Raw genomic sequence first — 71,200 nt, 5'->3', positions numbered from 1 at the left:
AATGTTTGAACCCTTTCAACATATGTATATATGTTCACATTGCTATCAACATAGCAAATACTCTGTTGAAAATTATTTGTATCAAATAGCAAATCTCTGTTGAGAATTGTTTATTCAACTTTTTTAAAGTTTAAAAAAATATTATTTTCAGTAATCTACTTTTAGTTTATTTAACTACTCACTGTATTTGTTCTCGTAAACTTAACTCAATTGACAAAAATAATGCATAATACATGCAAAGTTCATGTTTGAATACCGAACACCACCAAAAAACATTACTTACCGACTTTAGGTATTTATTAACATGATCCATTTATTTATTCTTTCAAAAGGTAAATGACATTAGGTCTCTACTTCCCTGCGAGATGTGATATTTTTGTACCCCTTTGATTTAATCCTTTTGTCAACCTTTGACAATGATCTCCTTGGTCAAAATTAGTGAAAGTCAATTAATGACAAGAATGGAAAACTAGCCTTCATATGGACACCCACAAAGGGCAGAACTGCCTCGACTCCATCCAATATTTTTTCTTCACTCGCCTATCTGTTTTCGTTAATTACAATAAAAATAAATAAACAAATGAGTAAAAAAGAATTAACGAGTGCATAAACTTTAGTTGATTCATTTATCTATTATAAAAAGGCCTGGAGTGAGTTTTTTTTCTTTTCAAACCCGTCAATTTTAATATCATTGATATTCTCTCTCTCTCACGCACCTTTACAAAAAAAAGTGTCATTTTAATTTACAATATAGTTTTTCAATTACATAATACAATTTGAATCGCTTTTAAGTTATTATTTTCCGCTTAGTGAAAGGTTGCAAAAATATTGTATATGCCTAAGCACAAGTTCGACGGCACAATATCTCATTTCTTTGCATTTAATGTGACTTTTGCCGCTAATCTCTTTATTAAAAAAGAAAATAGAATTGTTTCTTCATGATAAAAGACAAATTCTTATACCTTATTTAAATATTCTTCATATATAAAATATATCTTCATTATTTTTTACTCAATAAAATATTTCTTCATAAAACATTTTTATTTTGATAATTTTAATCAAAATAATTTCTCATATTCGTTAAACTTGAATAAGTAAGCAAATAATACCACTTCATTTAATCTAACAATTACTTTAATGGAAATGCTCACAAGCATGACCCTTACTTTAATCGTTATAAGTATATCTCCAAAAAAAAAAATATCATTATAAGTATATCTACTCAATCAAACCCATTAATAAAAATAATTTTTAATTAGTACTATATTTAATATTTTAAATTGTCTCTTGAACAAAAGGTAGGAATACCACAAATTGTTGCCACATTAGAAAAAAAAAGATGTGTGAATAAAAAACTACGTAGAAGCAGTGTGGTGTTTGAAAGAACCTAGTCAAAGTTTATTAGATTAATAATCTAAATTGACAGAAATACCCCCGACAAACTTCTAGGAAACAAGGAAGCAATTGCGGTTTGTTTTTGTTCTTCACAATCAAAAAGCTAATAATTATCTGTTCCCTTGCTGTCATCTTATAAGGGTTCATCAAATTTCTTCACCACTTTCCTTGAACCCCCTCATCTTATATATCTATATAAACAGTTCAATATTCATTCATCACCTTCATCAAAGAAAAAACTCACATTACATACATTCATATTTCTTCAACAAATTTTTGTATTGATATTAAAGGATGGCTGAAATTGGCAAAGGAATTGACTTTGAGGATTTGTTACCGGTGATCGCGAATAAGCTAGGTGGTGAAGGTTTAATGAAGGAACTATGTAATGGTTTCAAGTTACTTATGGATAAAGAAAAAGGTGTGATCACTTTGGAGAGTCTAAGAAAAAACTCAGCATTGATGGGTTTGCAAGATTTGAAGGAAGATGAGCTTGTGAGCATGATGAGAGAAGGTGATCTTGATGGTGATGGTGCACTCACTGAGATGGAGTTTTGTGTTTTGATGTTTAGATTAAGTCCTCAATTGATGGAAGAGTCATGGTTTTTGCTTGAAGAAGCATTGGATCATGAACTTAAGTAGCAACCATTCATTTTAAAGAGTCATTGTTCTTTTGACTATTTTGATTCTTTTTTACATTTGATATTGGTTAGAGGAGAAATACAACTTATACATGTATCACAATTTACAACTATTCATCCTAATGAAAATTTAATTGGATCAATGTTCTGCATTTATGAATTTTGACAATTGATTTATTTTTTAAATTGAGTTGAATGGAATTTGATTTATATTTAGATGTATTTACGTAAAAGTAAAATTAATCATAAACTTGAGAGTTAAAATCACATTTGTTGATAAAGCTATAAATCTTGGTGGCGTTAAGTTAGAATTCATTCTAAAAACAAAATCAATTTCACTTGAAAAATGTTAATATTTGACTCTCTTTTAATTTCAATTGTTTTTGCCCGCACGTTTTGATTTCAATTGTTTTTGCCCCCACGTTTTAATTTCAATAACCCAATAGTCAATGATTCATTAAAAGTCAAATGTTCTAAATAGGCCATAGTTCACTTTGAAACTTTAGCTCATATGGTAATAAGCTCTAGAAATATTTGATATGTTATATGGTGTATAATCAAACTGTGATTTTTCAATTTTTAACATTGTATGTGTGAATTTTGTCGTTAAACCCTTTAAAGGATCAAAGAAGTTGTTGTTTCATCACGAAATGTTTTTTTTTTTTGAGATGACGAATTAAAGAAAGATGAATGTTAGAAATACTCATTTTTCAACACTCTCTCTATCAACTCACTCATTTATGTCTCACCATTTTATAGGTCACAATTTTCACAACATAATTAATGATACCATAGTTTGTCTTGAGTGAAATCTACTACCTCCGGTCCTATTTATAAGAGAAATTTAGGTCAACAAAAGTGAATGTATTTGAACTGAATTTTTAACTAGATACATCAACTTTAGTTGACCCAAAATTCTCTTATAAATAGGACCGGAGGGAGTATTAAACTGTAATCATGGCGGTGGTTCAAAATATATGTCAAATAAGGATTTAAGTTTGAACTTCATGAATGATGGATATGTCTTATTTTCTATTTGAGTTCTTTGACTTGACTATTATATTTTATTCTTTTCGGAATTTTTTTACGTTTTCGATAGTGTTATGTTGAAGTTTTGGCCTTGGTTGGGTTCATTTTTTGTTTTTGTATTTTTATCCTTGACAAACCTTTTTATTTTGAGCAGTTTTTGATTAATAGAATATTGGATTATATTAACAAGTATTTTAAAGACATTATAATTTTCATATTTTTAAAAAACTGAATTCATCGTTTTTTATATTTTAACTTAATATTTCTAATTTTGTTCCTTTAATCATGTCTTAAAAGTATTTTGTAGAATTTTCCTACAATATGTTGATCTTTTCGAAAGATGCTCGAATACTGGTTGTGAGAGGTGTATGACTATGTCTCAAATATCATTAAAAATGATTAGCAATCACACTTCAAAAAAGGAACCATCATAGCTTACGTTTAAATTGAATCCTTTTTTATGTGCCTTTTTAGACTTTTCCCTACAAAATTATTTATACTTGTTTAGCTCAATAAAAGGAATTCAATGATTATTAAGATATATTTGAAAATTATAAGTGGCACTCCATTCATTGGCTCCGAGTGGGTCAGTTCGTGAACCTTTCTTACAAGAATTTTTAGGATTTATTGTAGCAAGACAAGATCAATTCAGTCGTGGGTGGAACTTTCCTAGATTTTAATTTTTCTCATACAGGTTATACCAGATTATATAAATCTCTTTAGTGTAAAACTTGTTTTGGAGTTTGGAAAGAGGGTTTTGGGTCGAGAATATGAAAAAATGGAGAAATCTTTTTATATATTTTAAAAAAAAAATTAAGAGTGATAAATGAATGTTAATGACAAGATAAAAATTCATTTAAATTTCAAAAATATTATAATAACATGAATTGAATTTTGAAAAATTCATGTAAATTCTCTAAAATTCGTAGCATTACCATTGTTCATGACATTAAGGATAAACTCATTTGGAGTACTTCTTCAAATGATTAATACTCAACTAGTTAAGGATATAGCTAGGTGGTTAGATCGAATCTAACGACTCAACAAATAGAGCCAGTTATTTGTTGGAGGTAGACTTGGAGGCTACCGATTTCTGAAAATCTAAGAAATTTTTGTTTGTCGGCGATGCATGCTAGCCTCCCTACCAATGTCTTTCGCGGTTCAGGACATCTTACCTCTTATACTTGTCATAGATGTTGTGGATCTACATAAAGTGATATGCATGCTCCTCGTGATTGTCCTATGGCAAATAATATCCTATCATTTCTTCCATGGTCCATTCTCTTGGCCCGTTAAATAAACATCATGTGACCATCAAGTTCGTTGGAATCCTCCACCGGAAGGCTTTATTAAAATCAACGTGGACAAATCTTCTTTTGGTCATCCAGGTAATGCAGGTTTTGAAGGTCTTCTAAGAAATAATAGGGGAATTGGATTCATGGTTTTTCTGGATCTTGTGGCAGAGCTACTAATTTGTTTGCTGAACTTTCAACTAGTTGGAAGGGTATTCAATTGGCGTGGAATCTTGGTTATAGTTATATTATCATCGAATCTGACTCTTAGACAGCTTTGGATCTTATTGTTGATACTAAACAAAATGTTTTTCATCCTCATGCAGCTTTGCTTTCTCTCATTAAGAAGCTTTCTTCTCTTCCATGGTTAGTCTCATTTAGTCATACTTTGAGAGAAAGTAACGAATGTGCTTTCAGGATGGCTAAATTTGATGCAACTAATATCAACTCCTTGAAGATGTGGACTTCTCCTCCTCCTCAAATGGATATCATCTTACTTACGGATACCTCTGGGGTATTTAGGCAGCAGATTGACTAGTTTGTTTTTCTTTCTTTTAATTTCCTCTTGATCCATAACTATATATATATAAACCCTCAAAATCCCTCAAACCCGCCCTCCAATACAATTTTTAAGTTCCTCCAAATAAGGGAGATTTTATATTATGAAGAAAAATAAACCACCAAAGCCTTTCCACTCTATTCTTCCACTTGCTCCTTTCTTTTTTTCCCAAGCCCTCCTCTCTCTTCCCTTCAAACTTGCAAGCAAAACCTTAGTAAAATATATTTAATTTACTAAATCATACTATTTTATAGTATACTAGGTTTATAAAAGGATCAATTTAGTCGTGGGTGGAGTTAAGTCTCTTTTATATTTTTCACACAACCATGAACTTATATATGTTGGCAGAGACATTGCATTATATATACCGAGATAGAGATTAGAATATTAGATTCTTCACTTATTTATTTTAAAATGATGAATTTTTAATAATTAGACAACTTAATAAAAAAATGTGTACATAATATAGCCACTGACATTGTTATATGTCAATTTGCGCATGTATATCAATCAAGGAGGTGGGTTTCACTCAATTGAAAAATAACCAAATTATTATTATTTTCACTCAATTGATAGTTAAATTTAACCATAAAACAAGTAACTAGTTGGTTTTTGCATAGAGGTTAGATTCTCATAACGTACTTAATCAATGTTTGCATTTCAACGAAGAGAAATAACTATATTTAATGTATAAGACGTCTCTAATCGTATTATCTTCGCTAGAGAAAATCTATGAAAAAATAAAAAAGTTATCTATGAAACAAATAAAAGATTAAGACATTCCCCTTACAAAAATTAAGGGATTATTGTCGGTCTAGTGATAACAATAAAAATCACATATAAAAGAGATTTATAATCATATATCGTCTCAACCCCGCATACACCCAAACATGTAACATGAAATGATATTCGCACATGACATAAAATGTAAGAGTATTGAATATATAATGGTTGCAAATTTCTAAGGATTTAGCTTGGAAAGTGATACTGAGTTTTAGCAATTTGATTTGTCCCAAAGGTATTCATTACAAATTATGATGATATACTACTAATTTATTGTCAAGATATTCATCTGTTCCTCTTTAAAAGGATGGGGCGGGTTAGTGAAACATTTCATTTCTTGTAAAATATTGACATATTTGGATTAATGGATAGTGGTCAAACATTTGAACACAACCAATAATGATCTATAATTATTTGAGAAAAATGCATTTTTATTTCTTTGCAATAAAAACAAATATTTTTCTTCACAACTAGTGTTCTTCACCCAGTTTATTTGATTTCATGAAATTCCCCAAAGATATAGTAAATAAATCCCCTATCAGGTCCCAAACTCTCATACTGCACATAACACAAGGTCACAGGGACATAATTGTTGGAAGGAAAAAAAATAAATTTGAAGCAAGCATAAGAAAGAACACACTTCTCAAAAGTAGCAACTATAGAGCATATATTTTTTAGATCAAATAACACCAAATAAAATTCATAAACTATCAAAGTGAAAAACTAGGCGTACATATTAAATTGGTTTTACTTGTTCTAGGATTGCATCTATAAGAATGCAAGTAAAAATGATACAAATTTAAAAGTAAGTAAAAGTGATGCAAATTTACATGATTGCATCAAAATGTAAAACCTATACACATATTGTGACAAATTGACCCTTAACTAATTTCAACATCTTCAAGCAGTAATCTCAAGCAGTAATCTCAGCCATCTTAAAAGCTCTTGAAATTCCATGAACAACAAATTTCTCTGAAACAAACATATCAGGCTTCACAATCTGAATCCCATTAATAAGAACACCCTCCATAAAACCAAGAACTCCATCAATTTCAAGATGATCATGAGGCGTCAAAGTCTTCAAAAGAGTCCTAACAGGAAGAGAACTGAGTTCTTTATAAGTGAATTTCTGAGGCAGAATATGAATCCTCACAGCTCTATCAAGCAAAGTAGAAGGGTAATGAAGTAAATTTACATCAGGAGGAGCAAAGATTGTAGCAGAACCATAACCAAAACTTGATGAATCTTTCAGAATCCCTTCGAGAACAGAATGCAATGCAGTTGAAAATGAAGAATACCCTTTTGAACCAAGTAACTGAACAACCTTGTTCCATTCAACAAAGTTCTTGAAATCACCAACTTCATATGTTGAATTGGTTTTGAATGAAGGACAAGTTGGTGAACGAATGAAATCAGAACCACCTTGTAAAACTTCACGTTGCAAAGAAGAAAAAGGTCCAAGAACACCATGAATGTTGAATTCTTCACCAAGAAACATATCAGGGTTTGATATCAAAACATGGTTGATCTCAACTGTTTTTTGCAAAGTATCAACCTTAGTGAGTGATGCATTCTTTTGGCGAAAAAGGGTTGTTTCGCAAGTTCCTTGTGACTTGTTTAAGAGTTGTTGCATGGTGAGTTTGGTAGTGAAAGTGTGATACATTAGAAGACTTTTGAGGAACCAAAGAGGGAGTGAGGTGTTTTTGATAGCAGAATCTTTGATGGCAAAGAAAGTTGAGTTTTTAGGTGGAAGAAAGAATGGTGGTGAACGATGAAGAAGATCAGCCATAAGAACAAAACCTTGTTTTTTGAGTGCTTCTGTTGCGTTTGTTGAGAGTGTGTGAGTTTGTGATGGGATTACTTCAGGCGAGGATTTGGAATTTGAGTGTATTGCTGAGGTGATAGCTATGACACCAAGTGCTACAGATGCTATGAAGTAGATTGGAAACCAACACCAACATGAATATGATGAAGCCATGTTTGAGTTTTGATGAATGTAGAGATTGATTGTGTCTTGCAGAACAAGAAAAAGATGATGAAAGAATGGTTCTTTTTGGAAGGAAAAGGAGAAAGCAGTGGAAAGAATAGTTTTATTTCTTTTTTTGTTGTGGGTGCTTTGTTTGGTGGAAGCTGTTTTGGGCTAGATAAAATTTTGGCCTTTTAAGAATGGGGAAATTTAAGATAATTGAACCCCGAGATTAGTTCAAATTATAGATGAATTAATCATGTGAAGTTTCCCAGGATATTCTGTTTATATAGAGGTTTGACCAAGTTGTAATGGAATGAATTATGACTCCACTAAGTTATAAGTTAAAAACAAGTAACTTGACTGATAAGGAGAGGTTTGAAGATGCTCGACCGAAAGGGAGAGGGAAGAGGTACCTCTTTTTCCAGGCCTGTTCGGACATACGGTTCCCGCGGAAGATCAAGTTGGTGAGCCGTGTGATGGGAAACCTTCCCGCACGGTTCGGAGAGCACTGAATTAGAATGAGAGGTTCACCACCACATCATTGCATGCAAGGGGAGCTCGCTCGATTCGCAAATAGGTCCGACTCGTAATTCACTTCTGACTCCGTGTTCGATAGCCCGACCGTAGTGATGTTAATTGTGGTTACATCATAACTATAGTAGTTGATTGTAGCAAGTACAATCTTGAATGAAAAATGAATATATGGTGTTATTTTTTACATAATCAGATAAGAACACATCAATTAAAATAAAATTTTAAAAAATTAATATAAATTTATTTAGGGATGATTTTTGGCTACTTGTGAAGTGTGTCAAATCCGATCACAAATAATATAACGCCCTTCCAAAGACATTTAATCCATCATGTTTTAGGAGTATATGCACCCTAGAGATTTCGCGTTAAGGATATTGGTGGTCATCAGATAAACGATACTCCCTCCATTCCTTTTTAATTTTTATTTTTAAGTTTTTTACACAAACCAAGACAACAAATGCATTTTACTACTTTTAATACAACAATTTTTCTTTTTCCTATAATAACCTTCCTCATTTAATATCTCATTTCATATGTTTCTCTCTCTGCATTAAGACTTTGTTTGGATGAGAGAAGAAAGTGAAAGAAAAGATATTGAAAGGAAAGATTGTTGATGGATAGAAAGTGAGTAGAAAGTGAATGGAAAGTGAGATGATTGTTTGTTTAGTTGTTTGTTATAAATGAAAGTGAAAAGAAAGTGAAAGGAAAGAAAGATATATATTTTTGAAAAGACATAAGTAACCTTTGTATTTGGTGATGTCACTTGATGCTATTTTATACTTTAAAATCTGACGGTAATTTTTTTTTAAAAAAGTTATAAAAAAAAAAAAAACATGTGTAAAGCCTTGATGTCAAAAGCATGTTAATCGAAGAAAAGAAAGAGTAAAAAAGAACATGCACAATTTGTAAAAAAAAAATGCACAACCAAAAATAATTTTGCTCCACAAATGAGGGCGTTTTGGTCAATTTATTTTATTGGAGGTTGAGATCATGGGAGGGAAAGTTTTCAGCCGCGGGCCCCACCAATCTGAAGCTTTCCATCCTCTCTATCATGCATACCAAACTATGGAAGCACGTTTTCCCACAAACTTTCAATCCTCTCAGCTATCCATCCCTTCTCTTTCTGCAGAAACAAACGATGCCTAAATAATCAAGGGTAGTAATGCCAAAACAACATTTAATGTTGTATTGAACTTTGAAAGTGACAGTTAATTAGAAACAAAAAATTTCTGCAAAAGTGACAATTAAAAATGAACGGAGGTAATATTTGATAGGACGGTCCAAAAAACTGCATATTTTAATTTTGATTGTATATTAAAAATACGGATCTTAAATTTGAACAATTCGATCTAGATTAATCGAATGCTAATATCTTAAATATGTGAGTGTAGGGAATATTGAGTGCAAGGGTGCCTCTTCATTTTAGGAAGGACCGGTAACTCAAAAACTCATCCTAGAATTTGTAAAGGTCACTCATCACGCAGTTTCACGTTGTTAGTGACTTCAAGCATTAATTAGAAAATTGAACTATTCAAATTACACAGTCAATTACATACGATTAATCAATCTCAATCATCGATTAAGAACGGAGGACCAAAATGTAATACTTTATTACACAAGTATTGAATCTATTTTAAATTTCAATGTCACAAGTAGTTGGTGGGAGGGATTCTCTTCGGTTTCACCTAGCAAATTAAGGGTAAAAAATGAAGTCGACTCTTATGTGACATGAGAGAATCCTTTTCTGTAACTTGCAGTTGGTAACTCTTTTTACCTAGCAAATTAAGGGTCAAAAATGAAGTCGACTCTTATGTGACATAAGACAATTCGGTTTCATTTAATGTCATTTTTTTTGGGTACAGAAATAATGTCATTTTTAATAACAATGTTCCTACTATAGTGGTCAACTTCCTAATTTTCAAAATCAATCTCAATTAGTGAGCCACACCTAATGAGATGCTGGCATTACCTTTGCTGCTAATAACTAAACTATTGCAAACCACACTGACTAGGGGCTAGTATATTTTTTCCTTAGTCCACCAAACGAAATCAAAATAAAAAAAAGATAGATTTTTTTTTTTTAGTTTGTCATGCAGATTTGTTAGATAATTGGTGGCTCCCTCTACAAGGCGATAGAGGCACCGACCTTTACTTTATAGCTTTTACTAACTACTGGTAGTAACTAGAACCTTTAATATTGGTCCTATTTAACCCCCACCCTCTTGGACAACTAAAATAATTATATAAAATTGTTAAATTACAAATAAAGTGATTTAGAATTGAATAATTTAATAATGATCACTTTAAGGGACTCTTCTTGGGTAGTACCTTTTCTTATAGGACCAAACCTCTTACATTTACATTTGCCTTTTTTTGTTTAAAAGTTAAAGGAGTGCAGATACTATTATATATTGACTTGTATCTTCTTGCTTTATAAAATATTAGGATCCCCCGTTCTTTATCATATTTTAATCATACATTTCTTTTTAGAGAAAAAATATATATTTTAGTCATGCATATCAATACACAATCTAAAGCTCATTGTATACACCATGTTAGTAAAAACATTTTTAGTGCTTGATGAATTAACCATTAAGGAAACCAAAAGGAATCATGAACAGAAATTTGGTCAAAAGGGGATATGAATTTCTTAAGACACTTTTTATGGGATCTTTTTATGCTTTCATGTGGAAGAAAGTACTATACTTTTACTCTTAACAAAAACGTAATCTCCATGCACCTTCCTTTCTCTCTAAAAATGAGAATTCAGACAAACAGAGTAGTAGCAAAAGAAAACAATTATCTAACAAAAACAATTAAATTGAATCTCATATAATCCCTACTCATTACTCTAGTATAATGTAAACAATACCAAATTATATGCGTGGATACATTATATTATAATCATATTACAATAAAAAAAAAAAATACTAGAAATAAAAAAAAGAATTGTCTACAACTGAATTTGTAGTGCAGCCGATTGTTTGCTAATAGATTAAGAAATTACATATTCTCTTAATCTAAGAGTACGGAATCGACTGCAACATAAAAACGGTTTCATAAGTACCGAATCTTCCTACCATAGGTCCATAGCTTTTTTTCCAAATCACCATTTTCTTTCTTTCTTTTTTTTTTTAACTTTTTTTCTTGTGAATTACACCATTTTCTTCCTAGTTCCTAGACTAAAATGTATACATAAAGAAACAAAATAGTTGAAACAGAGCATATCAATGAGCAACACCACCACCACCATCACTATCCTTTTTCCTTGTAACACGAATGTAGCAAAAAACAACAGCAAAAGTTGCACTAACTAACCCACCAATGATCACACCTCCACCAGCCATTTCTGATGATGAAGAATGATGTTTTCCCATCCTTCTATAATCTGGAGCCATAGCGTTTTCTTCTTTTGATTCTCTTTCACCTTCTTCCTTTGATGTGGTAGAAATTTTGTCACTCTTGTGATAACTTAGCTGAACTTCTCTATGATTTTTAAGCTCCATTGGCGCAGGAGCCTCAGAGTAATGAACATCTTCCATGGCTTGAAGTGCTACCAAGAAGATATGAGTTATCAAGAGAAAAACCAAGCCAACTTTGCTCATTGTGAACATTAATGTGTGAAGTTGTAAGAGATAAGATATTGGCCAAGTAAAGATTTTGGTTTCTTGTTTCTTGAAAAGAGTAAGTGTTAAGTATAGGTGTGTGTGAGTGAGAGAATGAACAATGGTGGAGGGGGTTTTATAGAGTGAATAAAAGGTAAAATATATTTTGTGGGAAAACTTTTTTTTATAGGAGGAGGTTCATAGTTACAATTATGGGCCCCACTTATAATAAATTATAAGGAAGTAGGAGTTTGGTTTTGGGATTATAAATAATAGAAGCAAAAATGTTAAATGCACACTTAATTTTCAGTACATATGCGAGAGAGTGACACCTGGTTAATCACGAGCTAATCACATATAAAAATAAGGTTAATTCATCTAAGCTATGGTTAATGATTAATTTAGACCACGTTAAAGTTAATTAAATTTTTAACATGATTAATGTCTAAATATTATTAGTCTAGTAAAAGAGCTAGTACCTTTTATTCAAAATTGAACTTAGACTTGGTGGTTGATAGGCCAGCTATCAACTTAATTTTTGCATTTAGTAAAAAACTAACGCGGAATACCCTCTCAACCGAACCTTCATTCATAGTGTGATTTTCACTTCAACTCATTCATTTATATTTCATTTAATGTTCATTCAAAATTCTAAGGTGGAAGTTGACATCCTAGTGTGTAGTAAATTAAGTTTGGGTTCGAAATGTCTGTAGATTTCATTTGTAAATTTCAATTTTCTTGAATGTCAAAGGCTAGATATATGTAGCTGCTTACAAATAGCGATTGCCAGTTAGGATTGCAATGGCGTATTGGTTAATTCTTCCAAAACGTCATCATCACATTTATGTCAAATTCCATATGAGGAATAGAAATGCATAGAATCCCTTTTCCTAACTTTCCAAACAGAGTTTCAAATGCTTGGAAGAAAACAGTTGCATCATTTTGTAGCTGGAAATTAGAAGATGGCAGGATAATGCATTAATTTCCGATTAAATCACTTTCATCATAAATATCATCGATCCATTGTAACATTTGGGCATAACTAACACTATATAGCTGCGGATCTGTAATCATCATAGCATGGAATATAACAAATCTTAGGCATTTGGCTGTTTCACACCTCATACTACGTAATTTTGCGTACGTGGCAAAGCAAAATATATGAGTCTTACATAACTTTTAGTTTGGTCTAATTTTATAAAGCATACTATAACAATTATTAAAGGTATAAATCTACCGTTTGCAAGATGCCAAGGTGACATGATTTCTAACCAAACCAAAATACATAATCCCTTATTTGTCAAAAGCTAATTATGAATTTATTGTTTGCTACAAGCCAAAAATGATACTAGTATGGTTCATGTGTTATCAATGACAAATTGGATCATAAAATATAATAATTCTTCTCCAATAATACCTGTCACATTTTCAACCTAAAAAATGTCTAAAAAGAGTACCCCATTTATTTTTATAAATTATACGCACTAATTAATATTATGCATTTCCTCGGGAGAAAATATAATGTTATGTGGATTACTTTCTTTGAATAGTTTAAACAAAATCAGTTTTTTTCTTTCATTTATCATATTTCGGGTGAAATAGTAAAACGTTGTTACTCATAGAGAAACGATTAACATGTGTAGTTATTTTCTTTGCTAAGTCAAGAGTATATACATACATCTATTTTAATTATTAGACGTCTCAACTAGGTTGACACCTCTAACAAACAATTATCATCTACAAACATATTCATAATATCAAACACACACATATAAGTAGAAAATACAATAGAAGATCAGGTGAAACCTAACCTATTTCATTAGCAAAAAAACAAAAACAAAAACAAAACAAGAAAGTTAACGGACACGATAAGCTGATAAATCAAACTGAACCCTTAAAAGTCCTCTTTAATAATCTACTAAAAAGAGAAAGTTCATCTAATTAAATAGATCAATAACAAAATCATCGTCATTTGCTAATTTATCAGCACATCCATTATCTTCCTAGAAAATAAGAATGATTGTGGGTGCATTGTACCTTCTAAATTGAAAGTGTTTTGATAGAATCCAAATTTTAGAAAAGTATGATCCATATAAGATATGAACCAGCCATTTGTTTGTATAATAATAATTGAGGCGGCAGGTGATATTGATATATTTCGTTTTTCAACAAAGGTAAATAAATTTATATTTCTTTTTATTGAGGTTTAGGTGATCGAGTTGATACTTGATATTATTTGGTATGATTCCAAGAATATCTTGACTTGTGATACCAAGAGAAGAGATTCAATCCCCACGACACATCTTTTTGACTCGTAACATGGGCGCGGGTAACATGTGAGACTCAAAGCCGGTGTACTACTTCCAAGCATTTTCATTTTAAAAAAAGTCGGCACAAAAATACATTTCAGTATTTATCAGGAATATATGTTCTTATACATCTGAAGACACTCGGTGTTTCATAAATAAATCAAGTGTTAATTTGTAAATTCAAACGAATTATATATTTAGGTGTTAAAATCGTGTTAACTCGAAGTTAAAATCATTTTTGTTGAAATTATAATGTTTGATGAGTTTGAATGAGTTAAAACGTAGTAAATTCGGTTAAAATCGTTCGAGTTTACAAGTTAGCATTTAAAAAACATTTTTTTTTAGGTTTGTGCTTTTTCTTTGGGACGATTTTTTTGTTAGAATCTAATTCCTTTTTTCAAGTCTAGTAGTCCAAAGTACTTGTCTTGTCTTTACGGTTAACACTTTCTTGTCTTGCTTTTCTTTCTTCTGAAACCTTCTTAAACAAACAACACAACACGCAATATATGTGATTCTGGGAGTTAATTTTGTATTTTGATGTTAAGTTGAGCATAATATTTTATAATGGTGGTTTGGTATACTTTGCATTTATAATTAAGTCATATTTTGTACTATTGAACTATTTACAATATTAGCTTACGATTTAAGTTTTTTTAAGTAAAATGAGTTGAAGTAAACTCTCGAGCCGTAAAACCTTGCATTCATGTGTATGTACTATGACAAAGATAGAGATAGAGATAAGAGAGAATGAAGTGATAAGTAAGATATTTTTATAACATTATAAGAAAAAGATATAGAAAAAAAATAAAGTGTTAAATAGGTGTAAAAAAATTCGAGGTGTTAAAGAACTATTGTTGTATTTATTAACCATCTCAATCAACTCAATAAAAACATTCATTAACCATTATCTCAATTTTTTATTTTTGTTTCATTTTATTAGCTACTTCAAAAACTAAAATCTATTAATATTGTTTTTTCATTCTACATTTCTTTATATTAACTAATTAACTAAGGGTTGTATTGTTCTTTAAAAGCATCAAGTTTTCTTAGGACGGTTCTTAGCATTTTCCATTAACAAAATAAAATAGTTTTTTATATGTGTGGTAGGGCTAATAAGGTCTCCATAACCTCAATAGTTTTTTTATAGGTCAAATGCATCTAAAGGTCCTTTAAGTTTTTTCGTTTTTTCCAAAGTGGTCCTTTAAGTTTCAAAAGTCTCAAACAAGTCCTTTTAGTTTAGTTTCGCATTATAGATAACATAGTTGGTAATTGCTTCCTTGAACTCATCTTTGGTACCAAATCTGGCTCCTAACATCCACTTAAAATCAGTCATCTTTTTAGGCATGACAAATGATGAATAATGTTCTTTGTTGCTATCATCTAAATCATCACTATCATCCTCTAAAAGTACTTGTTTGAAACGATTCAAAAACTAAAAGGACTTGTTTGAGACTTTTGAAACTTAAATGACCACTTTAAAAAAAACAAAAAACTTAAAGGACATTTAAATACAGTTGACCTTTTTTATATCATTATATGTGTGGTTAGGGTTTTTGGGAGGCAGTGAATGTGAGTGGCTATGAGGTTTCGTCATGGAACATTTGGATGTGCTCGAGGATTTATGCATTGCCAATGAGTGTGACTTCGAGGTAGTAGAGTTGCATGTTGATTCAAAAATGGTTGTGCAAAATTAACATATCCAAGCTCTTAGAAGACTTCATCAAATTGATTGTGAGGCTAAGGTTTGTAATGCTTATTGTGAAATAAAATAGTGTGAAGATGTTTTTTTTAACACGTCAAAGACCTTCCAATATCTTAATGTCTCTACTTAGATCACAAGCTTGTGTTACCAAGTTCGACAAATAGTATGCAGATGTTGTTGCCAACATGTAGCGAGACAGAGATTTAGATTCGATGTATTATGAGAAAAATCTGGTTTAAGTTAGTTTAGTTCCTCAGTTTCTCCTAGAATGATTTCGTTAAATTATTGGTAATTGATACAACCTATTTATTCTCGCTAAGTTGGTAATTTATTTAAAGCTAATCTAGTTTGTTTGGAAAAGGAGAGTTTCATAGTGACGATATGCATCTACTTACCAATCCAATTCATAGCTTTGGAAAATCACAGTGAATGCAGTGAAACGCGAGATTGAATAGATTAATGTCTAACCAAGTACAATCTTAAATTTATGCATGTTTAGATTTGCTTGTATTTATATTTAAATCTTCTAAATAGATCATTTCTTCACTTTTGATATACAAATAAGTCAGAAACCTAGGCAGGGTCAATACTTCGATAAGATTTCAACAGTGCTAGTACTTAAACACATGAAAAACATATAACTCCAAATACTAGTCAATCAAATAGAAGAATGTTGTACCACTCCACATTAAGAACTTATATTTATTTAATATGGACTTTTTAACATTGTCACACCTTTTAAGAGTTGTGTCCCGGCAACTTTACTCTATGAAACTGATTTGATTGTAACCTTTCTTTTTTAGAGGCTTTAGTATTTGCCTGTTAGCATATGCGGGCACCTTAACCAACTTATAAGTAGCATTTTCTATGGCCAAACTCGCAATTAAAGCACCAATGGTCAATGAGAAATAATTCTTAAGAGTATATTTGAATTGCAGGCTTACAAGGGAAAGTAAGGGGACAAACTTACTTTTTTATAAAATTACGGATAATATAAAATGTTTTCATTAAAATAAATTAAGTGTAATTGAATTTGAAGTATTATCTGATTGTATATCATGTTATTATTTCAATTTTAAAAAAAAATATTTTATAGTCCATGAAAAAAATTATAGTGATATATGTAATTTTAAAGAGAAAATTAAGTCATTTCCCTTCATCACTCTCTATCCAAACACACTCTAGAGTTTCAGACTAAAAACCCTCCTAAAACAGTTAAAGAAGAGTGATAATGCAAAAATTTCATTGATGACTCATAGGAAAAGTATAGTACTTTGCAAAGATGAAATGCCGAGTTAAATAACAAACTCAGCTCAATATAAGAGAGTGTTGTTTATGTCAAATAAACTCGACTAGCAACACTCACATTTCAACACTTTTTTTAGCACTTACTTTTTTATTAGATGAAATCAATGTATGTTCCACCCCTTTGTGTATGTTCAATTTCCAACGTGTAGATTCACAATGATTTAAACCAATAAAAAAGTGAATATAAGAGAGAATGTTCAAATGAGATGGTTGGTAGTATTACTCAAGAGACTGACTATTCCTTGCTGAGCAAACTGTATTAAAAAACTTGATTCTCTGCTCAATGATTCTAGATTCTGAAACTCATTTGTGGAGCATAGAATCTTGGAGCTAGATGGGATTCTGAATGTTCCTTTTGGTGCTTATTCATAGTTGGTCCACTGTGAGGTCATGGAGTAGGAGTGACTTTGCAATTGGGTCTACACAGAGAGAATTGACTCTTTCTATGTTCATTTTCACGTTCTCAATATATATAAAAAAATAAAAATAAATAAAAAAATTAATATAGCATATCCACATCAAAGTCAACATTTTTTTTGGTTCTTAATTTTTCATTAAATATAAAATATATCAATTAAAAGATATAAGACATGTAATGTAACAATCTCATAGATTCATCATGAAAAACATTTCTAGTGAAATTTAGTAGAATCTAAATTTTTCGACACACAAAAGTATGAAATTCTCATTATCCTACTCTCAATCCTGTTTGAGTGTTATAGAAATTGACATTTACAGCAAAAATGGAACTATTCAAATTCAATAATCCACAAATCAGAGTGCTCAAGTATAAGTGGATAACTTTACCAGGGCAGATCACAAGTTATTATGCAGTGTAAAGTGTATACCTAGAGGCAAAAACAAAATGGAGAAGAAATGTAGAATACATTTCACATCTTATAAGTTAAAACTTGACTGAATATTAAGAGTGCATAAGGCTACTTTCCAACCAAGTTCATTTTAGTTTTACAAATTATTGCAACAGCTAATCAAAAGGACGAAACATCGAGATTCATTACTCCTAAGTTGATCATTAGCAAGTACAAGAGCTAAATATTCATGCCATTTCAAAATCCCTGTAAGCAAAATGTACATCATCAACAAGGAACCGATTAATTTATCTCCGACTCACCTTCCTCATTCTCCTGCTTTATACTTAAGCATAAGGAAGTTGGTTCCATATCATTACTGTCTTCTACTCCTATCCCTGAGTTATCTGGTATTATCATGGACTCGGTATTTGTTGATACTGCCAAGTGATTTGCATCTGGAGAATCGTTTGGAGATTCATCAGAGAATCTAGTAACCGAAACATTAGGAAAGTTGAGACGCGCACGAGAACCATACATTGCCCTGGCTGCCTCGTCATAAGCAAGAGCAGCACCAATGGCGGTGGTAAAAGTACCTAGCCATAGCCTACTCCCTCGATTCGGCTCACGGATTTCAGAAACCCATTTCCCCCAAGTCCTTTGTCTCACACCTCTATAATTACACCGGGAGTTTTCCGGCCCTCCTTTACCTTTCATACACCCTTTCTTCGATCCTTTGGCTGCAACTTTGCGAACAGGCTTATTCGCATCATTGCCGGCATCAAGTTGGGCATTATATTCCCTCCATCTTGCCAGTATCTTACCCAGGGACTTAGATCCATCCCCCTTTTCACAAGCTTTCGCCAACATATGCAATTCAATCCAAGTAGCACTTCAACACATAATAATGAACAAGAAAAATCTGAAAATGTTAATATCAAAATTGAGGCAAACATGTCTAATCAATTCAATAAATCACTCAATTCATACTGGAATGAACATGTCTTCTGCTACAATTCATATTGGAATTGCATTTTAGCAATTGTACTTGTGTGAACCATAATTTCCTATCCCACTGAAATTGGTGTAGTGACTGTGTCAAGCAATTTTCAATTTCAACAATCAGATCTCAAAGTAATGACCGAGATAGTTTAAAACTGATCTTGTTATCGTGTAATCTAAATTGTCTGATCTCTGATTAACAGCCGAGACCGTTTACTGCGTGAAAACGTGTGCTTTACCCACGGCAGGAAATCCATATCCCATTCTAGCCTACAAACCAGACACCACTCTTTTTCGATGCAGAGAGAAATGATAATTCTGTCATAGAGTGGAATTCAAAAGTATGCAGCAAGGAACATACACATTTATTCCATTGTGAAGATCAAAGTAGTCAAAACCATAAGAAAAATTTTCAGTGCAGAAGTTATTCGATGTAGAGCATTGTTCTAATGCTTCTAGCAACTTGTCAGATTATACAAAGGAAAGATTTTTTCTACAAGCATGAATGCCATAGACTACGATATGCCTGAAATGGTTGTTCTTATTCACGAGGATCAGCAGCAATATGTCAAGGAAATTTGCATCACCAAAAATAAATTGTGACATGAATAGCAAAAGTAATAAAATCTGAAATGTTATTGTAAAATTTAGATAAACATGAAAAATCGGAATAATAATGAATAAAAGAAAATCTCAGCACTACATTACATAATAATGAGCAAGAAAAATCTGAAATGTCAATGGAAAATTTAGATAAACATGTGTAATCAATTCAAATTCAATAGATCGCTCAATGTAACCCAATTTGCTAACCAGTATATCATGGCAATGACAACATAACCTTCATTAATGTGTTAGTTATTCCATAACTACCTTCATCATACATTAATGATCACTCCCCTCCTTCTAAACATGTTTCTATTGACCCGGTTTGGTATCACAGTGAGCCACCGTGCTTTTGCACTTTTGCCAAAGCTCAATGTATGTTTGGTAATTGGTTCCACTTTTGGAGGAGTCAAAATTGATTCTTGAGGTATGGAATTGATTTTGACATGTTTGATTACTGACTTTGCCTCCGGAATTGATTCTAACTTAAAGCAAGAAATTGAAGCTTTTGATTTTAGACTCAATTTAATAGAATCAATTCTGCAAAATCAATTTTAGTCACCGCACAGTCAAACACATTTTTGCAAAATCACCATGGCCCACCATGATTTCGGCATGATATCAAACATGCACCAATTCAAAGTATAAACAACAGCATGTAAACTTCTAAAACAAAATGAAAAATTCAATCAAAAGGGTGAAAATTAATTCAATCAAAATAAAACAAACACAAAAACCCATAATTTGAAAACAAGTAAACAATAGAAGAATGAAAAGAAAATGAAGGAAAAGATAGATTACCTGAGTAAAGAGGTGTGAGAAATTGGAAGCGCTCCTGAGAGAGCTTCAAAGAAAGAAGAATCAATGCGAAAAAGAAGGGTGCATATTGGGATGAGAAAAATGACGAAGAAAACAGAGATGTGTGTTTTTCAAAGACAAGATGACACCGACAAGAAACTAGGGTTTTGTTCGGGGCCGCTAAATCATCGTTTTCGAGACTAGACGTGTATGTGTTTGTTTGGTTGTGGAAAGAAAATGGGGAAAAGAAAGAAAGTGGAAGGAAAGAGTGAGAGTAGAAAGTAGATAAGTGAAGTGTCCGAGACACTTTCTTTCCCACACTATTCTATCTTTTGTTGGCTAATATTGACGTATATCTCAAACATATGTGTCTCAAAAAATAGAATAGAGAGATTCGTGTGAATTTCATCCGATAAGAGAGTGAATATTTGAGTAAAATCATTCTTAATGGAAGTTTAAGACTTGGTACCTATTAGATACCCCATTTGAGAAGAAAAGTTTTTGGCGTCTTAGACCATCTCCAATGAGAGAGTCGTAAACATTTAAGACTCGGTATCTATTAAGTACCCCCATTAGTAAGAAACTTTTTTGCGGTCTTGTAAGACTCGAGGTCTCACTTAAGACCTCCAATCCTAAGTAGGCCCCACACTTTTATAATATAAAAAATTGAAATGTGATGATATAAAGTTATTGATAGTTAAAAAATTATAAATGTGTGATGTATATAGGTGTTACCCATTTAAGTACCCAAATATGAGTGTCTCCGTTGAGATACTTTATAAGACCAAAAATCTCACTTAATACCCCAAATCATATGTGGGACCTACACATTTTTAATATTAAAAAAATTAAAATATTATGATATAAAATTATTGATGGTTGATTAAAAGATCCATTTAAAAAAAATTGTGTGAAATGTTGGATTGGAGGGATTGAGTGCTTATTAGGTACTATTACTAAAAAATTACAAATAATTTGTATATGTAAAACTCATTATAAAAAAATGGATGTCTATGCCATTGTCGTGAATGATCTAAGTGTTAAAAAAATGTTTCAGGTACTTCTTTGAGAGATAATGACCGAATAAACTTTTATTATTCGACCAACAAATTATTATTATTATTATTTCGACCAACAAATAAACTTTTATTTCACTCAATATGCTGGATTATATATTTTTTTTTAAGAAATTAAAATGGATTAAAATACTGAAAGTTTGGAGATTTCAGCACAAGGAGTGCCAAAACCTCAGCTAAAAGAGTCAATTACAAGAGTGTCAAAAGGCCAAAACATGAACAAAAAAGAAGGCTACCATGTTACATAAATATTCCTAAGCAAGGTAAAGGGTCCAACCACCATGAATGGTAGGAGAAAACAAAACTAGGTCGGTTCGCTTTCAGCCACCAGTATGATTGGAGCTTAACTTTATCTAACAATTGATTAAAAGAAGCTTCTTTTTGGTGAAATATACGAGCATTTCTTTCAAGCCAGATCACCCACACACAGGATAGCCAAATAAGATTAAGAGTTGAGCGTTTGCTGTTAGAGAAGCCGCTAAAGGTGCCAAATTGATATAAATGGTCTAACACATTTTCCGGAAGCACTAATTGGTAACCAAGCTAGTGAGAAATGTCATACCAAAGTTTGCCAAAAAAATCACAAGAGATGAATAAGTGTTTTGCATCTTCGATCATGCCGCATCGCCCCACGCAGAAATGAACATTCGAATGTAAAATGTGTCTTTTGATTAAATTGTCCGTTGTAGGTAATCTATCATGTAACAAGCGCTAAGCGAAGAGACTGATTTTCAGAGGCACTTCCTTTTTCCAAATTTCATTCATGTGAGTAGCCGACAAGTTGTTACTGGTGAATGTCAACAAATGATTATAAGCACTTGTAACTTTATAACTGTTGGAGGCATGCAAGTGCCAAATCCACCTGTCAAGATGATTAGGCTGCAAAACAATACTAGATAAAATATCGCAACATTCCTGCACTTTCTCTTCCTCCCAAGCCAACAAACGTCGCCGCCACTGCCAAGCTTCACCCTCAACCCCCCACCCAGAAGAATACATTTCAGCCACAGTTGCCAATTTATTAGTAGCAAGATCAAAAAGACAACTGAAACTATTCTTCAAAATTAACCCATCAATCATTGTATTTTTTTCAACTGATGCTGCACCAAGCGTTCTATTTGTGTTTTTGTTGTTATTTTGGCTGAAAAATCTTATAATATTTATCTATTCATGGTGACGAATTCAGAAATTTTGATTTGAGGGGGCAACATTTTCACTTTTTTTAAGTGTAATTAAAATATAGGAAAATGATTTTCGGAAATTTAGGACTGGTGTCTCTTAAATTATGTGATATTTGAGATTTAGATTTCTATCTCATGTTTTTTTTTTTTGTCATTGATCAAGAGACTTATTTATGTTAAAAGTTTTATTTATTTGTTTACTCAAACCAAGTTTTTTTTGGCGTTGATTAAGTATCATATAATACGCAAGCAAATTCATAATACACTCTAAGAAAATATGGAAGTCACTGCTAATTGCTAAAGCATGAACACCACCGGTGTTTGTAAGTTCTTCACAAATAAAAATATTCAATGATTTTTTATGGAGGCAATACTTAATTTTTAAAGAAGATAAACCTAAAACTATGCAATAACATACCGTGAAAGAGTAATACCCCAACTTCGTTCTTGAACTTTCAAAAATCAGTCAAATTCGTCCTCAAATTCTGCGAAATATCTATTTAGTCCCTGAATTTTCAAAATGCCAATCAAATCAGTCCCTCTGTTAAGTTGGCCTGTTAACGGACGTGACATGTACTGTTAACCGCTTACAAGGCTTACCACGTCAGATGTCACGCAAGCAGGGACTAATTTGACCGAAAATGATAAAATTATCAAGGACAAAATTGATTGATTTACAGAAAATTGCAAAATTCCCAACATATCTTAATGTGATCTTTGGTGCATATATTTGCTGAACAAAGTAAAAAGTAAAAAGACATGCACTTTGATGGTTGAAAATACCATCATAATTCATATTGATGTTCATAAGTCATTACATAGCCAAAAAAGAACATTACATAAACATCAATTCATAAGTCTTACATTTGATGTTCATAAGTCATTACATAGCCAAAAAGCATAATTTAAACAAGCAACACTGCTTTGGAAATCCTGGAGTTGGGATAAATTTCATGTATTGGGGTTAAGTAGAAGCGGATGACCAGTAACTTGGATATGAAACTCTAATAACTCCAGGAACAATTGGATTTTGTAGAACATGACCACTCACTAGTGTTTGTTTATGCATGTCATTTGAAATCATTGGTCCTGTCAAGCCATATCTCCTTGTACTCATTCCCTGGAATAAAATCAATCAAAGGAAACCTTAAATTACAACATTATCTATCAAATCAGTCCTTAAATTATCACAATAAGTATCAAATTGATCCTTATTTTGAGGGGTATAGTTGAAAACACGGAAAAAATGACAACTAAAAAGTTACAACTGCAATTTTTACCATTTCCATTAAATTGGTCCTTGTACACGTGGTTGTCTTGTTGACACGTGTACAGGACAACACAGCATACAAGATGACACATCATCATCAATAACAGAGCTTATGGACGGAGGGACAATTTTGATAAACATCTGCAAAATTCAAGGACTAAATAGATATTTCCTAAAATTTAAGGACGAATTCGACTGATTTTTAAAAATTCAAGGACGAAGTTGGGGTATTACTCTACCATAAAAATAACAAGCTAGTGGGGGCAGTTGCCCACACACCACCAATTACACAAACATGCATGGATCCGTGATAATTTATAGTACATAAATCTAAGTATGAGAGGAAATTTGTCACAAAAGTAACCAAAAAAAAACATTAATACCTCAACCTGCAATTTTTACGATGACAATTGCAAATTTTCTCATACTCTCACACAATTGCAATTATCACGATAACAAAATTGCAATCCTTTCTATTAAAATCATTGCAGAGAAAAATGAGGATTGCTTTTTAGGCCCCCCCAATATCTCTTTAGGCCCCCTAAAAATACAAAAATAACCTTTAGAATATATCCGGTAGTTACATACCGGTAGTGCATTTTAAATTTTCACATTTTAAACCTTCGGTATGTACATACCGGAGGCACATTTTCAACTACATGTATGAAATTATCAGATGGTTTACCGGGGTCCAAATCTTCTATAAGTTTCCATATAGTGGAAAACGTGACAAGATCCTTAACTCCGTTCAATATGGATGGTCATTGGTCAATCTTTTATTGATACTAGGAATGAGAGCCATGAAACTGATGCTTCAGTAGTTGCAGATTCTTTCACTTCCGAGTCTCTTATCTTGACAGAAACCATCGACGTATATCCGACAAACGCACCTTATAAGAGGAAAGTAAGCCCTGCAAATGCTGAGGAATTCAACCATTCTAGCACCTCTAGGAAAAATTTAGTTATCATGATCTTTCTCATAGGTCATAATTTTTATTCTTTACATGTTTGCTAGTTTTACCAAATATTGCATTGCTCTATATAGGAAGAAAACAAGTACTGATGATGCCAATGGACCTAAGACACAAAAGAGGTTGCAATTGCAAAAGGTCTAAGTGTACAAAAAATACTGTGAATGTTTTCAATTTGGTAATTCCAACAGTTTGAAAATGTGCCTTCGGTATGTACATACCGGAGGTGCAAAATGAGAAAAGTTAAAATGAACTACCGGTATTTATCTACCGGAAGTCTTATAAAGGTTATTTTTGTATTTTTAGGGGGCCTAAAGAGATATTGAGGGGGCCTAAAAAGCAATCCTCGAGAAAAATTGTATATCCTCTAAAGACACACAATTACCTAAGTCTCAATACATCCAGAAGATAATAAAATGTCGAAATTGTTAGGCCGGATGCCATGATCGGGGTTCGAACCCCGATACCTCCACTTGTGTGTGTAAGTTTATAATAGCTTTGCCATTTCGTCTATCTATAAAAATAAAAAAAAAGAAGAAGAAGACTGGTGTTGTTGTAGTGAAGAAAATTAAAAACAACTTTTTTTTTTGACAAAAAAATTAAAAACAACTTATCATCTCTTCATTTAAAGTCTCGTATTTCTTCATTTTATATCAATTTCAACTTCACAAAGTACAATATAATTTTTACACATTTATAAAAGGAGTACACTTCAACTTTTTTGTCATCTCATTTATCCTTATTAAATCCTTCATGGATTTTATTTATTTAACTTGTTAGTGGCCAAACTCTTCACAGTAATGACACTTGACAATACTCATGTTTGTTTATTGAAATTTTCTACCATGTTAATCCCCACAATACTTCTTTTTCTTTTTATTTTACCACCTTCATATGAAGATTCATCTACATGACTACATCCATTATTTGTTTACTCTCCTTCAATGCTCTCTCATACATCATTTAGCGGCAGTATACTATTTTCTGCTAACACTGAGTGAAGTGTAGGGCGTTACTATTTGATATCTCTTTGGTTCCTAATGTTTTCAGATATTTGGGAGTGACTTCCGAATACTGCAGAGAGGTACTCTGTGAGAGGTGCCTATGATTTGTTGACGATTGGGGATGATTCTCAGATGGGATTACCTTTTGAGTTGGTGTGGCATCCTCAGGTTCCTTTGAAGGTTTCAGTTTTTGCGCGGCGGCTTATTCGAGATCGATTACCAACGAAAGCTAACCTGGCGACTCGTGGTGTTATTTCCGCGGATGATATCTTTTGTGTTTCTGGTTGCGATCACGTGGAGACAGCTGATCATTTATTTTTATCTTGTACTACGTTTGCATCTTTATGGCAGCAGATGCGTGATTGGATTGGTATTTTAGGAGTGGACCCTAATATCATTACAGATCATCTGGTGCAGTTTACTCATTTGGCAGGTGTTGGTAAAGCAAAAAGATCGTTATTGCAGCTTATTTGGCTTTTGTGTTCTTGAGTATTGTTAAGTGAACGTAACAACCGTCTATTCAATAATTCTGTTAATCCAGTCCCTCAATTGTTAGATAAGGTTAAATTGTTATCTTTGGGGTGGCTGAAAGCTAAAAAGGTTGTGTTTGTTTATGGTACGCAGAGTTGGTGGTCAGACCCTTTTGCTTGTTTGGGCTTTGGCTAACTAGTGTAACCTCAGTTTATTGTATACTTAAAATTTTGTAACTTTTAGTGGTATCCTAGACACACCTTGTGTTTGGAAACCGCTGTTTGGTGTGTTATATAATTTCATTTTGATTTCTTAAAAAAAAAAAAAAAAAGTCATTTAAAAGTTTTGGGCAGTGAAGCCAATAAAAGTAACACTTGCTCTTCATCTTTAGTATTATCCCCTGTATTTTTTGTCAAGTTTCTTTCAACACTGTCACTTAATTTATGAAGCAAGCGTCATTCGAATTGTGCTTGCTGCTTTTTTTTTTTTTTTTTTTTTTGTATTTCTCATTTTGAATCTTTCATCTCACTTGATTTTTCTTTTTCTAAAGCACAATCAAGATCTTGTTTCATCGAATAGTCTTGCATTGTGGCATAAGGAGAAATTCATCCTCCCTTCAAACAAAGGAACATTCAACTTCAAAGTAGTCATAACACTTCTTACGAAAAACACAAATAAGATGATAACCGATTTCTTTTCAAGTAAATGGTGTGGTGCATTAGTTTGCTTCTCTTCCTTCCTTGATCGAATCATTTGCTCTGATCTCCTTACCCGAAGAAGAAGAAAAAAAATAACATTTTATTACTCAACCAATAAGCTCTCACTCAATTACAATGTTTGCATGGAAAAATTACAAACTTTCAAAACACACAACTACTCGAACCCTAATTCACCTAAAAGACTAGTGTTGTGATGAAGAAAACTCAATACAAGTCTCTTGTGAAGGGATATCCATGGAATGGTTTGTAAACCCATTAAAATGTATGGGTAGGTTGCTTGCATAAGTATATTTTAGTGGATAGAATACTAGTTGTGCTTCATCTCTAACGAAGGATCTAGTACCACTTATATTAATACTTTATCCAATTAAATACATACATACATTTGTTTGCCGTTACAAAATAATGCAAGTCTCCATATTTATTAGTCTCTACCTCTTTTTTCTTTCAACTACTTGGTGTGTAAATTGGATGAATTCATAATTTGCCACAACAAATTCCACATAAATATATTGAATCCAACATTAGAGTACAACGTTTGTTTTTTCTGAATGACAAGTACAACGTTTGTTAAGATCAACATCTAGCTCATTTCAACAACAAAAAAATATGAATTGATTTAATATTATTAAAATATTAAATTCAAATGAAAATAGAATAAACTTATCATTTTTATGTTTATCTATAAATTTATAAGCTAATTTAATAGCTCAATTTATACTCCAAGGAGTGTATATAAGCCATGCAGATCAAAGTCGCACATGTTGATCATATGAAATAATTGAATGCTATTAAATCTGAGTTATGTTACGCTCCTCTAAATGTTGTTTAATTTTTGCACAGCTCATCAAATCATTTATATAGGCCCCTCAATTAAATCATTTGACCTAAAAAAAGGGACTTGTGTCAACCTTTTTTATGTCAGCACTGAATTAAGAGGACCCATAACCATCCAACTAAAAGAGTATTACTAGGACCACACTTGGGGACCCTTACATGGGATCGATATTATTGTGTGTAATTATTGGTGACATTATACATAATGACATATATAAGCATAAGTTTCACGGATCTGCATGCTTGTTGTCATGTTATATTAAGTGACTCAAGTTGGACAACCTTGTGATATTTTTGAAGGTAGCCATTAGCCACGACAACGATGACCATCATAAATATTTGTCCTTATTGAAACACGAAAGTGTAAATGAAAAACGAGCTCTAAAGTTCACATCATCATATTAATGTCTATTTTTAACATATTTGGAAGAGTATTAAACACATTATTTTAGTTTGAAGATTTGACTATGGTATGCAATTCATATTAACATATTTACTTTATTTTTAAAGAACATATTAACATATATATATATATATATATATATATATATATATATATATATATATATATATATATATATATATATTAATACTATAAGCAAACAATTTATTGAGTTAAAAAAATAAGTAAACACTAAAGTCTAAAACAACAAGCAAACAATTTATCTATTAACCCTCAAAAGTGATTCTACAACCCTCAAAAGTGAAAAAGTGATTTTACATTTTATCTATTAACCCTCAAAAGTGATTCTACAACCCTCAAAAGTGAGCCTGTTTGTTTTGGCTTTTCAGCACCAAGAAGTGATTCTACAACCCTCAAAAATGAAAAATTGAGTTTTCAATGGTGTTTGGTTTGGCTTTCAAGAATTGCTTCTATCCTCCAAAAGCAATTATCCTTGAAGCTACAAATCTTAGCTTTTGGCTTTCCTAGAATCAATTCTACATTAAATTTTATATTTTGATTATCACAACATATTATTTTCCTTTATTGCCCTTTATAAATTCTCCTTCTTTTTGCTTTGTAATTAATTTGATGAACAAAATTTAATCAGAAAACTTAACGAACCAAATTAACCCCTGAAAAATGTTTATGGTCATGAGTTAACAAATTTTGAATTTTCCTTTACGGTGTTGTCCCCATTCAGATTTACTGTATTTTTTCTTTTACCTTTTTTTTACGATATATTTTATCGTTCTTGGCAACTAACTCTAATATTATTTAACTTAAATATTATCAAAAAATATAAAATATATGAACAAATATTTTGAAAAAAAAATTAGTTTAATGATCGTATTTATTATTTTTAAATTAATATATAGAAAATTTATTTATTTAAATTTAATAATATATCTACATTTAGTATTGATCTACATATACATTCAACTACACACATTTACCTTAATTTAGCTATGTCCATTTTAGTAATTATACATTCAAAATCAATTTTGATAAAAACTATCCAAACAACGTTCATTTTGTTTAATCAATTATGCATTATTGTATCCAAACATAAATCAATTCTATTACAATCAATTCTATCAGAATCAATACTGTCAGAATCAATTATATCCAAAGCTGAATCAAACACACACTAAGTGAAGGATATTGAATTGTGCATTTAATAAATAAGTCAAACTAATATTGGAACCTATACAAAGTTTGATTTTTTAAAAACCTTTTTATTTTAATTACTTTATTTATTTCTTAATTTTAATCAAAAGAATATTTCAATTATTTATGTAAACAAATATTTATATATTTTTTTAAATTATACCTCTTGTAATTTTAAATACTTTATCTTTTATCCCCTTTTCTTTTTAATTTATTATATGTTAAAAATTTAGAATAGAGTGCAAGCACGTGATAGCTGATAGTGGAATATCATTGGTTATTGCTGTTCTTTCTTCTTTTTGTTTTTGGTAGAGATTGATCCTTCTTTCTTTTCTGCATTTTGTTCCTTTTAAACAATATGCAAGTATATGATAAATTCATTGTATTAATCTCGATTCCTATTAATAAAAAAATATGCATTAGACTTGCATCTTGGATAAAAACATCGTGATCTAATCAAAGAATTATTCTCACAAAACACGGGTAAAAACCATACCCCATAGACTAGGGTCCTCGAAATTTAAATATTAGGGACCACACTGTTAGCTTCACCTTCTCAATTATTTTGTAACTTTATCCAAATTCTTCATACCAAGACAACCCGTGACCTTGCCGTACCCCCAACGAATCTCACTGGATTTTTACACTATGTATATTGTATGATCCACGATCCATCCAATTAAAATAAAGGGAACCACAAGAATAAAATTGGATTTTGCACAACAAACAATGGAATAAAAATAATTTCACATTAAATTAAATATATTACAATGTGACACATGAAGGACATGTTCACAATATAGAGAATTCTAATTATAATTTTGAATGCATAAAAATATAACAATGCAATCAATTTCAAAATTTCTTTATGCACCAAAGTTATAGTAATAGAATTCTTCATTTCTTTCGCATCACTAGTGGTGGTGACGAACACATTCAAGTGGTATGGCCGGGAACCTAGCGGTATCGGCGCAATAGTCATAAACCATATGATTAGCCCTAACCCAAATAAGTTGATGACTCTGATGAATAGTGAGTTCATTCAACATTGGTTCATCCCACCAGTATTTTTTATCTTCACTACTAGCACATTTCTTAGCATTTTCAGTTGATGTCACTGGCACAGCAACCTCACAAGCATTGATCTCAAAATCTTTGTAGGTAGCAATGAAAGGTGCATGAGTCCAATCTGTTTTCACACGACCACCTTGTGTTGCCCAATCATCTGCATTCCATATAGAACTGTATACACCCATTGCTTGGTCTTTTGGGAAAGGAATTCCTTTGTGTTCCAAATTTGTGTGTACTCTTATTGGTGTCTCATCCACTAGAAACCTACACATGTATAAAATATGTTAGAATAATAATTAATTAAAGTTAATTAGTATATTAACATATGGATAATGTAGGTGCTTACACAACTTGACGTTGGTTCCAAAAGATTGAGTAGGTGTGAAAATCCTTAGATGGATCAAACCATAGGTTAAGTCTTTGCTCCCTGTTACCAACACCATTCACATACACATTGGTTTGAACTGAGTAAGGTTCACCAGTAGTGTTGCCCAAAAACTCAAAATCAAATTCATTATGATTTGGGCCTTCAGATGACATCTGCAACACAAAAATTAAGAATCAAATTTCAAAGTTAGATACCATCAATTATTGGTACGGGTGGAGTCACAATCACTCATAAAATGTGGAATAAATTCCATATGGTTATTAGAGGTACCCCATATTTGCAATCAAGAAAATTAGTTGCTAGATTGATATAGCGACAAAGATAATGAATGCAAGAGTCAATTGAGATGTGGATGCAAATTCAATGGTTAAAAACAAGTAGGTAGAAGCACTCAATAGCTCTGTTAGCAGTCTTAGTCTATTCATTCATGGATGATGCTAGTTGTCACATTTAACAAATGTTCAATGCATTGAGTAGTATTTATGCACACATTGTTAATATCTAAATATATGTTGATATATACGATTGTACGTATTAAACACATTCTGATTAATGATATACTGTAATAATTGTTTCTTAACAAAATGTAATTTCATAGAGAACTAAGAGCAAATTGAAGTAAAAGCTGATTTATAATATTTTTGCTTACATAGAAAGCAGTTACAGTTCCAGCAGAATCACCCTCCACAAGTTTGAGATGCACAGTCACTTTCCCAAACATATACTTGCTCTTAGATTGAAATCCAGCACCTGCAATATTTCCATATTTTTTTACTATAAGTAACACAAATAATTAATCAAGATTGTACACCATAATAAAAACATTTATTAAACAATCTATTAACAATCAGATCTAAGCTTTAAATAATCCACAATTAAACTTAAAAAGGACATTCAGTTTAAGGAAACAATACTTAATACAAAAATGTTTTCTTTTAATAATGTCTCATTCTTGCAACCTTAAAAAAAACATAAATGGTTAGTTAATTAATTACCATACCAGAATAATTGTCAAGTTTGAGTTTAAGCAAATCTCCTTCATGGACAAAATGGTCCATAGCCCAACCAGGTTGGAAGAGTTCCTCAAATTTAGAAGAAGCAACTAACCCAACAAACAAAAAACACAAAGAAAGTCCCAAGAGACAAGACATCCTAGTCATTGTGAAAAAACAAACACACAAAAAGTTTAAGGAGATACTAACAAAAAATAAACAAGAATTTTATGCTTCACAAGAAGAGAGTGAAGTGAAGTGAAGCTTCTACTCTGAAATTGTGTGAGTGTGAGGGGTCACAAGAACAGAACAATGATATTTATAGCACAAATTTAGGAGTATAATGTTATTTGATTTCCACGTAATGAATATGTGCCATATCACGTGCCACGTAACGTTTTGAAATTCCCAAGGAATGTGACAAAAAAATAATGTGAGTGAGTAATAAAAAATGTAGCCGTTGGGTGTGACCAGTGATAGCTGGCTAAAGCTGTTCAAAGGAAAAAGGAGTGGGTTCTGAAAAGAATGATGCCAGATTTTGTCCAATGGATTTGTGACACGTGGAGGAATCCAGCTGGTGGTGTTAATTGTACAGTTGTCATAAGCTGTAAGCTGTATGCACATTTAAAAATGTACTGCTTTTCAGAGCAAGTGTTGGATTTTAAATTATGAAATAAGAGCTTTTCTAAAACAAAATTGAATAAACTTCACTGTCCTAAATTTTTTATATAAAGATTCTCATTCCCAAGTACAATTTTTATTCATTTATAAATTGGTTTCAATCCCTCAATTATATCACTGGGTTAAAAATAAAACAATGCTGAATTAAAAAGAAGTATTTCTCTCACATTATCTTTTTCTTCACACAATAGTTTTTAATTTTTGTTTCCTATATTCCTTTATATATTTTGTTACATTATTCTTACATGCCATAAAACTTGATGTTTTGTTTTTAGAGGAGTTTAATATGTGGGATCCAAATAACACTTAGCAATATTATGAGTACACTATATTGTTTCTTTACCCAAATTCACGAGTGTTTTATGATTTCAAGTGAGGTTCTGTTAATCCGCTTTGTGTCCAGCTTTTACCTTTGCCGACCTCTTTTTCAGCTGGACAGTACATATCAGTGTCACACTTATATAAGGGTAGTTAATCATCTTCAATAAAAAGATGTACGTGAAAACAAAATTCAAAATTGTTTCTATAAAAAAACTATAAAATTTTAACATCTGAGAGAACTCATCTGTACAAAACCAACACGTGAAAGACATCTCTCATTCAATACGTGACGTAGACTCTTTACTATACGAACTTTTTCTCAACCATACGACTTTCTCATGTGTCTTTAAGTTTGATCATCTTGCCCCGGTTGAGTTTTATAATACAAAGCGGATTACTAACAATGCAATTGTCCAAGTGATAAGAGACTTGGGCCACTTAAGCACGTTGTCAATAGTTCGATTTCTAGCTCAATATATGCAAAAAAAATATGGTTTGGAGAGGAGAACCCACTTTATGTGTCCAAAGGCTCCCCGACAAAATTAATCACTCCTAAACGACGGAGGAAACTTCGTATCAATATCATGTTAACCTAAAAAAAGTTGTTTGAATTATAAAATTCAAAATATATATGGTATATCGTCGAACTAGGATGTGTGTGTGTGATGTGTGCGGGTGGGGTATGTTATCCAACCGGGTATATGCTTTATTTGTATATGACGTTCAAAATATTTTGTATACTTTGGATATCGGTTTTTATGCATAGTTAATCTTATAATTACAACATATTATACTTTCATTATATGTTGTATGATGTGTGTTGCAATTTGACGTATGTTTGCAAAAAAAATAAAAAATATTGTTCTCTGTCACAAATACACCCCCTCACGCCTATAACTATCAAGTTTACTTTAGAATAATACCTACCCGATTTGTTATCTTGATAGGGAAAATTGGGAAAAGATATGGAGGTTTGGTTGAAGGTTTGTCCACTTTCTTCGATCCCTCCTCACGATGGTTTGAATTTAACATATTGATCGAGTAATGTTATTGATAGTCATAGTGTGATCATTGTCATTATTCTTTGGAAAATTTGGGATTTTAGGAACAAGGTTATTTTTTTTATAACATCAAGCATCCAATTCAAGATATTATTTCTCAAATCTCAACGTTGATGAAATATGTTCATGTAGTCTTTTGATTCAGATGGTTATGCTCCTACTACTAGTGTGAAGAGATTATTGGTTTGGCCCCATCCTCCATTTTATTCGGTTGTGTTAAACTCCAATGAGAGTGTGTGACTAATTTGGACCTTATTAGTATTGGCGTTCTCATTAGGTTATGGACCATAATGAAGCTTTTTTTTGCTAAGATTATATTGTTGTGGTTGCATTACCTTTATGGATTTTTTTTTTCTCTTTACCAAGGGTTGTTTATGTGTTGGTCCCTTAGGTTAATGGACATTGTGTGCTATTCTAACTCGCTTTATACTCTTCAGTTGTTCATAGAGCATTTAAATGTTCACTATGTCAATAAGATATATACGTGATATCAAGAATTCGATACTTAGATATTGAAGAATGAACTTGGGTTACATTCTTCAGGAGGACAACTCTTTTGCTGATTGTTTAGCTAAGTCGAGACCATAAGTAGCATGGAATTTCCTTCATGCTTGATGCCCCTAGAAAGATGTCGTCTATCTTGTTAACCGATAGCACAAATGTGGCATTCCTTAGTTGTTTTGCTTGTCTTCTTTATTCATTTTGTTCCAGTTTGTAACAAAAAAAATATTGATTTCAAAATTGAAAGTAAAATTTGTAACGTGGTATTAATTGGAATTGGAAGTATCATCTAGCTATGTCTTGGTTTACACAATAATTGTACGGTTCATTCATAGATTGGTCCCTCTTCACAAGTAGATAAAGACGGGGTCGCATAAATCCAGAAAGTATAATACTCACTTTATACATAATAGTAATTATTAAATCTTGAAAAGTTTTTTTTTTTTTAAAAAGGAAAATCTTGAAAACCTAACGTGAGTGGATATACAACTGTATATTATTCCAAAAACTATAGTTTCCCACAGTACAATTTTAAAAAATCTACAAACGGGAATATTTTTTAGTTTCTAATTTTGTCTCAAATTTTTCCATTTACTAATATTATTTTATGGTTTCCCTTTATTTTTCATTTTGATGAGTTTGATCTGAGTTGGATTGACAGCTCAAAATTTCAAGTGAAGTACCAAACTCCATTGAATTGCATTGATGATTTCTTGCAGTAGTATACTACATAATATTGATCAGAAATGTGTAAGAGATTCTTAAATTATCACTGTTATGTGATGTAATGCTACGATGGGCCGGAGTGACTTATGAAATGGAGGGCCTCTGCAAAAAATGCAATGAAATTTATGGGAATTAAGGCATAAGTGCCAGAACTGAGCATGGTAGTTTTTTACTCGTAAAAGAAGTAAGCCTCCTTCTTTTGGTTTAATCTTTAATGTGCAACATGAGATTATCCACTTCCAGCTCGGTTTTATCTTTTCCTTTGCCTTTTGAATAGATTAAATTAAATATAGTTGTTATCTATCCTATGTTTCAATACAATTTAGGTTTTTAGGCTGTCATCGTGAGCATAACTTAATTAGTATAGATAAATGCATAAAATACATAAGGTTGGAGGTTCAGACCACAACCAAAAAAAAAAATTACAATTCTGGCTACCGTTCTTTTTCTTCTAATTATTATAATGGTTAGACTCGTGCACTTTAAGTACAAAGAAATAAAAAATTTGAAGGTCAAACTCTCATCTTGCAAATAATATCTATTAATGAACTAGAGTTACTCATACCACCATTTTTTATCTCTAGTTTTTACAGTATTTTCCAACTAAACACCTCAAATTTTTCCCTAAATCGGTTTCACTTTCACATCAATAATACACACTCAATTGAAATTGAGCCAACTGCAACACAGAGATATCCATATATAAGATACAGAAACAATTGAAATTGAATTGAAAATGATAAAATTAACATGTGCTATGATCGGGTGACGTCTCCATGCCATAGCCTCAAAATCTAAGAAACTCTGTCTCAGGCTGTGGTTGAAAACGTCATAGCTAGCTAGCCAAAGAAATGTTCACTGACTAGTGAGCCAAGATTACTACTAGTGGCACTATACCATGCTGAATATGTTGCAGAAAGGGCACGTGAAATGTGTCATTTGACAACAACATAGAAGAAGCCTACTTCATGTATAGGAAATCATAAAACATAGTAACAAACTAACTATAATAATGCATGAAATAAAATACAACAAATTATCACGTTATTAACCTATAATATTTTCTTTTATCTATTTTTCTTTAAAGTGTATACACATATGAATGTATATCAAACATTTACCAATAAAATAATGTTAAAAGGTAGCGTAATATAACTTCATGCACGTGATTCTTACGTCTTCTTGGATCCTTCTTCAATCACGTTGTGTGATGTGGTGCTCTGATTTCTTTACCTTCTCCCACCCAATCTTGTCCCTTGTTCGTATGTAATTGGCAAATCTAGCTATGTTCTTTAATAATTAAGTTGCATATACGTGATAGCCCAAATGTCACCAATGTCACCGCTGTATGGGTGACATAGAGTTGGATGACATTGGTGACATTGACCAATCACAATGCCACAATGCTTGTGAAAGAGAGAGAAACACAAGCATTGTGGCATTGTGATTGGCCAATGTCACCAATGTCACCAAACTCTATGTCACCCAAGTATTTTCCATGATATGTGTGGTCCACGAGCCACCTTTTTCTGATTACATCCATTAGAAATTATTCAAAATGTTAACAATTGGCTAATATAAATTTTTACAAGTAGAATCAGAAGTTCTTGATTTTCGTTGTTGCAACATCTAAGACAATAGACAGATCGCTGTCAATTTGAAAGAAAAAAAAAAATTATCTAACTAATTTTTGTATTAATTTATTGTTAAAACAACTGTTGTGTGCAAGTGTGAGTTATATGTCCTACATCGGATAAAATAGTAAAGGTTTGACATTTTATAAGTAAGAGGACCCATAAACCCATAACTTTAAGGTTTTGGGTAAGAGTGTGGTGTATCTCTTACAAGTGTGATTGTTCTAGCCTCGATGTGGACGGCCCCTGGCTCCCCTCAGTGTCCCAACAAAAACAACACTAATAAAGTCATCGTGTTAATTGTGAGGAAGAAAGTGACTATATGCATTTTGAATAACAAAGTTACTCATTCTTAATGCTTTATGCATTTGACAAGTATTGATCTATGGTTGATGTTGTGATAACAAATGTCTATTAAGGTTGATTAACATATAAACGAAACGATCAATAAAACCAATGTGTGAAAGTTTTAAGTAAAGATGTGGTATCCAATCTCATTTATGTGATTGTTCTTAGCTTAATGCGATGATTTAACCAAATGTGTGTATTCATTTCATGGTCCAACAGCAGTATCAAAGTCCCGATTCGACTTGATGGGAGAGCATAAGAAAGTCATGGTGTTGGTTCAAGATAAATGCAAAAAGTCTCACAATTAAGAGAGATGTTGTGATAAAAGTGAGAGAATCCATAAACTCAATACATTAAAATTTTAGATAAAAATATGATATTCAATCTCACTTATATGATTTCAATTACTACAGTGTGACAATCTAATCCATCGAGACTCCTCCTCAAAACTTAGTCATGAGTCTTTTTTCTTCTCTTCATTGTACACCTCTCATCCTTCTTTTTTAAGGACCGTATTTGGGCTATCCAAGTATTGGTTTGTTCACCTCTTGGCATTAATCAAAATAAGTAAAATTATTGATGCTATCCCTCAATCTTTTTGGTTACAACCATCCCTTAATTATTTTTATAAAAAAACTATCCCTTAATTTAATTTTGTGTAATGTAATGAATGAATCCTTTAATCTTTTTTTTATCAAATACGTTTCACCTCCATTAGAGTAAAATCTGAGTGGTATATTGCCTACATGGATGTGTTTGCTTGCATGGCCTCTAAATCACTTATAATCGATTAATTTAATTATTAAATTTTTTGGTTAACACAAAAATACTTTTGGAATTGCAGTAAACTTAGGTAAACTCGTAAATAGTTTTTAGCAGAGTTTTTGATATATAATTTTATCTTAGTTTTCACACAGTTTCTTTTCTTCTTTGTTGATTTTGTTAATGTCAGTTTTTTGCTTTAAAATCAAGTTGAGATTTCAAGTTGTTGTTGTATTATACAAGTATAAATGTTAAGTATATATTATTTTTAATACGAGGTATGCTCGTAAAAATTTAAGAGAGATGATATTTGTACAACTTTTTTTACAACTCTTAGACAACTTTCTCTCTTATACTCACATTATATTCTTACTCTCTCTCTTTCTTTTTCTCTCTCCATTGTTTTTGACCAATGAGAAGAGAGAAAAAAGAGGTTGTCATAAAAGTTGTTAGCAAATGGTTGTTCAAATATCATTGCTCAAAATTTAATTAAGTTTATGATGAGACGAATTTACATAGGCAAAATGGGTTTGCTTACACTTTGTTTGGTTTGAGATAAATGGTGAAGAGAGAGTTAGCAAAGAGAGAAGTTGAAGAGATACGTCCCATTTCTCTTGTTTGGTGTGCATAGAAATAGGAGAGAGAGATCCAAATTTAATGGGTCCCATAATTTTTTGCAATCTTCTCTCTTGTGGTGAGAAATGGAATGGATGCCTAGGGGTGTAACGGTTCGGTTTGGATTGGTTTTTGTTTAAAAAAAATTTGAACCTATGAAATCTTCATCAGTTCAGTTTGGTTCGGTTTTTACTGTTTTTAAAAAAAGAAATCAAACCAAACTAGTCGGTTTGGTTGATCAGTTTGTTTGAAAATACAATTAAAAAATTAATTTCACAAATTTGTATTTCATGCATACAAAATACTCAAATATTTCATAGAACTTTGTTTTCAATGTTCTCTGTTTTTCAAACTACTTTGTATAACTAACATGAAAAAACTAACAAGAGATGAACGATCCCAACAGCGATGAGGAACGATGATGGGTTATGTGTGACTGGTGGCTAGTGTTCTTTTTTAGTAGAAACAAAATAGACTTTGAGTGATGAGACGATGATGAGAGAAAGTGAATGAATTAAGAAGTATTTGATGTTGGACTTTAATTTTGAGCTTAATCATAAGTGTGTGAGGAGGGATAATATTACTAAAGTGGGGAGTGATGTTAGCATCCATTCGGTTCACCGGTTCATTGGATCTCAAAATTAAAAACCGAGAACTGAACCAAACTAGATCAGTTTAGGTTGGTTTGGATCGATTTTGAACCAAACCAAGCAAGGTTCGATACTTTTTCGGTTTGGTTCGGTTTCATCGGTTTTGTCCGAATCACTTACACCCCTATGGATGCCTGTTATTTTGCTGTATTTTCATATATATCCTTTGTTCACTTTTTTAACTCAACAACTTTTTTTTAGATGGTGGCTGGGTTTTGAATTCCAGACTTACATATATTATGTATTGTTCCTACCAACTGAGTTAAGAATATTATGTTTGCCTTTGATTTTGAAGAGATTGAAGTACATTAAAACTTCTTCAAGAACAATCCTTGGGTCACTCGTGCGACTATCATCAAGATAGAAGAAAGAAAGATTAAAGAAGTCAGGATTCAAAGGTTGGTGAAGTTTCTTATAAGTCTCATGCTTGTATAATTGGCGTGCCTAAGTTAAATTATCAATGCTTCATTTGTTGAGAACAAATTGCACTTCATTTGGTTCTAAAATCTCTATATGAACTAATTTCACTTCATCTTATTGACATCGTTAAAGTTCGGATTGTAGAGAGAAAAGAGAAAGGAAAAGTGAATTGTGAAAAGAGAGAAAAAAGTGTTAACTTTTTAGTGTATGCAACAACTCTAGCCACACTTGTTTATTTTATTTCTTGACTTCAATAGTGTGTGCGCGTGTATATATATATATATATATATATATATATATATATATATATATATATATATATATATATATATATATATATAAGATAATTGCTTTTTTCACATTTATTGCTTCTTAAAAACACATGGAAATGACCAAAAACATTCATCGATAGTTAACTACCGCTGACTTATAACTAGAAAACCGACGGTACTGCTAAATTTTTTAATCATTTGCATATGTTTTTAGGAAACAATGGATATGAAAGCAGCAAGTGTATACAACATAGTGATGGGCTTTCTATATCATACATAGGCCGAATACTATCTAATCTATCACATACGATTAGTTACTTACATATCAAGTAACTTTTTCGATACTAACCAACAGCCTTGTGTTAATCTTCAGGACATACACTATATCATCTATGTACTATATTTATGGTCCATCACATCCTCTAAACCTCCAAAACCACTGAACCTCTAGAACGTCTGTATTTAAATTACAGTTCAATAGTTACGAGAAATCAACATTTAGAAAACAGGCATAACAGAGTACATAAATCCTCTTGAGAAAAAGGATTCTAATCCAAATACATAGTAAATTATATGGTTTATGACAATTTTTTTTTATAGCTTTTAATTTTTAATACTCTTTTTTTAAGTATCCTAATTATACTCTTTTTAATACGACATTAATTACATTTTTTGGTTTAAATTAAATTGTTCAATTGACATATAGTTTGGTACGAGGGAGTACATAAACTTGTATCTTAATGACACAAGTTTTTTCTTTATGTTACGAAAAAATGATATTCATTCAAATTGATAAAGTGCATAAAATACAACCACATACTCAACATGTCTGACAACGTGATACTTGAATATGCAAACAAACTCACCACACTCAAGTTAATGACATACAGCGACAAAATATTGATAAATAATATGATAAAACCAAAGTGACTGAAATACCGATGTATCAAGATCTGCAACGTTACGTCCAAATCATTTGTCGAGTCTATAATTGACTGAAATTGATATTTCAACAAGAACCAAACAAACACCACAACAAGAAAGAGAATCAAACAACGCCCACGAGACGACGAATAACACAACTTCGTAATCTGATGACGAAATCATGAAGAAAAAAAAAATTAGATCTATGTGAAAATAATTTATTTAGATTAAAAAAATAAAAAAAAAAGATGAAGAAGAGTGATTTCAAGTAAAATAAATTGACACAAAACCATCTCTCAATGAATAAATTAAAGGAGAGAGCCTATAAAAAAAAATTAGATCGGTTCGACGGAGAGGGAAAACCTTGAAAGAAAATGACCAAGAATAGGGCACAAATCAACATTCCCTTTTTCAATAAAACAATTTGTTGACATATTTTCACGTCCAAAGTAAGGGAATAGTGATGAATTTCTAAAATGCACATATTTTCACGTCCAAACACATTCTTGATTTTTTTTAAAAGAATTTTGATAGTTTTTAGAAGTGAACTTTTAAACTACAATTCAATCCCACTTCTTTTTACAACTTTTTAAAAATGCACTTCTTGTTATAGTTGAGTTCGTATCTCTTCAATTCAATGGCTAGGAATTAGGAAACGATGTGAAGATCAATGTTTGCACATAGTCATCAACAGTAAATGTGCTTTGATCATCTCCATGTTGATAAATAACTTGAGCAGTTCTAGCCATATTCAGAGAAGCTTTGACAACAGACAAAGGTATAGTTTTTGACATGGCAAGACCATTGAGCTCTCTCCACAAATTTCCTATTAGCAACCTTAGGTGTTTCCTTGCTTCATTTTCATCTGAAATATTATTTTCTTTCATCAAGCATTGTATGCTGCAAGCATTATCCCCTCTTTCTTGTTCCTCCTAGACATAAAAATTAGTAATATATTTATTGATCTAACATGATTACTAGTAAAAAGATATAAGTGAGGTCTATTTAACTATTTTTTAGTAGCGGTTAGAGAGATACCGTTGAAGTTCCCAAGTCATCCCATAGTCGAAGAATTTCTCCTGAACAAGAGAATAGTCTAGGATATTGCTTCATCATGGAAATAGTTTCCTTTGAGAGACCATCACCAATGAGGAAAGTAGAATGCACCAATGCCATGCATGATCCAACCGAAATCACCCCATTATCCAAATACGTCTTAAAACTTGGCACATATCCGCTATTGAACCATTTCGCTTCTTCCAGATATGCGTCAAACATGTCCATCCACTGCACCAATTAACCACCACTATACAATTATATTAACATGTTATTAAAAATAATTTGTTATAAATAGATATTGGATATTCATATTCTTACTGTTTTTTTCAAGCAAGAAACAACAGTTAGTCCATGTTCTTTTTGAATTCTATATGCAATTTCATTTGTGGTGTTATATAATGCCATATAGCATATCTTCATGTATTCTGGAAGTTGCTCCATTCCATCAAGGTCCCATCTGCAAAACATAAAGTTTAGTTTAGCATGGTTAATTTATAATAATGTACCTAGTTAATCAAGATTAAATACATACAAATTCTACTGAAGCAAACCTTTTAATTGCCTTTGTGAAAAGAACAAGATCCTCTAATGTACCATAATTGTCAAAGATGTCATCAATAACATCCAAAATGCAAATGGTTTTTGTAAGTTCAATACGACAATTTGAATAACATGGTTCTGGAAATATCCCCACTGTCCATAAGAAACACTCTGTTGGTCTATCTCTTGCAAAACTTAGTCTTTCAATAAGTCCCAACTCTTTCGACCACCTAAACAAAATCCAATAAATTAGTTACAAAATGTAGCATTTCTAAGGGAAATTGTTGCATTCTTGGCATACATCATTTGAATTTGAAAAAACAAGGTAGAACTACTAGGAAAAAGCAAAATTAAAAATCAATTGTTTCTTATTTAAGAATCTTTTTCTAATTCAACTTTTTGGTAGTGTGATATAGTATTCAATACGGATTCAAATTTGGTGCAGTCACAAATTTCTTGCATTTCTACATTCAGCACATTGGTGACCATTGGATAAAGGTCGGACGGTGTAGAAATCAAGCAAATTTTAATTTTTAAATCTCAAATACTGTCAGATGACCTTGATCAAACAATCACTGGTCACTGATACGAGGATGCAATGCAACCAATCCATTCAATACACACTTAATTCAATTTTTTATTATAGTGTAATCTTGAGCATAAAGTCACCTGCAGATTTCTGTTAATTCTCTTTGGTGTAATGACTGAACCATATCAGAGTCTAACTTTGCCAATTCCAGAAGAGCAGGTATTTGGTTACTTCCTTTGCTATATTCTTCCATATAGTTCCTTGCTTCTAACCTTGCCATTCTTAGGTGCTTTGGAAGTGTTAAGGATTTGGCAATGTTCCTACCTATTTCAGGACTAAGGTGTGGGATTAACTCATTTAGATGAGCACTTGAAAACTTCATGGCTCTCTTTAATATTTCTTCATCTTCAGTTCCTAAATGTGATGCTTCATATAGGCTTAACATACCCCAAATATCTTTGGTGAGTGACTCCTTGAAATTGCCACTCTTGTCCAAATATTTCTTGAAAACGTCTACAACCAAAAAACAACACAAACCTTTTTATTTTATTTTAGCAATACTTATAAATCTGATTATAGTATTAAATTAGATAGTACTAATACATTAATTATTGAGGGAAATGCATGCAAAGAATATAATGTACCAGAACATGTAGGCCAGCCATTATGCCTCAGTAAACGAAATTGGAGGGATGTGCCAAAGAGGTCCAGAGAAAGGTCCCAATCACATATCCTCCCAAGTTGTATATTGATCTCATCTTCCAAATGGTGACCAATTCCCAGCCCTTGGATTGAGTCAATCATCTTCAATGCTACCATAGGATCACTTGAGTTTAACAATGCTTCTTGACTTTTTCTTTTGACTTGCTCCAAACTTTTGGTGCTATCATCCGTTTGTAAAGGTGCCACCTAACACAGAAAGCATGAAACACCATTTTTTTTTCTCTTACTAAAACACCGACATTCATTTCTTCTTTCATTTGAATTGGTAGAATACATTGATTGAGAGCAAATTAAAATTTGTTAAAAAAAAATTATAAATTTGCAATCAAATTCACAGCATCTAAGTTAACAGCTACAACGATAAAATGACTACAAATGTGACAAAGCATACATATATAACCAAATTAAAGTGTATGAAGAATCAAAGCCTCAATATTTGTAACGTTAAGAAGCCAATGTCATTGTTCAATTTGTAATGGATCAAAGTTAATCTATCATCCAACCGAATGAACATCACAACAGCACAAAAAATCATAATAATGCATACCAAAACAACGTGTCGCACTAAGATGACAAAATCACAAAAGAAAAACCAAATATATAGAAAAAATACTTATTTGCATAAAATTATTGCGAAAAATAAATTAGAGTGGTGATATTAACCTAAATAATCCATTATTTATAAATACATGTAAATTTATAAGTAAGTTTCCACACAATTTATAATTAATATCTTAAAAAAGTAAATTATTTTAGGACCCTTGGTAAAAAGTCAAAAGAATGACTTTATCTTAAAAGTGGTGTAAATTATTTTCTTTTTTAAATCATTAGCAACTGTTTTTAGGATATTTGTTCACATGACCCATATTTTAAATCCTATTTAAATAAGGGTCATGTTAACTTGTGTCCTAAGGGTACAAAATAAGGAGCTTAAAATGGAAATTAAAAATAAATTTTATATTGAAAATATAACTTTTAAAACTTTTAAGATATTGAATGCACAATTTTCAATAATTCTTTTTTACATTTGGCTTCTTAACTTATGCCTAAGGACACAAGTTACCATTTCCTTTTAAATAAACAACTAAGATTCAAAAAAGAAGAAATTATAAATTTGACTTCAAACATAAAAACTGGATTGTATGACACTTGATCGTCAATAAACATCACAGTCCTCGGAATCCACTCCTTTTGGACGAGATTACAATGTACTTCCTCTATTTTTAAATACATGTCACAATCAACTACTATAGACATGTCAATGCACAACTTTAATCATTAACATATTTAATTATCGATAATAAAGTTTTTTTTTAATAAAATTTAATTTTTATTATTTTACTAATAAAGTTTAATTAATAAGAAATTTATTTTTGTTTAAATTTTTTCTTTAATATAAGTTCTCTCTTTTCAAATAAATTCACAAAGTTTTAAAAACATATATCGAAGAGATCTCCAAATTATGATTCAACTTTTTAATCATTTAAATGATTCGAGATTTGTTATATATATTAAGAGAGATAAAGGGTCATGCTAACTTTGTTTCTAAGAGCACATATTAGAGAATTTAAAAGTAACAACATTTTCTTTTGTTGATAAAAAGTAGAAACATCTTCTTAGATTTTGTGTATTCAATTAATCAAAAATAAAAAATTAAATTCAAATACATTGATTATAATAAAATATTTATACTTTTAACATTAATGTGTGCTTTAAGGACACAAATTAACATTTCTCATATAAATCCTAGCTTGTCATTTAGATGTTGCAATTGCATTTAATGGTTGACTTAAGAGGTGTAGCGCTAGTACTAGTAGTGTACATGAGAGAGAGAGGGAGAGAGATATTACTAAAACATATATACCTTGTCATTGAGAGCAGTGGAATTGATCGATAGTTTACGATGCATGAACCCTGGTTTTGATTTTTGTAGCAATAAGATCCGTGAATGATAAGTTGAAGACCGGGAATTGCAACATGAAAGTGCACTTGTGAGACATGAAACTCTAAGTTCAGTAACAACCATTGTATTGTACGAGTACTCTTATTTCTGTTCCTTCCTTAGGTAAGATCCCTGCTTTTTTTCTTTTTTTTTTTCGTATAAATCAACTGGTACTAAATTTGGTCCCTAGAACAAACGACCCAAATACTATTGAAATAATGTTGCTCTCTGCAAATATCATGTGGCCACCAGTACGTCGGTTGTAGGTAATAAATAAAGCTGGCTATGTGGCCCTAATTTTTCCTTACCTATTCTTGTCAAGTTTTCACTTTTCATCCACGTTCTTTTTACTAAATTTTTCAGTAACTATCAGGAGCGGATCCAGACATTGTATTTTGGTGTGGCAAAAATACGAAGAATCTATGAATTAAATTATACTAAAAATAATAAATAACATTGTTTGATTCAATACATTTAAAATAAAAATCGTCTATAGACGAAACTGCAACTACAATACAATATTATTAGAGAAAAATTTCTTCCATTGTAATTAGTGAAACCCAAACATCTGAACATGTAAGTGTTATTAGTGTCTTGACATAAAACGGTAACGGAGTCATGAAAAAAAAATTAGATGGTACACTAGAATAAACTAAAACTGTAAGATAAAAACACAAAATTTAAGTTGTAATAAGCATTAAGTTAATGATTAAAAAAAAAAAATTGAACTAAATGCCTTAAATTAATTCTCTATGCACTCCAAATAACTTAAAATCAACAATAATAAAAAAGAATATTTTATAAATAATTCATCACATAAAAAATTGTTTTCCTAAAAAAGAAAATCACATAAAAAAGTATATATTTATTATCAAGTATATTAAAAAGAATAAAATATATTTAGCTTGATAAAAGATATAATATTAGGACATATGAAGAGCAAGCTAAGGATGTTTTTCTAAAACTCCCAATGAGCGCAAAGTTCACTACTGACAATTAAAAAAAAATCAAGAGAAATGCAAAAATTCTTATGGAGGGAATCAAACTAAAAACATTGAAGCAAAGAGCCTCTGATAGTTACCACTGAAACACACTTTACAAGCTATCATAATTTGCACGAAATAATATTTATCATATACCTTTAAACTATTATAGGAGTATATACCTATTAAAAAATGGGTAATAATCTGGTGTGGCAAGTGTCACACCATGTTTCAATGTGGATCCGCCCTTGGTACCTATGATTGCAATGTAACAGTATCTTCTCAAGTGATTGTTAAAGTGAAGGTTGGAAAACAAAGGTTTCCGGTGCTTCTCTAAACATATATAGGTATCGGGCCGGACCTTGGAACGTGCAAAGAGCTCTATGGAACTGGACCTCCTCAAAGTATGAATCTAAAACAAAAATTTGTAGTTTCGTAGTACTACTAAGTACTACCCCACTAAAAAAAACAAATTTTCTTATTATCTTTCTCTCTCATACCACGCGTTCCATCATCATCACTCCATCAGACTTTCCTTTTCTTCTTCCTCGGTTTGACTTCAATCATAGGCATATTAGAATTGGGTCCTCTTACTTTTGGTGTTAAGTGGGTGTTTTTTATGAGAGGGTGGTTTGAGGTTCCTCGTGTATACGGTAGTGATCGGTGTATCGCATATATATATATATATATATATATATATATATATATATATATATATATATATACACACACACATTTTTATTTTATTACATACCTTTTTTCACTTACAATGTCGAGCCTCCAAATTTGTTGGAACGACCCTATAGATACATGGTAAAAATATTTCTACATAACGATCATAATTTAACATCATAGGCATCCATCTTATAAACAAATTGAAACATGTGGGGACTTCTTTTCATAGATGATTTGTCCTTGACTCCATTGGGGATTTTTGAGAATCGAGCCTACCATATTTAAGTTTGAAATTATTCGTATATTTCAATATTTAAATCACCCTTTCATTTTTATTTGTCTCTATTATTTATGTTAGAGTTAATTGTTTAAATTGACCCTGTAAAATACCTGATGCATGAAAAATGATCTTATAAAATAAAAAATAGATATTTTAACCATGTAATTTGAGATTCTTCTTACTTTTGACCCTATAATATACGTGTGGTCCAAAAAAGTGATCTAGTTATTGAATTTTTTCATGATTTTTTTCAGGAATCTTTAGGATGTTAAAACATAGTTTTACACAAAAAATCAGATTTTTCCGACTAGGGACGGATTAATTATGAATTTTTATTCCCCATAATTATGAATTTCTTAAATAATTCATAATTAATTCGTATCTCGTTTAAAAACTTCAAAATTTCATTGTGAAGGTTCTTATGATGTTCTAACCATGCCTACAAAATTAGAGAACAGACTTTGATTCGTGAGTATATGCTTACTCGGAACAAAATTGCAATTTCACACATTTTGATTGAAAAATAAAAAAATCTTTGAAATGGTACGAACTTTTGCAGATCCTTTTTTATATATTTCAATAGATGTCTATGCAAACAATCAGTTCAAAATTCAATTTTTAGGTTGGAGTTTTCATTATTTATTTATTTTTTGAGTTTTTTGCGCCTTAAAAATTCATAATTAATTCATCCTTAGTTGAAAAATTAAATTTTTTTGTGTATTGTCATATTTTAATGTCCCAAACATGCCTGAAAAATTATTAAAAAAATCAATCTCTAAGTAGCTTTTTTGGACTTCAGTTATATTATTGGTCAAAAAAAATAAGAATATCAAATTATAAGATTATATATAATATGTGTTTTTATTTTACAATTCATTTTTTAAACTTTGCATATATTGCATAATCAATTTAAATAATTAATGTTATTGTTATTATTGTAAACTAGCATGTAAAAGGACACGGGTGTCCGTTAGTATGACACTTACACGTTGTCTTTAGTCGTGTATTATTGTCAAGTAAGTATACGGACTTCAAATCTCATGTCCCTGTGCAACATACAATCATCGAGGTTTTTTTTAGATTACCTTTGAAGAATGGTGGGTAATTTACCCACCAACCAATGAAAATGAGCAATTTGTTGGTGGGGTACTCAAGATAGTTCATGGATACCACTTAAAAATGTGCTTATGTGGCTTATGTGTATTGGTTTGGATAAATTATCCACCATTCTTCCATGAGTACCCTAGTTGTCACCAATCATCATCACTCACGTAACCCACGTCTTTCTTAGGAAAAATATAACACATTTTCAAATAGGACAATCACCTGAGAAACTATACGGTATGAATTAGACCCCAAATCTACCTAATTATTGGAGGTTTGTTTGATGTGGTATGTGCTTTGGAAGAGATTTCGTTAAAAGTTTGAGAGATTTTAATTTTGTGTGGGAGGACATAGTCTGCATTGGAGGCTAAGAATTTGATACCATCCATGATTAAGAGATTTTGTTCCTTAATCTCTTTAAATTGTTTTCTAATCTCTTGATATGACACCTCGATTGAATTGTCATGAAGTTTTCTAAAAGGCTCTTTTGAAAACTATGATGCCTACCAATTTGTTGGAGAGTTTGAATAGTGGGAGATTTTGGATTGTGTTAAATTCGCTAGGCTTCCAGTTCCAACCATGGTTGGGGAAGTTGTTTCCCCTTGGAGAATTATTCGAATTATCATGATTATAAATTAACCCTCTGACTATTGTTTAGATCACATCCTTTATCGTTCCCGTGAACGTAATTCAGTTGGTATAGACAATGCATAATATATGCAAGCCACGAGGCTCAAACCATGGCCACCATCAAAAAAGATCGCATCCCTTATCAATTTCATAGAGGTATACCAATTTTGCTCTTGTTAACACTGTTATAGCTTTAACCATTTTTCCTCCATGAAAATATTCCTCAGGTAAATATGGTGGTTACTGGTTAATTCCTCCCAAGCTAAACAAAATAGTTCATAATTCTTGTAGCATTATTTCTACTTAGCCATAAGACTGCAGTCTTTTATATAATAAACAATAAGGTCCATGACAAAAATATGTCATTTATAATTTTATTTTTTTCAATCTACAAGTTATTTTTTATAAGCATTACATGTTTCCCTATTTTTCAAATAAAATACTATAGGCATAGAATTTGTATCTCTTCCATTCAATGGCTAGTAGGTAATGATGTGAAGATCAATGTTTGCACATAGTCATCAACAGTAAATGTGCTTTGATCATCTCCATGTTGATAAATAACTTGAGCAGTTCTTGCCATATTAAGAGAAGCTTTGACAACAGACAAAGGTATGGTTTTGGTCGTGGCAAGACCATTCAGCTCTCTCCACAAATTCCCTAGTAGCATCCTTATGTGTATTCTTCCTTCATTTTCATCTGAAATATTATTCTCTCTCATCATGCATTGTATACTACTAGCATTATCTCCTCTTTCTTGTTCCTCCTGAACATCAAAATTAGTAAGATATCAGTAATCTTAATTGAATTTTTTACTTATTCTGTAGATATTTGTAATGAGACAGCCCTAAGGGCACATTAAAGTTGCTCTTTTTGGGTTGTTTAAGAGGTGCCCTTAGGGCACAAGTTAGCATGACCTTTTATTTATTGATTGATTTTCAGTATTCACGATTTTTTTAGTAGGGATCAAAGTGATACCGTTGAAGTTCCTAAGTCATCCCATAGTCGAAGAATTTCGCCGGAGCAAGTGAAGAGTCTGGGATATGACTTCATCATTATGGACATAGTTTCCTTTGAGAGACCATCACCAATGAGGAAAGTAGCATGCACCAAGGCCATGCATGATCCAGCAGAAATTACTCCATTATCCAAATATGTCTTAAAATTTGGCACACATCCATTATTGAACCATTTGGCTTCTTCAAGAAATGCTTCAAATATGTCAATCCACTGCACAAATTAATCACCAAGTCTACAATTATTAACCTATTAATCTTAGCTATACTTTGGTTTAAATTTAGAAATATGATATTTAGATTCTTACTGTTCTTTTCAAGTAAGAAACAACAGTTAGTCCATGTTCTTTTTGGATTTTGTATGCAATTTCATTTGTGGTGTTATATAATGCCATATAGCATATCTTCATGTATTCTGGAAGTTGATCCATTGCATCAAGGTCCCACCTGCAAAACATAAAGTTCAGTTTAGCATGGTTAATTTATAATTAGTTTCTATCGTTAATTAAGTTTAAATACATACAAAATCTATAGAAGCGTACCTTTTAATTGCCTTTGTAAAAAGAACAAGTTCATCTAATGTTCCATAAGTGTCAAAGATATCATCCATTACTAGCAAAATACATATGGTTTTTGTAAGTTCTATGCGGCAATTTGAATGACATGGTTCTGGAAATATCCCTACTGTCCATAAGAAGCACTCTGTTGGTCTATCTCTTGCAAAACCAAGTTTTTCAACAAGTCCCAACTCTTTCCACCACCTAAACAAATCAAATAAACTAGTTATGAAATGTAGCATTTCTTATAACATAGTAATAGACAGAAAGAAGTATGAAATTTGTAATGTTATTGGCAGAAATTAATTTTGAAATACATTATTTGAATTTGAAAAATGAAGTAAACACTAGTAAATTGACAATCAAAATATTTATGAAGAAAAAATAATTTTGTCTCTAATTCCTTGTCGCTAAATTTAGTGGCAGAACTAGAGACAAATTTCAAAATTTTCATCTTTAAATATCCGTTGCTAATTTAATTTTTTGGTAGTGTGACATGATATTCAATATTGATTTACATCTGGTGTTATTATAGTGTAATGCAACCAATCCATCCAATACACACTTAATTCAATTTTTTATTATAGTGTAATCTTGAGCATAAAGTCACCTGCATATTTCTGCTAATTCTCTTTGGTGTAATGACTGAACCATATCAGAGTCTAACTTTGCCAATTCCAGAAGAGCAGGTATTTGGTTACTTCCTTTGCTATATTCTTCCATATAGTTCCTTGCTTCTAACCTTGCCATTCTTAGGTGCTTTGGAAGTGTTAAGGATTTGGCAATGTTCCTACCCACTTCAGGACTAAGGTGTGGGATTAACTCACTTAGACGAGCCCTTGAAAATTCCATGGCTTTTTTTAATATTTCTTCATCTTCTGTCCCTAAATATGATGCCTCATATAAACTCAACATACCCCAAACATCTTTGGTAAGTGATTCATTGAAATTGCCACTCTTGTCCAAAAACTTCCTGAAAACATCTACAACCACACTAATCAAATCATTAAGTTTATTTCTTTTAGCAGCACCTAAGTAAGCTACTTTATGTACAATAATTATTATAAATGTGATTTTTTTTTTTGTGGTGGCCTAGGTTCAAACCCCAATCTTATATATATAAATGTGAATATAGTAGTAATACATTCATTATCAAGTGAAATCCAATAATACATCCAATAATACATAGGTAGACTATCAATAGTTTTAACTGAAAGAGAGTACAAAGACTTAAAAAATCATATAATAATTGAGTATTAGATCATATATAACATTTCCCAATATAATATGGTCTTTTTAACAAGTACCTCAACATACTCTTTAAGCATTTTAAAATAAATAATTATTCTTTAAAAAAATTAAATATTTTTATTTCCAATACATTGATTGCATACATTTTCATAAACACTTGCTACTTATGATCTTTAAAAAATGTCATGAAGGCATTCATTAACATTTTTAATAAATATATTGTTTAAATAATTAAATTTATTATTTTAATAATCGATATTTTATAAATAATAACTATTGAATAAAACAAATTAATAATGACATGGATATTAAATTTTTCAACTAAACGCTACCTCATCATCATAATTGACCTTCAAGTAGGGTGGAAAATGAAAGGTCCCAAGACATACCACCATATCAAATTAAGTGTTTTGTCTTTGTTTTTTTAAGGAAGTGTTTTGTCTTATTATTATGCTAATTTAGTTGTTTATTTCTCTCTTAATATGACAAAATGGACCAAAGCATAAGAAAATTCAAAGCATATACATGACGTTGATCCAAAATAATAATTAAGATAATGTAATATACCAGAACATGTGGTCCAGCCATTATGCCTCAGTAACCGAAATTGAAGGGATGTGGCAAAGAGGTCTTGAGAAAGGTCCCAATCACATATCCTCCCAAGTTGTATATTGATCTCATCTTCCAAATGATGACCAATTCCCAGCCGTTGGATTGAGTCAATCATCTTCAATGTTACAATAGGATCATTTGAGTTTACCAATGCTTCTCGGCTTCTTCTTTTGACTTGACCCAAACTTTTGGTCTTATCTTCAGTTTGTAAAGGTGACAACTATAACATGAACAAAATAAAATCTAAATATTTATAATATAGACTAAAAAACTTTTCTACATTATGCAATTGAAGTTGTCTTGTTTTGTCCTTCATTTTTAGCCGATCATATATTTTAAGTTTTACTACAAAGTTCTTTTAAGTCTCAAAACATGTACAATTTTGATTTTTCTTTATTTTAATTTAACTTTGTCAAAAAAATAGTTTGGAACTTTTTTGAAGCATTTATTTGTTTTTGTGTTAATGGTGTTTAGCCCGATCATTAGAGCGAGTTTCCGTTTATCCATGTTTAATAAAAACTTGGGATTTTAACTTTGTAATTTGATGATTAATTTTATTTTAGACCTCCATGACATCAAATTTTAAAATTAAAAATATTTTTGTCGTTTGTAAATTGAGCGAATTTTGATATGCCCATACCATAACTTCTATTTTATACCATCAAAACTCACAAAAGTACAAAATCAAATAATCTTTAAATTACAAATTACAAGGTACATGCATATGTTATCTTTTGTTATTTATTTTTTTGGAAAATGTTAAAAGACACTTGTTAGAAAACAAAACATATTAAAAGTGTCCTAGAGCTTGTACAGTCAACTTTTAAATAGTCTACAAAAAAATCCAATATAAAAGTTATCTATGTTCGGTAAAATTGATTCTAACCATAAAATTGATTGAGTTTGAAGTGATTTATGTTTTGAATAATTTTTTGTTTGGTGAGAGAGGATTTATGTATATGATATAAAAATAGGTTGAACAATAAATTTAATTTCTTTTATAACTACAACAATCAATGAATTTAAATTTAAAAATCGCATTTTCAACTGCAAATTCTAATAAACACTATCTTCAAGTTAAAAATAATTCTAAAAACAAAATCAACTACAATAGACATCCAACAAACCTGTCAAAATCAATTTTAAGGTTGGAATCTTATTTAACTTCCCTAAAGTAAAAACAAACACACTAAACATTAACATTAACATACACTAAACATTAACATTAACAGACACACACAAATCACAGTCACTCAAGACTTTATATTGGAGATTTGTTATTATGAGGATATATCATAAAATAGGGAGATTACTAATTAAAAGCTACCTTCTCATTGAGAGCAATGGACTTGATCGATAATTTACTATGCATAATCCTTGAACTTGATTTTTGTAGAGATAAGATGCGTGATTGATAAGTAGAAGTTCCAAAATTACAACGAGCAAGTGTGCTTGTGAGATATGAAACTCTAAGTTCAGTAAAAGCCATTGTATTTGCAAGCTTATGTCTTTCCTTCTATGTAGTATGCGATAACACAAATTGGATTGCCCACTTATATAGACTTTCTATGTAGCTTACATAATTGACTGGTATTTTGTAATATTATATTCTAATACCAAAATTCTAAACATTAATTTTTTTTTTTACATAACCATTCCACATTAATCATTTTGTTTGACTAAAGCTCTATAGAAATATCATGCGGGTTCATTTCAAATCAGATATGGGTCAAACTGTAAAAGTCAGCACTTGTTGCATGTAAAGATAGTAATAAAGTTGGTCAAGTGGTTCTAATTTTCCCACCTTATATATGTTTCCAAATTCCACCGACGTTTATTTTACCAAATAAAAGTGTGAATTTATTATACAAATATTAACATAGATTGACTTTATTATTTGCTGTTTTATATGTACTATTCCATTAAACTCATTGCGGATATTATGATTTTATAAATCAGCGGCGAAGCTAGCAAAAAATTTTATGTAGGGGCCAAATATAAAAAAACAATAAAATATAAGTTTTTAGTTCTATTGATTATAATTTTTTTTTTTAGTCCTCACAAAAAGATTTATCAATTTTTGTCTCGATTTTTTAAAATTTTACAAAAAAAGTCTTTTTAGTCTTGTATTTAATCTCTAAAAAAAAATTAAGGATTAAAACAAATTTAATCCAAAAATTAATCGAAACATGAAGAAAAAAAATGACAATAGAAATTAAAAAAAGTTGGGTAAAATGCATTTCAAGAAGCCAAATTTATTCATAATTAGCCGTTTACTAAATAGATTAATAATGTCTTTTCCAATGTAGTAAACAAATAGGTTATTTGCAAGAAATTCAATGTCTATTTAATTTGTTTATGCTAATTTTCGACGATTAAATTTGCTTGGGGTGGCTCAATGTTTATTATTTGGGGTAGCCTTGTCAACGAAGGGCTACGCCCCTGTTATAAATGTTTATACTATTTTTTGTCACCCCTACATAGTAATTCTATTAAAATATCTATTTGTACTCGTTGCGAATTTAATGAGCTTATAAATGCTTATACATAAACGAGACTAACCGGTCAAGTTGACCTTAGTTTTTTCTCTCTAACTTTTCTCTTCCATTTTCTTCAGTGAGGGGTAGTTTTGGATTAATTTTTGACCTGAAATCACTCTCGCTTCATCTTTTTTTCTCTCTATTTCACTAAATAAGTGATTTTCATATAGATCTAAATTTGTCTTCGTGGTTTCGTAATCTTGAGTGTGGTGATGTGTTGTTCTTCGTCTTGTGCGTCGTTGTTTGATTTTCCGTCTTGTTGCGGTGTTCATTTGATTCATATTGAAAGATTGATTATTCAATCAAATATTTTTGTGTCAACGTTGCAGATCGGGAGACATGAGTATTCCAATCACTTTAATTTTATCATATATTTTTGTATGCATTATGTTGTTATATGTTATTAACTTGGATGCCCCGAGTTTGTTCGCAGATTCATCCTTTACTATTTTAGCGATGTTGAATAGTGTACTCTATCGATTTGAATGGATGAATATGGTTTTGTTTTTGTCAAAAAAAAAATTGCTTATACGGTTTTTTAGTCACCTCAGTGTAGTAATTTTATAAAATAATTATTTATTTTATGTGAAATTTTTTAAACTATAGCTTCACCTTCTCAACGGATTTTATGTGCTTATAAATTTGGATATGGGTTTCTTTGCCACATCATAGTAATTTTATAAAATATTGATCTAATTTATTTGCTAAATTTCGTTAATTTATTGTAGTGTCCTCGTTGGGATTTTATGTGCTTACGAATTATTATTTTTTGAAGAAATGTGCTTACGAATTTATATAAATGTTTTTGCCACCACCGTGTGGTAATTATATTAAATATTTATTTATTTTATATGTGAAATTCTGCTAAATTATCGTTATGTCGTAGTTGTTGATTTTATGTGCTTATAAACACTAGAAACGGTAGTTACCTATTGTGCACTCCTTCAAAAAAAAAAAAAAAAAAAAAACCTATTGTGCATTAAAATTTAACTTGAGATCAAAACTTACATTTATAATTGATGCATATTTACGATATATAAAATATGGTCTAGAGTTCGAACCTCGATCACCACCAAAATAAAAAAATGATGCATATTTTTTTAAGGCAATGAAATTAACTCATTATCAAAGTAGTCATAATATAAGATGAAATTAACTCATTACAATATTTTGCTTCATCCACCACATCGATAAATACTTGCCCTTATCCAACAAGTGAGACATAGATTTTGCCTTATTATAAAGATTTTATCGTTTCTTTCTTGCCAAATCACCCAAACTGAAGCAAGCCACAATAAACGCATAAAAGAATATTGATGTTTTTACAAACCACCTGACAAATAAGCATAATGATGGAAATGATCTGCTATAGAATTTGGATCAATTGTCGAAACCCCCACCCAATCACGAATAAGTACCATAGAAATCCAAAAATATTGCAATTTAAAAAATAAAAAAATAAAAAAAACTGAACCGATTCCACGCTACCACATCCAGAAACACACGGAGGACCCTCAACAAGTAAGACACCACGCCTACCTAAATTATCTTTGGTAGGCAATCTCTTCTGAAAGAGGCGCCAAGAAAAAACGAAAACCTTCAACAGGACTTCCTTATGCCATATCAACTCAGAAACCAATCATGACTGATACATTTGCAGACTACTAAGATAATGATATACCCCTCGAACAGAGTACACTCCACTTCTATCTAGCAGTCAATGTCATCTATCAGTCACATCAACCTGCAAATGAATGTTAGAAATAACCATCGAGTAACTTGAAGTTGAAAGTGTGATAGTAAAACATACTGAAATAGAGAAGAGGGTGAACTACAACGTAATTTTATTCAAAACTCATTGGATGATGCCCTAAAAAAGGGACCTTGGGACACTTTGTCAAAGTTCTTGTTGTACAATGAAATATTGATTTAGAGAGAGAGCATTTCGGCTTATTTTTGGAGGTTGAGTACGAACGTTTGCAAGAATATTTCATTTCTTGTAAATCCATTGGCCTTCTATTCTATACATACCCCTTTTTAGGATGAAACCTTGTAAGTTGTAACAATAGTGAAACTGGCAAACAACATTCCCAACAGAACCCTCGTCCCAAAATCAAAGCTACATGGGCCTATATATATGTGGATGCTTCCAAGAGGGTTTCAAAATTGGAGTATGATGGTTGAAGTGGTAGGGTGCAAAAAGTCTAGGTTGGAATTATGCATTGTAGAACTTAATAATTCTTTAAATATATACTATGATGACAATAATATTCTTCATCAACTCAATTACAAGTTTATCTTCAAATCATTTCCAACAATTTTTTCTGACTGAATTTATTTTTAGTAACATATACTAGTAAAATTAAATTATTTTAAATATTATATCAGATATATTTTCTAGTTTAGAAATATTATGTAAAAAATTTAATACATGACCAAATTTACACTTTATAAACTATATAAAAAAATTACACTTTATGAAACTGCCTATTTGTTCAAAATAAATAGATAATTGGTTGGGAAATCAACCTTAGAATAATTAGCAACACACTATCTATTACATTTTTAACACACTTTTTTTATAAGTTAAAATTCATAATGATCTCATCGAAATTATGAGATTGTGTGTATAAATAGCGAGTGTGTTGCTCAGGACTAACTCAAGCATAAGGCGAGTCAAGCCCTCGTTTTAGGCCTTCAATTTCTGGTCCAAAATAATGACCTTAAAATATTGTTTATATATATGATTGATCAATATATTATAATTTTCTCTTTTTAAAACAATATTTTTTCGTAATCTTTATAAAACTTCTGACTTTATTTTATTTCTCTTCAAAAGTTTTATATTTAAGTTTGTTTCAGCCCTCAAAATATGTTGGACGACCTTGGTATTTCTAGCACCACTCATCAATCATTTTCAACATATTGTTCTTATTATTAACATTTGAATTATATCCAACACATACTCGTTATCGGGTAAGTTTTTTTATAATGATATATTTGATTTAACGTTTCTTATAATGAAGATTATCCTGTCTCTTATAATTCCATCTACCACATTTCCATCTTAAAAAAAAAAGTCCGTCCAACCGCACTTGAAGAATGAATATTTGGCATTTAAATACATTGGGCGTACATTTGACCACTCTAGAACCGCCCTCACTTTTGAATATTTTTGTAAGGTGATTCACGAAACCATCTTGTGCGATAGGGTATGCATGCTTAATTAAGTTGCATCAACTTGAAAAAAATGTTTTGATATGTTTTTGAGATTAGTTTGAACATTTACTAATATCAAAGTTAAAATATAAGTAACTTTGAGTAAAAAATAAAATTAAAAATATTAACTAGATTTTAAACTTGTTTTATGATTATCAAATTATAATATTTATAATATGTTTTGTACTAGTTTTTTATTTTGTGTGAAGGATTTGCACTAATTTTAGCTAGGCTGAATGATTTTTAACTCTATTTATTAATGGAAGTGGCTTGAAAAGAAATATTATCAATCAAATTTAAAATTATTTTTATGATAATTAAATTGTAATAATTATGCTGATTAAATTGTAATAGTTATAGTATATGTTTTGACTATTTAGTTAGGCGGAATAAATTTGACCAAAAAAAGAAAAATTGCCCAACCAAAGAGACAAGATATGATAAAAATCAATTTTGAATATTGGACAAATCACACACAATTGATTTTCCCTAATTCTCATGAATTAAACGTGACTCTTGGAATCATGCATTTCAATCATAAACAACAATATTAACTACTTGCATGAATCACAAATATATCTTACAAAAATACATATACTCCTCATTCTTTATGCATTAAATACGATTATTTGATTCATGCATTTTATCTGAAAATAAATATTATATATATTAGAAATAGAAAGTGTTTGAATTTGTATGTCCTAGCTCAATATTATATATGTATTAGAAATACAAAGTGTTTGAATTTGTATATCCTACCTCAAGTGGCAAACGCCTAAATTATTATGCCGAATATTTGTGGTGTTTCGGGTTCAAACCTGATATCTCTCATTTGTGTGCGTGAGTTTCATGTGGTATTTATCATTCTGTCTACATATATATAAAAATACAAAGTTTTTAAAAATTTTAACTCATGTTACATTTATGTATTACTAGCGAAAAGATATGTGCTCGTCTTTCCGCTCTTTTTATTACACCGTTTGAAAATTATTAACGATATTTTTTTATGAAGTTTTGATTTAGATTAAAACTAAAAATATAAATGTTTGTTGCTTTCAAGTTATAACAAATCAAACTAGTCATGATTATTTATTTCAATGACACCATCAATATAACAAAAAAAATCTAAATTATTTACTTAATGACGCCAACAACAATCTTTATTATAGAAAACAACAATCTTTATTATAGAAAAAGTTGTTTAAAAGTATAATTGGGATATTGAAAAAGAAAGTATAAATATACTCATCTAATTTGTTACACTTTTTAAAGGATAAACGAAAAAGAAAAAAAACAGACATATATATATTCATATCGTGTTTGTTATATTTTTTTAATATTTAAATTTATTCTTATCTATTTGTTACATTTGTTATTTGCATTGAAAATTAAGGGCATTTTTAAAAAGAGAAAAGTCAGCTCAAAAGAACTAAAAGAGATTGTTTTCATCATATATAATATAGATGTATCTATTTTCTTTCAAATAACTTATTATTATGTATTTATGATCTATTATTTTGTGGAAAAATTATAAATTACATCAACTACAACTTTTTTTTTTGTGTTAACATCAACTACCACTTTGAAAGTACAAGAGTAACATCAACAACATTCATTATTTTTTTTTATCTCTCATTTGACTTCATCTATTCTTTTGTATTGTCTTATTTTCCTTTCTTTATTTTTATGCATAGATGTATGAAATAAAAGACACTTTTGCAAACACAATGTACCAAAAATTATTATTATGTAGACTTAAGGCCAATTATATGGTGTACAAGTGGGACAAGTCTTGCATCATGCATCCGTTGGTTTCCACCATTAGATCATTAAATCTCACAATTAAATTAAGGCTTAAATATGGAAATGGTCCTTGCAAATATCTGGCGTTTTGGTTTTAGTCCCTCTAAAAATATTTTTTTGGTTTTAGTCCCTGCAAATATAGAATATTTGGTTTTGGTCCTTGGTTTTTAGTTTTTAATCCTTGTAAAATATTTCATATTGAAATTGGTCCTATAATATTCATTTTAGTCCTCATTTTGAGGGACTAAAATCAAATATTCTACATATTACAAGGACCAAATCCAATATGAATCAATTTTACAAGGACAAAAACAAAATACCAAGGACCAAAACCAAATTTTTTATATTTGCAAGGACTAAACACAAAAAATTATTTTTCCAGTGACTAAAACCAAAATGTCAGATTTTGCAGGGACTTTTTTCATATTTAAGCCTTAAATTAAATAGGCTTAAATGTGTGATTAGTCCATGCAGTTTGACCAATTTTTAGGTCCTTACACTTTGTAGAAAAAATTGTTATTGGTCCCTATGTTAGTTAACTGTTAAAAAAACTAACGGAGTTCCACGTGACCCAATTATTTCGCAACACGTTGCACAACAAGATTTTAAATTAAAATAACTCAAATAAAATGAGGACAATGAGGAGTGGAAAAATGTATGTAACATTAGATTGTGAATTTATCAAGAGGTAAGAATAACATCTTTTCTACGTTAATTTCATGCGACACGCACCTACCTAAAGGTCGTCAAATAGAAAAATGGAATTTGATATATTAATAGATGGTCGATGGTCTCTTGCACAGTCAACAATGACAAAGAGAATGGAAGACATAAGAGAAGAGTGTTTGGAAGAGTTAGTGTCAAAGACATTCTTTCACCACATGCCTGATTATTATTATTCATGAATTATCGCAATGTTTTGCAAGTGAGTTCTGTTACAAGTTGATGATAGTAATACAAACTCAATTAAAGAGAGTAGCATGCGTTATATATCGAATGGTTTGGAGTCTAAAATTCGTTGTGCAATTACAGATCTATTATCAAAACCAAAGCGCCTGCATGTTTTTTATTTGAATTATTTTAATTTAAAATTTTGTCTTATAGTGTACCACGTGGCGCTAAATGATTGGGCCACGTGACACTCCTTTAGTTTTATTTTTTTTTAACAATCAATTAACAGAGGGATCAATAAAAAAAAATTACAAAATGCAAGGACCTAAACCAAACAAAAAATAGTGCAAGGACCAATACCAAAAATTGGTCAAAGTGGAGGGACTAATCATACATTTAAGTCAATTAAATAAAATATGATATGACTTATTGATTCAATGATAAAAAAAAATAGTACAAGACCATTTTATTTATGCATCTTATACAAAACCTATAATGTTTGGTGCCTTTACTCCTATTAGAGTAAAGAAAACACTAGAGTGAGAGAAGAAATTGGTTGATTAAACGAAACTAATCATATTTCATAACCATGTAAATTTCTAGTAGTATAGGATAAAGATAGATGGGAAACATATATGGTAGTGCAATCATACTTGATTGACGACTAAAACAATATGGTGATTGATTATTAGGATAAATTATTAATGTTGAAATGTAGTTTTACAAAGTATATCATTTAGTGATTTTTTTCTTGAATTATGTAAAATAATACAATTAGATTAATAATACAAGAATAGATACTAAAACTATTTGCTTACCCATAATTTGGTAACAATTGTTTAAATAATATAAATGTATGAATTTTTTACTAATATGTTTATATGTTTGTATTTTTCCAACATCTCGACACTTAAAGTGGCAATAAAAGCTTATAAAAAAAGTCATTAGCCGTCGTTGTATAGAATCATGATTAATGTCATGTGTATGTGAGTGTTTACTGTCAGAAATCTTAGTGACACAGTAAATGTTTATTGTAAGAGACATAACAACAAATCTTCGACAACCACAAAACAACTTCATTAAGGAAGATGACCCAGTTCTTGAGGAAGAGCAACACTTAGTTGAGACGAGTTTGGGGATATTGATTTTCGAGGATATTGATTTTTGGTTCAGAGACCAAAGTGACTATTTTCTACGTTCACTTTAGTCCTTGTGACATCTCATACTTCTTGTTAGCATAAAACCTTTGTCACGTCATCAGTTAACATAATTATATAACGTCAGGGACTAAAGTGATAACGGAAGTGCACATTAAAGGACTACCTTGTATTTAATCATGAGTTAGGGACATTTGTGAGATGTTCCTGATTGACAACAAAAATTATAAATTTGATTTCTCATAATGTGTTAGCAAGTGATATAGTATCTGGATATGCTCTTGAACAAAATGTTTGATAAGTTGCTAATCTTTTAGAGAGCTCTTAGTTTGAAATAATAGTGGGAAAAACCGGTTGAGAGAAGTTAACCCAATTTGTAATCCTATAATGGTACCAAAAATGATAACAAATTTTTTTAAAGGGACTAACCCTTGTTTATATGTTAAAATGTTATTTTCATGGAGTTGTTAATAACCATGATGAAAATAAGTGTGCTCCCATATGGGGTTATGTGCATTCATTGTGATTTGTGAATGTGTTGAAATGTTGTTTCGTGGAATTACAGATAAATGTTGTTACATATGATTTTGATATAGTTGTTAAATATGTTGTATGATATGTAAAGCGATGCATCTACATACTAATTGAGACTACAGTTATATGGTCGTGCATTTCATAGTATATGGATGTCTTGTGTAAATCACACCTTAGTTATGCAGAACTTTATGGAGTCAATACAAGACCACGCCTTTGTGCTTGTCAAATTGGGCAACACATTTTAGTATGGGATCACCTACGAGGCTACGACTCTTTGCAGAGTGGATTATATTTCAGAATTTTGGCATTTTTCTTTTCACCCGCAAAATAGGCATCGTGAATTTTCGGGAACAAGTAACCTATGCATAGCACTCCTCTCATAAAAAAAATCGTTTTTTTCCCTTTGTGAAATTTAATTTATTTAGCTTTTTTTTTTGCAATAAGATGTCACAATACACGTCTTTCTCATCACAACTTTTTTTTTTTTTGTACAAAAGAGGGTTTGAGACCCAAAAGGGAAAGAAAAAAAAACTAAGTTACACGTTGATTCTTAGGCATACCGGTTCTAGAAGTATCATAAAAAATGAGACTTTTAAATTCAATAGGTGGAGATTCCAAATAAACAAATTCCAAGAATTGAAGGATAGGCTAAAATTTGCTATCCATACAACACATATGTTGTCTTCCTGCCAAGTGTGCATGGCAGGCATAAAGGCCAAGCAACCCAAACAAGGGTCTTAGGTCTCAAAATTTTGGGTGAAAACAAAGGCCTCTAAAAAATTAATTTAGTTATAAGTATGTTATATGACAGATAAATTACAAGCATTTGCATAGCTTAACTGATTACCAAAAAGACTTCAATTACTCTTAGTCATGAACTCAAATTTTAGTCTCCACAAAATTGATTTTATATAAATATTCTGTTAAAAAAAATATATTTTTAACTGCCACATTAAAAAATTTGCTTTAGACCTCTTAATTTGTTGGGTCGGCCTGCAAGTGTGAATAACCTGAATATGTCGATCTCGTTGAAGGATAAACTCTAAAAACTTATGTGAGATAAACCATATCAATAAGCATTTTCGACTCACTCTCAACAATCACGTGAGACAACTATTCACTCCAAGTCATATCAAACCCAAAATAAAGACCCCGCAACTTAAAAAATTATAATCAAAAAGTTTTTTTAATTGATAAATCATCACTCGGACTCAAAATCTATCATTAATTTTTATTTTTTTTAGCTAGCATCAAAACGATAACCATTATTTGAGTATCAAAACCTTAAAAAAGCATACAACAACATAAAAAATGTAAAAGAAAACAATATGATAACAAAACAATGTGTTCTTATTAATAGCAGTTTATCAAATAAACGATATAATATAATACATTTTACTTAGTTTCAACAACCGACCTTAGCTCAGTTGGTAGAGCGGAGGACTGTAGTGGGTAACCTCAGATATCCTTAGGTCACTGGTTCGAATCCGGTAGGTCGGATTTTTTTGTCCTTTTTCTTATTTTATTTTTAATTTCAAACTCCAATATTTATTGTCTTATCTTAAAGTGACACAAAACAAAATTCACAAGAGGAGGGACCTCTTAAGTCTTAACTATGGACCCCCTTTACTGGTATGAATGGGTATATGAATTTGCATACATGCAATAATCTATGACTTATCATTATCAACCCTTATATACACCAAAATATAATTGTTGTTTGGCCTTTTCATCTATAGTACATTTTAATATTGATTATGACTACTCATTGAATTTATTTTTTCAGTGGTCCATTTTTATATGCACCCAGATCTATAAGACTGTAACCAACCAGTTATATAATTAGATTTAGAACTACTTAAAGGATGAAAATTCGTTTAGTTCTATGGTACGTATTCTAGAACATCCTATTAGTAGAAATATTGATTGAGTGTATGTTTTTGTTTCATTTTTAGAGAAGTCTAAATTAATTCTAAACTTTTTTTTTTCAAGATAAATTAATTATAAACCTGAAATCTTGTAATATTGCAAGGACTAAAAACATATTTAACTTTTTTTCATATGGTTGTTGAGGAGCCAAACAGGACAGATATGAAGAAACAACAAACTATTGTTTATCACGAAACGTTACATGAAAAATCATACAATCTATCATCTATCTATTAAAAGCTAATCTTAAAGGTTATATTATTAGAAATAGGCAATACATAATAAGATAAGATATTTTTCTTACAACCACTTGTGTATATACCCAAAGCTCTGAGTAGAAACAAAAGTAAAGCTGCATAAAAGGGAAAAACATTGCTAAGAGACAACTTTGTCTCATATAAAGGACAACGTACATATTTTATTTTCCTTTTTGCCTTCCATGTGATCCATCAATTTGTAGAGCTTCTTTACACATTTGCCACAAGAAAATAATTCTGAAAATGCAGAGCCGTTTTCCCTTCAAGTCAGATCAGTTACAGCCTATATGTCTCCATGGACCATTTTAGCAATACCTCAACCCATTCTAAGGTAGACTCAATTGCCTCTTAAGGGATTCAAATTCTCTACCATCATTACATTTGTATTGTCACATCGTAAATAAGTCTATTTTTTTGGATCTTGATCAGACGACTCAAATTTTTAATTTATTTTTTAAATATGAATCGTCCAGATTTCAGATTGAGAGATTCAGATATACTGACTTCGTGACTGCATATATATTTTGACTGTAGAGAATCTAAATCCATGATTTACGACACATGTGCATCCATACCGATATGATCCCTAATTTCACTAGGGACCCAAGCGGTTGCAAACACACAACTATTTCCTTTCCATGTAAGAACCAACATGCTTTCTTCTCTTTTCATTCCCCATCCACTAGCATGTTCATCAAGCAAACCCTTAACTTCCAAAACAGTTTCCTCACAAAATGGAACGCTAAAGTAACCAGCATTTTTCATTCTTTGTGACATTTGCATCCCTGACTCCAATCTCTCTATCCTTTGATGCCCTTCAAAGCTTATAATATTCTCAATTTTTTGTCCTATGTCAGATTCAAACTCTGTCCTTTGACAACTATCTTTAGGTAAAAAGGTGTCCAATGCATCAAAGGGTATCCATAAATGGTTAAAAGAAGCAGTAATTCTTGATGTTAAACTTGATGCACTAAGATCACAATCCTCATCAACCAATAGCACTATTTGAGGGTTAAGTCCTTTAACTAAATTCATAAAAGCATCTCTAAGTGAAATATTTTGACCCTTTCTATCATCAGATAAATAACGTAGCCAATTTTGGCAATTTATAACCAAAGCTTCATCCTCCCTAAGATTCAACATACTAGGATTCAATAGACTCAACATTGATTCAAAATGAAAATTTGTTGATTCAATATTGCTCAAATCTTCAGAAGTCAATGAAACATTGTCTCCAATAACATTAAACTCAAAAGGGACATCCTTAAATTTTGCAAAATTACCTAAACGTTGACCTACTTCATGTATTGATATGTTAACCAAAGGAGGAACCATAGGCCTAAAAGATGGAACTGTGATTCTAAGTGAAGGAGGGCCTTCTGGTAATTTAGCCAAAGAATCTATAAAAGTAGGCCATTGCATACAAGGTGTTATGCTAAAATCTAAAATATGTACCCTTTTGAATCCCTTAATTGACTTGAAAATTTCATTGTTGGAAGCACAAAAACCAAACCTATGCCAAGGAATTAAATCAACATACCCGGCGAGTTCGGTAACGGACATCAATCTTCTTTGAATTGTGTAGTTACTTCCTTTGAAATTCATTGAAGTAGGACAAATCCTTGAAGCTCTAGAGATTAATGCTCTTAGAAACCAGGAAGTGAGTCTTTGGTTAGTGTCACCTAATGGTGAAGCAACGTTGTTTAAGACCCACATAACTTGTTGAGCTAAGGTTATATCATTGCTTTCCAAAGCACTTGCACAATGAAGTAAGAGCTTTTCAATACATGCTCCATCTAAGCTTCCAAGACAACCTTTGAGTTCTTCTGGTTCAGGAAGAGGAGGAGTGTTTTGGTGTGTGTTGAAAAGTGTTGGATTTTGAAAGGAAATGGATGTTGCTTTTAACTCAGCTTTCATGTGGACGTGCATGGTTGAAGGAGATTGGAAAAATATAGCTAGGTTTTATATGGAGATATGATATAGGGTAGAAAAACAGCATGAAAGAGAGGTTGCAGCTAGTTACTATGTGAGAATCTTGAAACCTTATTTATAGCAAAAGAAGGAACTATAGATTCAATATAAAGCCAAATCTTAGGGTGTGTTTGGGTAAATGTAAAAGTTTATACCAAAACAACTAGAGTCGGTGGCCATTTTGGGTATGTTTAGAGTGTGGAATCACACAATCTATTTTTAGGGCATAAAGATATTTATACGCTAAATAAAGTTTGAGAAGTCTAATTTTTTGAAAGAAAAAAATTGTAGGTCCAAATATCATTATTGGTTTATATATATTTTTTAAGGAATCATTATTGGTTTATATATAGACACACATAAAGCGCCCCTTGATCTTTTTTTTCTAGTGTAGGAGCGTTCAACATGGTTAATTTTTCTTGACAATTTATTACTGTTAATTCACTGGGATTAGTTTTTTTCAAATTATTGAAATTGTTAAAATTCTATTTACCGTTACAATTTCACAAGATAGATAAAAATCGAAAATATTTTACTATGAAACATTAATATGAATAAATTGTTAATGATTGAAAAATGTAAAAAAATAAAATAAATAGTATTCATCAAATTATTATTAATCCTTTCAAAAAAAAAATCAAATTATTATTAATAGAACATTATTCTTTTATTGGCTCACTCTTAATAGAACATTATTATTAATAGAACAATGTGGGAGAAGTCACTTGAGGGTGAGATGGTCAAACATAGACTCTAACCAAAAAGAATTCCCCCTTTTAGATAATATATTGGAGAAGTACAAGTTCAGAATGAGCAAAACATCATTCATGCAACCCTAATTTGGCGGTTTCTTGATCTTTTATTTAATATAAGCATGATTTGTTTTGTAGTAATTTTTGAATGATTAATTTTGTTTTTAGTAGTAATGATTATGTTAATTACAACTTAATTAAAACAGGAGGTAACGAATAGGTTAAAAAGGGTATACTAGCCGGCCCACTCTTGTCGAATTTGTTTTCATGAAATCAATATTTTTTCAAAACAAGATCCAAATTAAGTTTACCGTAACTAATTTGATTTTCCTGTTGCCTTCATTCTCTTACTATACGTAATAATCCACATATTTAATTATATAATAACTGATAATCCAAAAAAAAATATTATACAATAACTAAGCTGTGCCATGAGATGCCAAAACTAAAGACAAATCAGAACTCTACGTACAATGACTGATTAATTATTTGGGTCAATTTATGTACGAGTAGTGATATTTGTACAACAATTTATAACAATTTTTTTTTATTGGTAAAAAATGATAGAGAGAAAAAAAAAAAAAAAAGATGATAAAAACATAATGTCAATATAAGAGAGATATGTCAATATAAAATGTCATAAAATGATTGTACAAATATCATTTCTCTTTATATACCATTTTGGTTTTGTCTAGCATAAATAAATAAAAAATTGTCTTGCAAGAGACACAAGATCAATACCTATTATATTTCATTTGATTTAATGGTAAAATCTAATGTGTTTGTAATGCAAGACTTATTTCATTTGTAAATCGTATATAAAATTAGTAGTTGTTTAGTTTCATCCATTGATCTTTTCTCTTTGTTTTGAAGAAACCCGTTTGTAAGAGTCTTGCTTTCTTTTTGTTTCGAAGAAACCCATTTGTAATAATAATAAGGGTTAAATATGTTTTTGCTTTTTATAAATATTTAATTTTTCGTTTTAGTCCTCTAAAATTTTCCTTCAACTTTTAATCCCTATAAAATTTTCGATCACTACTTTTGGTCCCGATTTTTAATTTAACTTTTGTATTTTTTTAATGAAATTATGTTGAAATGTGTAAAATATTCTTTAAAAAATCCCAAAAAAAAATTAGATTTTTTTAACAAAACACAAATTAAATATGAATTTTCAACCTTAAAAAATCATATTAAACTCATGTTTTACTAAAAAATTCTAATTTTTTGGGAGATATTTTTTATAATATTATGATTTTTTTTTGCAAATTTTTATTCAAAAATATTAATTCTACATATGAGTTTACTTTAAAGAATGAATCAAAAGTGAAGATGAAAAAAATTAAGGACTAAAAGTTGATTTTTTTTTTGAAATAGATAAAAAAAAAAGTTGACATATTTATAGGGACCAAAAATATATTTAACTTTGATAATAATAACCAGTAAAATAAGGACACATAATTAGACAAGTGCACGTTGTCGAGGATTTTGTTCACGTATTCATAAACCAAATAAATAATCAATAGGTCATCATCCATTTGAAGTCACTATATATATTGAAGTGGAAACTAATTTCAGCTTTCCACATGACTAAGTCAGGAATACAGCTACCAAAAAAATATATATCATTGGGAAATAGGAGTTGTTGCATATTAGTTTTTTTATTTTATTTTTTATTTTATCAGGTAGCCTAGTGGATGAAGCTCACATATTTAATATAGAGAAGTGGGATGTTCGGGGTTCGAACTCTGACCCATGTATATATTATACATTTGTCCCTACCAACTGAGCTAATATCACAGAGACCTACAATTAACTTTTTAACAAAGTACATTGACACGAAATTGAATGAAGTTATTTTATGGTAGCCATTCAGGGGTAAAATGGTAATGTAGAATGTATAAGGGATATATATTAAAAGTAGTGTATTTCTTGCGTTTCCAAGGGTAAAATGGTAATATATAATGAACAGGGAATCGAGACGGATCTGGACTCACATTATCGGCGAGGCAAAAAAAATGTGACAAATAATTAAATAATACTATTGTTCAAAAAAAAAATTAAATAATACTAAATTTAATAAGAAGTTATATTAAAAATAATTGTAGCAACCAAAATTACAAAGAAAACAAAATCTATTTTTCATTTGTTCAAAATAAACTAAAATTATATGATTATTTTTTGAACAAACTAAAATGAGATAATATATTAACAACATGGTTTACCCCGCACAACGTGTGCAAAAGGCAACCCACTCAAGAGTATTTACAAAAACAAGGTGCCTAACTAGGCAACACCACCCAAAAAATAAAACAAAACAGAGAAACACTAATACAAGTGGACACCCATACAAAGGAGAGGATGGTTCCACCAGTCATAGCAATTGTAGCTAAAAAGTCTTTGTTTTGACTTCAACCATAAGAAAGAGTTTAGTTTAACCTTTGCCATTAGAGTTGAAAGATCGGAAGTCGTATTTTGGAATACACGATCATTCCTTTCCTTTCAAAGAACCCAAACAGAGGCAAACCAAATAATCTTGAAATACAAATGAGTTGATCTAAGCAACCCCGCCATCTTAGTAAACTGGATAAAATGTTGACGAAGATCACCTGAAAGAACAAAATCAATACCCAGCCAAGACCATACATGAAACCAAAGAGAGCTAAAAATGTTACAAGATACAAACAAATGAGGTGTTGTTTCCAACTGCCCACAACCAGATACACAAGCCGCACCATAAATAGGAAGAACACGTCGCCTCACCAAGTTGTCTTTAGTGGGAAGTCTGTCGCGAAGAAGGCGCCAAACCATCAGAGACACCTTTGAGGGAATTTGCTTATGTCAAATATCGTCAACTAACGTCCGATCCACCAACTCGCCTGAACTGGTGAGAAAGCGGTAAGCTCCCCGCACCGAATACCCATGAGCAGGATCAAGCAACCAACGCCAATCATCACTGATATTTTTCTGCAAAACAATGTTATGTAATAACACAGAACACTCCATCACATTCTCCTCCTCCCATGAGCTAAAAATTACATGATTATTAATTGTTCCAAGAACATCTCTTTCTATATACTACGGTACAAGAGATGAATCAAATGCTCTAGCAAGATATACATGCATACGAACGGGTAAGCGTGTTGCACTTTTTTTTGAAAGCAGGTCGCAATTGCATAGAAATAAATAAAAATAGATCTCTCTATTGTTATATGAATAAAAATATAGATAAATGTACAAATTGTACAAAAAATTATTTCTTTATTAAATATGTGTAAAAATACAGATATTTGTTTAAATTAAAAAAATTGGTCACCGTATTAATATATGAACGCTGCCTGCCATATACTGCGAAAACATATTTCGCGAATTACTCACGAAACTCTTGGAACTTCTTC

At 31.0% G+C, this 71,200-nt stretch overlaps 7 protein-coding genes and 1 non-coding gene across 9 annotated transcripts; 2 read left to right on the top strand and 6 right to left on the bottom strand.

Annotated features, from left to right (window-relative positions):
* The first annotated feature begins 1,483 nt into the window (after positions 1 to 1,483).
* LOC11411428 (calcium-binding protein KRP1) lies at positions 1,484 to 2,196 on the top strand. Its single transcript, XM_003597014.4, has one exon. The coding sequence runs from the start codon at positions 1,690 to 1,692 to the stop codon at positions 2,035 to 2,037; it is 348 nt and encodes a 115-aa protein (XP_003597062.2). The 5' UTR covers positions 1,484 to 1,689; the 3' UTR covers positions 2,038 to 2,196.
* A 4,203-nt stretch (positions 2,197 to 6,399) lies between these two features.
* Positions 6,400 to 7,902, bottom strand: LOC11408873 (fasciclin-like arabinogalactan protein 21). Its single transcript, XM_003597013.4, has one exon. The coding sequence runs from the start codon at positions 7,675 to 7,677 to the stop codon at positions 6,613 to 6,615; it is 1,065 nt and encodes a 354-aa protein (XP_003597061.1). The 5' UTR covers positions 7,678 to 7,902; the 3' UTR covers positions 6,400 to 6,612.
* A 10,007-nt stretch (positions 7,903 to 17,909) lies between these two features.
* Positions 17,910 to 20,580, bottom strand: LOC11408872 (putative dehydration-responsive element-binding protein 2H). 2 transcript variants are annotated; one of them, XM_024777551.2, is made up of 2 exons: positions 20,345 to 20,580; positions 17,910 to 18,857 (listed from the first exon to the last, which is right to left on the bottom strand). In XM_024777551.2, the coding sequence occupies exon 2, from the start codon at positions 18,803 to 18,805 to the stop codon at positions 18,239 to 18,241; it is 567 nt and encodes a 188-aa protein (XP_024633319.1). In that variant the 5' UTR covers positions 18,806 to 18,857; positions 20,345 to 20,580; the 3' UTR covers positions 17,910 to 18,238. The 2 variants fall into 2 exon arrangements, with proteins under 2 accessions (XP_024633319.1, XP_003597059.2); XM_003597011.4 differs by having other exon boundaries at positions 17,910 to 18,827; positions 20,345 to 20,471.
* Positions 20,581 to 30,212: 9,632 nt separating this feature from the next.
* Positions 30,213 to 32,229, bottom strand: LOC11416050 (xyloglucan endotransglucosylase/hydrolase protein 9). The gene is made up of 4 exons (XM_003597007.4): positions 31,942 to 32,229; positions 31,591 to 31,691; positions 30,900 to 31,093; positions 30,213 to 30,817 (listed from the first exon to the last, which is right to left on the bottom strand). The coding sequence occupies exons 1-4, from the start codon at positions 32,099 to 32,101 to the stop codon at positions 30,397 to 30,399; spliced, it is 876 nt and encodes a 291-aa protein (XP_003597055.1). The 5' UTR covers positions 32,102 to 32,229; the 3' UTR covers positions 30,213 to 30,396.
* A 9,104-nt stretch (positions 32,230 to 41,333) lies between these two features.
* On the bottom strand, positions 41,334 to 45,890 carry LOC11422124 (probable terpene synthase 11). Its single transcript, XM_003597006.3, has 7 exons — positions 45,564 to 45,890; positions 43,621 to 43,885; positions 43,117 to 43,489; positions 42,459 to 42,677; positions 42,226 to 42,364; positions 41,887 to 42,135; positions 41,334 to 41,780 (listed from the first exon to the last, which is right to left on the bottom strand). Exons 1-7 carry the CDS (start codon positions 45,723 to 45,725, stop codon positions 41,490 to 41,492), a joined length of 1,698 nt encoding a protein of 565 aa, XP_003597054.1. The 5' UTR covers positions 45,726 to 45,890; the 3' UTR covers positions 41,334 to 41,489.
* Positions 45,891 to 49,636: 3,746 nt separating this feature from the next.
* Positions 49,637 to 54,279, bottom strand: LOC11432044 (probable terpene synthase 11). The gene is made up of 7 exons (XM_003597005.4): positions 54,077 to 54,279; positions 52,705 to 52,969; positions 51,497 to 51,869; positions 50,872 to 51,090; positions 50,638 to 50,776; positions 50,292 to 50,543; positions 49,637 to 50,079 (listed from the first exon to the last, which is right to left on the bottom strand). Exons 1-7 carry the CDS (start codon positions 54,236 to 54,238, stop codon positions 49,786 to 49,788), a joined length of 1,704 nt encoding a protein of 567 aa, XP_003597053.1. The 5' UTR covers positions 54,239 to 54,279; the 3' UTR covers positions 49,637 to 49,785.
* Positions 54,280 to 64,308: 10,029 nt separating this feature from the next.
* Positions 64,309 to 64,396, top strand: TRNAY-GUA (transfer RNA tyrosine (anticodon GUA)). Its single transcript is given in 2 exon segments — positions 64,309 to 64,345; positions 64,361 to 64,396. It is a non-coding gene; the product is annotated as a tRNA-Tyr (tRNA).
* Positions 64,397 to 64,986: 590 nt separating this feature from the next.
* LOC11418043 (scarecrow-like protein 32) lies at positions 64,987 to 67,253 on the bottom strand. Its single transcript, XM_003597004.4, has one exon. The coding sequence runs from the start codon at positions 67,009 to 67,011 to the stop codon at positions 65,635 to 65,637; it is 1,377 nt and encodes a 458-aa protein (XP_003597052.1). The 5' UTR covers positions 67,012 to 67,253; the 3' UTR covers positions 64,987 to 65,634.
* Positions 67,254 to 71,200: the final 3,947 nt, after the last annotated feature.

The sequence above is a fragment of the Medicago truncatula genome, chromosome 2 (assembly GCF_003473485.1).
Source record: "Medicago truncatula cultivar Jemalong A17 chromosome 2, MtrunA17r5.0-ANR, whole genome shotgun sequence".
NCBI lineage: Eukaryota > Viridiplantae > Streptophyta > Magnoliopsida > Fabales > Fabaceae > Medicago > Medicago truncatula.
The sequence above is the reverse complement of the archived record's forward strand: the minus strand, read 5'-3'. Positions and strand labels throughout refer to the sequence as shown.

Coding starts and splice junctions, on each gene's coding strand:
- LOC11408872 (XM_024777551.2), bottom strand. CDS start 18,805: ATGTTGGCGAAAGCTTGTGAAAAGGGGGATGGATCTAAGTCCCTGGGT.
- LOC11422124 (XM_003597006.3), bottom strand. CDS start 45,725: ATGGTTGTTACTGAACTTAGAGTTTCATGTCTCACAAGTGCACTTTCA. Junction 43,490..43,620: donor TGGCTGGCCTACATGTTCTG/GTACATTATATT, acceptor TTTTGGTTGTAG/ACGTTTTCAAGAAATATTTG. Junction 42,678..43,116: donor GAATTAACAGAAATCTGCAG/GTGACTTTATGC, acceptor GATTTTGTTTAG/GTGGTCGAAAGAGTTGGGAC.
- LOC11411428 (XM_003597014.4), top strand. CDS start 1,690: ATGGCTGAAATTGGCAAAGGAATTGACTTTGAGGATTTGTTACCGGTG.
- LOC11416050 (XM_003597007.4), bottom strand. CDS start 32,101: ATGACTAGGATGTCTTGTCTCTTGGGACTTTCTTTGTGTTTTTTGTTT. Junction 31,692..31,941: donor CAAACTTGACAATTATTCTG/GTATGGTAATTA, acceptor GAAATATTGCAG/GTGCTGGATTTCAATCTAAG. Junction 30,818..30,899: donor TGGAACCAACGTCAAGTTGT/GTAAGCACCTAC, acceptor ATACATGTGTAG/GTTTCTAGTGGATGAGACAC.
- LOC11408873 (XM_003597013.4), bottom strand. CDS start 7,677: ATGGCTTCATCATATTCATGTTGGTGTTGGTTTCCAATCTACTTCATA.
- LOC11432044 (XM_003597005.4), bottom strand. CDS start 54,238: ATGGCTTTTACTGAACTTAGAGTTTCATATCTCACAAGCACACTTGCT. Junction 52,970..54,076: donor CCATTGCTCTCAATGAGAAG/GTAGCTTTTAAT, acceptor TTCATGTTATAG/TTGTCACCTTTACAAACTGA. Junction 51,870..52,704: donor TGGCTGGACCACATGTTCTG/GTATATTACATT, acceptor GTGTGGTTGTAG/ATGTTTTCAGGAAGTTTTTG.
- LOC11418043 (XM_003597004.4), bottom strand. CDS start 67,011: ATGCACGTCCACATGAAAGCTGAGTTAAAAGCAACATCCATTTCCTTT.